The sequence below is a fragment of the Urocampus carinirostris genome, chromosome 18 (genome assembly GCF_059441175.1).
Source record: "Urocampus carinirostris isolate Australia breed hairy pipefish chromosome 18, RoL_Ucar_1.0, whole genome shotgun sequence".
Lineage (NCBI taxonomy): Eukaryota > Metazoa > Chordata > Actinopteri > Syngnathiformes > Syngnathidae > Urocampus > Urocampus carinirostris.
This window is the reverse complement of record NC_142366.1, coordinates 23,270,634-23,342,722: the sequence shown is the minus strand read 5'-3', so window position 1 is coordinate 23,342,722 and position 72,089 is coordinate 23,270,634.

The following is a 72,089-nucleotide window of genomic DNA, read 5'->3' as shown; positions in this document are numbered from 1 at the left end:
TTCGATATTTTCGACACACTACCCCCCCTTACGTAATTTTTCGATATTTTCGACATAATAACCCCTTTGTTTTTTTTCCACATTTTCGACACACTACCCCCCCTTACGTATTTTTCGATATTTTCGACATACTAACCCCTTTGTTTTTTTTCGACATTTTCGACACACTACCCCCCCTTACGTATTTTTCGATATTTTCGACATACTAACCCCTTTGTTTTTTTTCCACATTTTCGACACACTACCCCCCCTTACGTATTTTTCGATATTACTAACCCCTTTGTTTTTTTTCAACATTTTCGACACACTACCCCCCCTTACGTATTTTTCGATATTTTCGACATACTAACCCCTTTGTTTTTTTTCCACATTTTCGACACACTACGCCCCCTTACGTATTTTTCGATATTTTCGATATACTAACCCCTTTGTTTTTTTTCCATTTTTTCGACACACTACCCCCCCTTATGTATTTTTCCATATTTTCGACATACTAACCCCTTTGTTTTTTTTCCATATTTTCGACACACTACCCCCCCTTACGTATTTTTCGATATTTTCGACATACTAACCCCTTTGTTTTTTTTCCACATTTTCGACACACTACCCCCCCTTACGTATTTTTCCATATTTTCGACATACTAACCCCTTTGTTTTTTTTCCATATTTTCGACACATTACCCCCCCTTACGTATTTTTCCATATTTTTGACATACTAACCCCTTTGTTTTTTTTCAACATTTTCGACACACTACCCCCCCTTACGTATTTTTCGATATTTTCGACATACTCACCCCTTTGTTTTTTTTCAACATTTTCGACACACTACCCCCCCTTACGTATTTTTCGATATTTTCGACATACTAACCCCTTTGGTTTTTTTCAACATTTTCGACACACTACCCCCCCTTACGTATTTTTCGATATTTTCGACATACTAACCCCTTTGTTTTTTTTCCAAATTTTCGACACACTACCCCCCCCTTACGTATTTTTCGATATTTTCGATATACTAACCCCTTTGTTTTTTTTTCATTTTTTCGACACACTACCCCCCCCCCCTTACGTATTTTTCGATATTTTCGACATACTAACCCCTTTGTTTTTTTTCCACATTTTCGACACACTACCCCCCCTTACGTATTTTTCGATATTTTCGACATACTAACCCCTTTGTTTTTTTTCCACATTTTCGACACACTACCCCCCCTTACGTATTTTTCGATATTTTCGACATACTAACCCCTTTGTTTTTTTTCCATATTTTCGACACACTACCCCCCTTTACGTATTTTTCGATATTTTCGACATACTAACCCCTTTGTTTTTTTTCCACATTTTCGACACACTACCCCCCCTTACGTATTTTTCGATATTTTCGACATACTCACCCCTTTGAGTTTTTTCCACATTTTCGACACACTACCCCCCCTTACGTATTTTTCCATATTTTCGACATACTAACCCCTTTGTTTTTTTTCAACATTTTCGACACACTACCCCCCCTTACGTATTTTTCGATATTTTCGATATACTAACCCCTTTGTCTTTTTTCCATTTTTTCGACACACTACCCCCCCCCTTACGTATTTTTCGATATTTTCGACATACTCACCCCTTTGTTTTTTTTCCAAATTTACGACACACTACCCCCCCTTATGTATTTTTCCATATTTTCGACTTACTAACCCCTTTGTTTTTTTTCCATTTTTTCGACACACTACCCCCCCCCTTACGTATTTTTCGATATTTTCGACATACTAACCCCTTTGGTTTTTTTTCCACATTTTCGACACACTACCCCCCCTTACGTATTTTTCGATATTTTCGACATACTAACCCCTTTGTTTTTTTTTCCACATTTTCGACACACTACCCCCCCTTACGTATTTTTCGATATTTTCGACATACTAACCCCTTTGTTTTTTTTCCACATTTTCGACACACTACCCCCCCTTACGTATTTTTCGATATCTTCGATATACTAACCCCTTTGTTTTTTTTCCATTTTTTCGACACACTACCCCCCCCCTTACGTATTTTTATATATTTTCGACATACTAACCCCTTTGTTTTTTTTCAACATTTTCGACACACTACCCCCCCTTACGTATTTTTCGATATTTTCGACATACTCACCCCTTTGTTTTTTTTCCACATTTTCGACACACTACCCCCCCTTATGTATTTTTCCATATTTTCGACATACTAACCCCTTTGTTTTTTTTCCACATTTTCGACACACTACCCCCCCTTACGTATTTTTCCATATTTTCGACATACTAACCCCTTTGTTTTTTTTCCATATTTTCGACACATTACCCCCCCTTACGTATTTTTCCATATTTTCGACATACTAACCCCTTTGTTTTTTTTCAACATTTTCGACACACTACCTCCCCTTACGTATTTTTCGATATTTTCGACATACTCACCCCTTTGTTTTTTTTCAACATTTTCGACACACTACCCCCCCTTACGTATTTTTCGATATTTTCGACATACTAACCCCTTTGTTTTTTTTCAACATTTTCGACACACTACCCCCCCTTACGTATTTTTCGATATTTTCGACATACTAACCCCTTTGTTTTTTTTCCAAATTTTCGACACACTACCCCCCCTTACGTATTTTTCGATATTTTCGACATACTAACCCCTTTGTTTTTTTTCAACATTTTCGACACACTACCCCCCCTTACGTAATTTTTCGATATTTTCGACATAATAACCCCTTTGTTTTTTTTCCACATTTTCGACACACTACCCCCCCTTACGTATTTTTCGATATTTTCGACATACTAACCCCTTTGTTTTTTTTCCACATTTTCGACACACTACCCCCCCTTATGTATTTTTCGATATTTTCGACATACTAAACCCTTTGTTTTTTTTCGATATTTTCGACACACTACCCCCCCTTACGTAATTTTTCGATATTTTCGACATACTAACCCCTTTGTTTTTTTTCCACATTTTCGACACACTACCCCCCCTTACGTATTTTTCGATATTACTAACCCCTTTGTTTTTTTTCAACATTTTCGACACACTACCCCCCCTTACGTATTTTTCGATATTTTCGACATACTAACCCCTTTGTTTTTTTTCCACATTTTCGACACACTACGCCCCCTTACGTATTTTTCGATATTTTCGATATACTAACCCCTTTGTTTTTTTTCCATTTTTTCGACACACTACCCCCCCTTATGTATTTTTCCATATTTTCGACATACTAACCCCTTTGTTTTTTTTCCATATTTTCGACACACTACCCCCCCTTACGTATTTTTCGATATTTTCGACATACTAACCCCTTTGTTTTTTTTCCACATTTTCGACACACTACCCCCCCTTACGTATTTTTCCATATTTTCGACATACTAACCCCTTTGTTTTTTTTCAACATTTTCGACACACTACCCCCCCTTACGTATTTTTCGATATTTTCGACATACTAACCCCTTTGTTTTTTTTCCAAATTTTCGACACACTACCCCCCCTTACGTATTTTTCGATATTTTCGATATACTAACCCCTTTGTTTTTTTTCCATTTTTTCGACACACTACCCCCCCCCTTACGTATTTTTCGATATTTTCGACATACTAACCCCTTTTTTTTTTTCCACATTTTCGACACACTACCCCCCCTTACGTATTTTTCGATATTTTCGACATACTAACCCCTTTGTTTTTTTTCAACATTTTCGACACACTACCCCCCCTTACGTATTTTTCGATATTTTCGACATACTAACCCCTTTGTTTTTTTTCCACATTTTCGACACACTACCCCCCCTTACGTATTTTTCGATATTTTCGATATACTAACCCCTTTGTTTTTTTTCCATTTTTTCGACACACTACCCCCCCCCTTACGTATTTTTCGATATTTTCGACATACTAACCCCTTTTTTTTTTTCCACATTTTCGACACACTACCCCCCCTTACGTATTTTTCGATATTTTCGACATACTAACCCCTTTGTTTTTTTTCCACATTTTCGACACACTACCCCCCCTTACGTATTTTTCGATATTTTCGACATACTAACCCCTTTGTTTTTTTTCCATATTTTCGACACACTACCCCCCTTTACGTATTTTTCGATATTTTCGACATACTAACCCCTTTGTTTTTTTTCCACATTTTCGACACACTACCCCCCCCTTACGTATTTTTCGATATTTTCGACATACTCACCCCTTTGAGTTTTTTCCACATTTTCGACACACTACCCCCCCTTACGTATTTTTCCATATTTTCGACATACTAACCCCTTTGTTTTTTTTCAACATTTTCGACACACTACCCCCCCTTACGTATTTTTCGATATTTTCGATATACTAACCCCTTTGTCTTTTTTCCATTTTTTCGACACACTACCCCCCCCCTTACGTATTTTTCGATATTTTCGACATACTCACCCCTTTGTTTTTTTTCCACATTTTCGACACACTACCCCCCCTTATGTATTTTTCCATATTTTCGACTTACTAACCCCTTTGTTTTTTTTCCATATTTTCGACACACTACCCCCCCTTACGTATTTTTCGATATTTTCGATATACTAACCCCTTTGTTTTTTTTCCATTTTTTCGACACACTACCCCCCCCCCTTACGTATTTTTCGATATTTTCGACATACTAACCCCTTTGTTTTTTTTCCACATTTTCGACACACTACCCCCCCTTACGTATTTTTCGATATTTTCGACATACTAACCCCTTTGTTTTTTTTCCACATTTTCGACACACTACCCCCCCCTTACGTATTTTTCGATATTTTCGACATACTAACCCCTTTGTTTTTTTTCCACATTTTCGACACACTACCCCCCCTTACGTATTTTTCCATATTTTCGACATACTAACCCCTTTGTTTTTTTTCAACATCTTCGACACACTACCCCCCCTTACGTATTTTTCGATATTTTCGACATACTCACCCCTTTGTTTTTTTTCCCACATTTTCGACACACTACCCCCCCTTATGTATTTTTCCATATTTTCGACATACTAACCCCTTTGTTTTTTTTCCATATTTTCGACACACTACCCCCCCTTACGTATTTTTCGATATTTTCGACATACTAACCCCTTTGTTTTTTTTCCACATTTTCGACACACTACCCCCCTTACGTATTTTTCCATATTTTCGACATACTAACCCCTTTGTTTTTTTTCCATATTTTCGACACATTACCCCCCCTTACGTATTTTTCCATATTTTCGACATACTAACCCCTTTGTTTTTTTTCAACATTTTCGACACACTACCCCCCCTTACGTATTTTTCGATATTTTCGACATACTAACCCCTTTGTTTTTTTTCAACATTTTCGACACACTACCCCCCCTTACATATTTTTCGATATTTTCGACATACTAACCCCTTTGTTTTTTTTCCAAATTTTCGACACACTACCCCCCCTTACGTATTTTTCGATATTTTCGACATACTAACCCCTTTGTTTTTTTTCCATATTTTCGACACACTACCCCCCTTTACGTATTTTTCGATATTTTCGACATACTAACCCCTTTGTTTTTTTTCCACATTTTCGACACACTACCCCCCCTTACGTATTTTTCGATATTTTCGACATACTCACCCCTTTGAGTTTTTTCCACATTTTCGACACACTACCCCCCCCTTACGTATTTTTCCATATTTTCGACATACTAACCCCTTTGTTTTTTTTCAACATCTTCGACACACTACCCCCCCTTACGTATTTTTCGATATTTTCGACATACTCACCCCTTTGTTTTTTTTCCCACATTTTCGACACACTACCCCCCCTTATGTATTTTTCCATATTTTCGACATACTAACCCCTTTGTTTTTTTTCCATATTTTCGACACACTACCCCCCCTTACGTATTTTTCGATATTTTCGACATACTAACCCCTTTGTTTTTTTTCCACATTTTCGACACACTACCCCCCTTACGTATTTTTCCATATTTTCGACATACTAACCCCTTTGTTTTTTTTCCATATTTTCGACACATTACCCCCCCTTACGTATTTTTCCATATTTTCGACATACTAACCCCTTTGTTTTTTTTCAACATTTTCGACACACTACCCCCCCTTACGTATTTTTCGATATTTTCGACATACTAACCCCTTTGTTTTTTTTCCACATTTTCGACACACTACCCCCCCTTACGTATTTTTCGATATTTTCGACATACTCACCCCTTGGAGTTTTTTCCACATTTTCGACACACTACCCCCCCTTACGTATTTTTCCATATTTTCGACATACTAACCCCTTTGTTTTTTTTCCATATTTTCGACACATTACCCCCCCTTACGTATTTTTCCATATTTTCGACATACTAACCCCTTTGTTTTTTTTCAACATTTTCGACACACTACCCCCCCTTACGTATTTTTCGATATTTTCGACATACTAACCCCTTTGTTTTTTTTCCACATTTTCGACACACTACCCTCCCTTACGTATTTTTCGATATTTTCGACATACTAACCCCTTTGTTTTTTTTCCAAATTTTCGACACACTACCCCCCCTTATGTATTTTTCCATATTTTCGACATACTAACCCCTTTGTTTTTTTTCCATATTTTCGACACACTACCCCCCCTTACGTATTTTTCGATATTTTCGACATACTAACCCCTTTGTTTTTTTTCCACATTTTCGACACACTACCCCCCCTTACGTATTTTTCCATATTTTCGACATACTAACCCCTTTGTTTTTTTTCCATATTTTCGACACATTACCCCCCCTTACGTATTTTTCCATATTTTCGACATACTAACCCCTTTGTTTTTTTTCAACATTTTCGACACACTACCCCCCCTTACGTATTTTTCGATATTTTCGACATACTCACCCCTTTGTTTTTTTCAACATTTTCGACACACTACCCCCCCCTTACGTATTTTTCGATATTTTCGACATACTAACCCCTTTGTTTTTTTTCAACATTTTCGACACACTACCCCCCCTTACGTATTTTTCGATATTTTCGACATACTAACCCCTTTGTTTTTTTTCCAAATTTTCGACACACTACCCCCCCTTACGTATTTTTCGATATTTTCGATATACTAACCCCTTTGTTTTTTTTCCATTTTTTCGACACACTACCCCCCCCTTACGTATTTTTCGATATTTTCGACATACTAACCCCTTTGTTTTTTTTCCACATTTTCGACACACTACCCCCCCTTACGTATTTTTCGATATTTTCGACATACTAACCCCTTTGTTTTTTTTCCATATTTTCGACACACTACCCCCCTTTACGTATTTTTCGATATTTTCGACATACTAACCCCTTTGTTTTTTTTCCACATTTTCGACACACTACCCCCCCTTACGTATTTTTCGATATTTTCGACATACTCACCCCTTTGAGTTTTTTCCACATTTTCGACACACTACCCCCCCTTACGTATTTTTCCATATTTTCGACATACTAACCCCTTTGTTTTTTTTCAACATTTTCGACACACTACCCCCCCTTACGTATTTTTCGATATTTTCGATATACTAACCCCTTTGTCTTTTTTCCATTTTTTCGACACACTACCCCCCCCCTTACGTATTTTTCGATATTTTCGACATACTCACCCCTTTGTTTTTTTTCCACATTTTCGACACACTACCCCCCCTTATGTATTTTTCCATATTTTCGACTTACTAACCCCTTTGTTTTTTTTCCATATTTTCGACACACTACCCCCCCTTACGTATTTTTCGATATTTTCGATATACTAACCCCTTTGTTTTTTTTCCATTTTTTCGACACACTACCCCCCCCCTTACGTATTTTTCGATATTTTCGACATACTAACCCCTTTGTTTTTTTTCCACATTTTCGACACACTACCCCCCCTTACGTATTTTTCGATATTTTCGACATACTAACCCCTTTGTTTTTTTTCCACATTTTCGACACACTACCCCCCCCTTACGTATTTTTCGATATTTTCGACATACTAACCCCTTTGTTTTTTTTCCACATTTTCGACACACTACCCCCCCTTACGTATTTTTCCATATTTTCGACATACTAACCCCTTTGTTTTTTTTCAACATCTTCGACACACTACCCCCCCTTACGTATTTTTCGATATTTTCGACATACTCACCCCTTTGTTTTTTTTCCCACATTTTCGACACACTACCCCCCCTTATGTATTTTTCCATATTTTCGACATACTAACCCCTTTGTTTTTTTTCCATATTTTCGACACACTACCCCCCCCTTACGTATTTTTCGATATTTTCGACATACTAACCCCTTTGTTTTTTTTCCACATTTTCGACACACTACCCCCCCTTACGTATTTTTCCATATTTTCGACATACTAACCCCTTTGTTTTTTTTCCATATTTTCGACACATTACCCCCCCTTACGTATTTTTCCATATTTTCGACATACTAACCCCTTTGTTTTTTTTCAACATTTTCGACACACTACCCCCCCTTACGTATTTTTCGATATTTTCGACATACTAACCCCTTTGTTTTTTTTCAACATTTTCGACACACTACCCCCCCTTACATATTTTTCGATATTTTCGACATACTAACCCCTTTGTTTTTTTTCCAAATTTTCGACACACTACCCCCCCTTACGTATTTTTCGATATTTTCGATATACTAACCCCTTTGTTTTTTTTTCCATTTTTTCGACACACTACCCCCCCCCCTTACGTATTTTTCCATATTTTCGACATACTAACCCCTTTGTTTTTTTTCCATATTTTCGACACATTACCCCCCCTTACGTATTTTTCCATATTTTCGACATACTAACCCCTTTGTTTTTTTTCCACATTTTCGACACACTACCCCCCCTTACGTATTTTTCGATATTTTCGACATACTAACCCCTTTGTTTTTTTTCCACATTTTCGACACACTACCCCCCCCTTACGTATTTTTCGATATTTTCGACATACTAACCCCTTTGTTTTTTTTCCACATTTTCGACACACTACCCCCCCCTTACGTATTTTTCGATATTTTCGACATACTCACCCCTTGGAGTTTTTTCCACATTTTCGACACACTACCCCCCCTTACGTATTTTTCCATATTTTCGACATACTAACCCCTTTGTTTTTTTTCCATATTTTCGACACATTACCCCCCCTTACGTATTTTTCCATATTTTCGACATACTAACCCCTTTGTTTTTTTTCAACATTTTCGACACACTACCCCCCCCTTACGTATTTTTCGATATTTTCGACATACTAACCCCTTTGTTTTTTTTCCACATTTTCGACACACTACCCTCCCTTACGTATTTTTCGATATTTTCGACATACTAACCCCTTTGTTTTTTTTCCAAATTTTCGACACACTACCCCCCTTACGTATTTTTCGATATTTTCGATATACTAACCCCTTTGTTTTTTTTCCATTTTTTCGACACACTACCCCCCCCTTACGTATTTTTATATATTTTCGACATACTAACCCCTTTGTTTTTTTTCAACATTTTCGACACACTACCCCCCCCTTACGTATTTTTCCATATTTTCGACATACTAACCCCTTTGTTTTTTTTCCATATTTTCGACACATTACCCCCCCTTACGTATTTTTCCATATTTTCGACATACTAACCCCTTTGTTTTTTTTCCACATTTTCGACACACTACCCCCCCTTACGTATTTTTCGATATTTTCGACATACTAACCCCTTTGTTTTTTTTTCCACATTTTCGACACACTACCCCCCCTTACGTATTTTTCGATATTTTCGACATACTAACCCCTTTGTTTTTTTTCCACATTTTCGACACACTACCCCCCCCTTACGTATTTTTCGATATTTTCGACATACTCACCCCTTGGAGTTTTTTCCACATTTTCGACACACTACCCCCCCTTACGTATTTTTCCATATTTTCGACATACTAACCCCTTTGTTTTTTTTCCATATTTTCGACACATTACCCCCCCCTTACGTATTTTTCCATATTTTCGACATACTAACCCCTTTGTTTTTTTTCAACATTTTCGACACACTACCCCCCCTTACGTATTTTTCGATATTTTCGACATACTAACCCCTTTGTTTTTTTTCCACATTTTCGACACACTACCCTCCCTTACGTATTTTTCGATATTTTCGACATACTAACCCCTTTGTTTTTTTTCCAAATTTTCGACACACTACCCCCCCTTACGTATTTTTCGATATTTTCGATATACAAACCCCTTTGTTTTTTTTCCATTTTTTCGACACACTACCCCCCCCTTACGTATTTTTATATATTTTCGACATACTAACCCCTTTGTTTTTTTTCAACATTTTCGACACACTACCCCCCCTTACGTATTTTTCGATATTTTCGACATACTAACCCCTTTGTTTTTTTTCCAAATTTTCGACACACTACCCCCCCTTACGTATTTTTCGATATTTTCGATATACTAACCCCTTTGTTTTTTTTCCATTTTTTCGACACACTACCCCCCCCCTTACGTATTTTTCGATATTTTCGATATACTAACCCCTTTGTTTTTTTTCCATTTTTTCGACACACTACCCCCCCCCCTTACGTATTTTTCGATATTTTCGACATACTAACCCCTTTGTTTTTTTTCCACATTTTCGACACACTACCCCCCCTTACGTATTTTTCGATATTTTCGACATACTAACCCCTTTGTTTTTTTTTCCACATTTTCGACACACTACCCCCCCCTTACGTATTTTTCGATATTTTCGACATACTCACCCCTTTGAGTTTTTTCCACATTTTCGACACACTACCCCCCCTTACGTATTTTTCCATATTTTCGACATACTAACCCCTTTGTTTTTTTTCCATATTTTCGACACATTACCCCCCCTTACGTATTTTTCCATATTTTCGACATACTAACCCCTTTGTTTTTTTTCAACATTTTCGACACACTACCCCCCCTTACGTAATTTTTCGATATTTTCGACATACTCACCCCTTTGTTTTTTTTCAACATTTTCAACACACTACCCCCCCTTACGTATTTTTCGATATTTTCGACATACTAACCCCTTTGTTTTTTTTCCACATTTTCGACACACTACCCCCCCTTACGTATTTTTCCACATTTTCGACATACTAACCCCTTTGTTTTTTTTTCCACATTTTCGACACACTACCCCCCCCTTACGTATTTTTCGATATTTTCGACATACTAACCCCTTTGTTTTTTTTCCACATTTTCGACACACTACCCCCCCTTACGTATTTTTCCATATTTTCGACATACTAACCCCTTTGTTTTTTTTCAACATTTTCGACACACTACCCCCCCCCTTACGTATTTTTCCATATTTTCGACATACTAACCCCTTTGTTTTTTTTCCATATTTTCGACACATTACCCCCCCTTACGTATTTTTCCATATTTTCGACATACTAACCCCTTTGTTTTTTTTCAACATTTTCGACACACTACCCCCCCTTACGTATTTTTCGATATTTTCGACATACTCACCCCTTTGTTTTTTTTCAACATTTTCGACACACTACCCCCCCTTACGTAATTTTTCGATATTTTCGACATACTCACCCCTTTGTTTTTTTTCAACATTTTCAACACACTACCCCCCCTTACGTATTTTTCGATATTTTCGACATACTAACCCCTTTGTTTTTTTTCACATTTTCGACACACTACCCCCCCTTACATATTTTTCGATATTTTCGACATACTAACCCCTTTGTTTTTTTTCCACATTTTCGACACACTAACCCCCCTTACGTATTTTTCCACATTTTCAACATACTAACCCCTTTGTTTTTTTTCCAGATTTTCGACACACTACCCCCCCTTACGTATTTTTCGATATTTTCGACATACTAACCCCTTTGTTTTTTTTCCACATTTTCGACACACTACCCCCCCTTACGTATTTTTCGATATTTTCGACATACTAACCCCTTTGTTTTTTTTCCACATTTTCGACACACTACCCCCCTTTACGTATTTTTCGATATTTTCGACATACTCACCCCTTTGAGTTTTTTCCACATTTTCGACACACTACCCCCTTTACGTATTTTTCCATATTTTCGACATACCAACCCCTTTGTTTTTTTTCCACATTTTCGACACACTACCCCCCCTTACGTATTTTTCGATATTTTCGACATACTAACCCCTTTGTTTTTTTTCAACATTTTCGACACACTACCCCCCCTTACGTATTTTTCGATATTTTCGACATACTAACCCCTTTGTTTTTTTTTCCAAATTTTCGACACACTACCCCCCCTTACGTATTTTTCGATATTTTCGATATACTAACCCCTTTGTTTTTTTTCCATTTTTTCGACACACTACCCCCCCCCTTACGTATTTTTCGATATTTTCGATATACTAACCCCTTTGTTTTTTTTCCATTTTTTCGACACACTACCCCCCCCTTACGTATTTTTCGATATTTTCGACATACTAACCCCTTTGTTTTTTTTCCACATTTTCGACACACTACCCCCCCTTACGTATTTTTCGATATTTTCGACATACTAACCCCTTTGTTTTTTTTCCACATTTTCGACACACTACCCCCCCTTACGTATTTTTCGATATTTTCGACATACTAACCCCTTTGTTTTTTTTCCACATTTTCGACACACTACCCCCCCTTACGTATTTTTCGATATTTTCGACATACTCACCCCTTTGAGTTTTTTCCACATTTTCGACACACTACCCCCCCTTACGTATTTTTCCATATTTTCGACATACTAACCCCTTTGTTTTTTTTCCATATTTTCGACACATTACCCCCCCTTACGTATTTTTCCATATTTTCGACATACTAACCCCTTTGTTTTTTTTCAACATCTTCGACACACTACCCCCCCTTACGTATTTTTCGATATTTTCGACATACTCACCCCTTTTTGTTTTTTTTTCCACATTTTCGACACACTACCCCCCCTTATGTATTTTTCCATATTTTCGACATACTAACCCCTTTGTTTTTTTTCCATATTTTCGACACACTACCCCCCCTTACGTATTTTTCGATATTTTCGACATACTAACCCCTTTGTTTTTTTTCAACATTTTCGACACACTACCCCCCCTTACGTATTTTTCGATATTTTCGACATACTCACCCCTTTGTTTTTTTTCAACATTTTCGACACACTACCCCCCCTTACGTATTTTTCGATATTTTCGACATACTAACCCCTTTGTTTTTTTTCCACATTTTCGACACACTACCCCCCCTTACGTATTTTTCGATATTTTCGATATACTAACCCCTTTGTTTTTTTTCCATTTTTTCGACACACTACCCCCCCCCTTACGTATTTTTCCATATTTTCGACATACTAACCCCTTTGTTTTTTTTCCATATTTTCGACACATTACCCCCCCTTACGTATTTTTCCATATTTTCGACATACTAACCCCTTTGTTTTTTTTCAACATTTTCGACACACTACCCCCCCTTACGTATTTTTCGATATTTTCGACATACTCACCCCTTTGTTTTTTTTTCAACATTTTCGACACACTACCCCCCCTTACGTATTTTTCGATATTTTCGATATACTAACCCCTTTGTTTTTTTTCCACATTTTCGACACACTACCCCCCCTTACGTATTTTTCCATATTTTCGACATACTAACCCCTTTGTTTTTTTTCAACATTTTCGACACACTACCCCCCCTTACGTAATTTTTCGATATTTTCGACATACTCACCCCTTTGTTTTTTTTCAACATTTTCAACACACTACCCCCCCCTTACGTATTTTTCGATATTTTCGACATACTAACCCCTTTGTTTTTTTTCACATTTTCGACACACTACCCCCCCTTACATATTTTTCGATATTTTCGACATACTAATCCCTTTGTTTTTTTTCAACATTTTCGACACACTACCCCCCCTTTACGTATTTTTCGATATTTTCGACATACTCACCCCTTTGAGTTTTTTCCACATTTTCGACACACTACCCCCCCCTTACGTATTTTTCCATATTTTCGACATACCAACCCCTTTGTTTTTTTTCCACATTTTCGACACACTACCCCCCCTTACGTATTTTTCGATATTTTCGACATACTAACCCCTTTGTTTTTTTTCAACATTTTCGACACACTACCCCCCCCTTACGTATTTTTCGATATTTTCGACATACTAACCCCTTTGTTTTTTTTCCAAATTTTCGACACACTACCCCCCCTTACGTATTTTTCGATATTTTCGATATACTAACCCCTTTGTTTTTTTTCCATTTTTTCGACACACTACCCCCCCCTTACGTATTTTTCGATATTTTCAACATACTAACCCCTTTGTTTTTTTTCCACATTTTCGACACACTACCCCCCCTTACGTATTTTTCGATATTTTCGACATACTAACCCCTTTGTTTTTTTTCCACATTTTCGACACACTACCCCCCCTTACGTATTTTTCGATATTTTCGACATACTAACCCCTTTGTTTTTTTCCACATTTTCGACACACTACCCCCCCTTACGTATTTTTCGATATTTTCGACATACTCACCCCTTTGAGTTTTTTCCACATTTTCGACACACTACCCCCCCTTACGTATTTTTCCATATTTTCGACATACTAACCCCTTTGTTTTTTTCCATATTTTCGACACATTACCCCCCCTTACGTATTTTTCCATATTTTCGACATACTAACCCCTTTGTTTTTTTTCAACATCTTCGACACACTACCCCCCCTTACGTATTTTTCGATATTTTCGACATACTAACCCCTTTGTTTTTTTTCAACATTTTCGACACACTACCCCCCCCTTACGTATTTTTCGATATTTTCGACATACTCACCCCTTTGTTTTTTTTCAACATTTTCGACACACTACCCCCCCTTACGTATTTTTCGATATTTTCGATATACTAACCCCTTTGTTTTTTTTCCATTTTTTCGACACACTACCCCCCCCCTTACGTATTTTTCGATATTTTCGACATACTAACCCCTTTGTTTTTTTTCCACATTTTCGACACACTACCCCCCCTTACGTATTTTTCCATATTTTCGACATACTAACCCCTTTGTTTTTTTTCAACATTTTCGACACACTACCCCCCCTTACGTAATTTTTCGATATTTTCGACATACTCACCCCTTTGTTTTTTTTCAACATTTTCAACACACTACCCCCCCTTACGTATTTTTCGATATTTTCGACATACTAACCCCTTTGTTTTTTTTCCATTTTTTCGACACACTACCCCCCCTTACATATTTTTCGATATTTTCGACATACTAACCCCTTTGAGTTTTTTCCACATTTTCGACACACTACCCCCCCTTACGTATTTTTCCATATTTTCGACATACTAACCCCTTTGTTTTTTTTCCATATTTTCGACACATTACCCCCCCTTACGTATTTTTCCATATTTTCGACATACTAACCCCTTTGTTTTTTTTCAACATTTTCGACACACTACCCCCCCTTACGTATTTTTCGATATTTTCGACATACTCACCCCTTTGTTTTTTTTCAACATTTTCGACACACTACCCCCCCTTACGTATTTTTCGATATTTTCGACATACTAACCCCTTTGTTTTTTTTCAACATTTTCGACACATTACCCCCCCTTACGTATTTTTCGATATTTTCGACATACTAACCCCTTTGTTTTTTTTCCAAATTTTCGACACACTACCCCCCCTTACGTATTTTTCGATATTTTCGATATACTAACCCTTTGTTTTTTTTCCATTTTTTCGACACACTACCCCCCCCCCTTACGTATTTTTATATATTTTCGACATACTAACCCCTTTGTTTTTTTTCAACATTTTCGACACACTACCCCCCCTTACGTATTTTTCGATATTTTCGACATACTCACCCCTTTGTTTTTTTTCCACATCTTCGACACACTACCCCCCCTTATGTATTTTTCCATATTTTCGACATACTAACCCCTTTGTTTTTTTTCCATATTTTCGACACACTACCCCCCCTTACGTATTTTTCGATATTTTCGACATACTAACCCCTTTGTTTTTTTTCCACATTTTCGACACACTCCCCCCCTTACGTATTTTTCCATATTTTCGACATACTAACCCCTTTGTTTTTTTTCCATATTTTCGACACATTACCCCCCCTTACGTATTTTTCCATATTTTCGACATACTAACCCCTTTGTTTTTTTTCAACATTTTCGACACACTACCCCCCCTTACGTATTTTTCGATATTTTCGACATACTCACCCCTTTGTTTTTTTTCAACATTTTCGACACACTACCCCCCCTTACGTATTTTTCGATATTTTCGATATACTAACCCCTTTGTCTTTTTTCCATTTTTTCGACACACTACCCCCCCCCTTACGTATTTTTCGATATTTTCGACATACTAACCCCTTTGTTTTTTTTCCACATTTTCGACACACTACCCCCCCTTACGTATTTTTCGATATTTTCGACATACTAACCCCTTTGTTTTTTTTCCACATTTTCGACACACTACCCCCCCTTACGTATTTTTCGATATTTTCGACATACTCACCCCTTTGTTTTTTTTCCATATTTTCGACACACTACCCCCCCTTACGTATTTTTCGATATTTTCGACATACTAACCCCTTTGTTTTTTTTCCACATTTTCGACACACTACCCCCCCTTACGTATTTTTCCATATTTTCGACATACTAACCCCTTTGTTTTTTTTCCATATTTTCGACACATTACCCCCCCTTACGTATTTTTCCATATTTTCGACATACTAACCCCTTTGTTTTTTTTCAACATTTTCAACACACTACCCCCCCCTTACGTATTTTTCGATATTTTCGATATACTAACCCCTTTGTTTTTTTTCCATTTTTTCGACACACTACCCCCCCCCCTTACGTTTTTTTCGATATTTTCGACATACTAACCCCTTTGTTTTTTTTCAACATTTTCAACACACTACCCCCCCTTACGTATTTTTCGATATTTTCGACATACTAACCCCTTTGTTTTTTTTCACATTTTCGACACACTACCCCCCCTTACATATTTTTCGATATTTTCGACATACTAACCCCTTTGTTTTTTTTCCACATTTTCGACACACTACCCCCCCTTACGTATTTTTCCACATTTTCGACATACTAACCCCTTTGTTTTTTTTCCACATTTTCGACACACTACCCCCCCTTACGTATTTTTCGATATTTTCGACATACTAACCCCTTTGTTTTTTTTCCACATTTTCGACACACTACCCCCCCTTACGTATTTTTCGATATTTTCGACATACTAACCCCTTTGTTTTTTTTCCACATTTTCGACACACTACCCCCCTTTACGTATTTTTCGATATTTTCGACATACTCACCCCTTTGAGTTTTTTCCACATTTTCGACACACTACCCCCCCCTTACGTATTTTTCCATATTTTCGACATACCAACCCCTTTGTTTTTTTTCCACATTTTCGACACACTACCCCCCCTTACGTATTTTTCGATATTTTCGACATACTAACCCCTTTGTTTTTTTTCAACATTTTCGACACACTACCCCCCCTTACGTATTTTTCGATATTTTCGACATACTAACCCCTTTGTTTTTTTTCCAAATTTTCGACACACTACCCCCCCTTACGTATTTTTCGATATTTTCGATATACTAACCCCTTTGTTTTTTTTTCATTTTTTCGACACACTACCCCCCCCCTTACGTATTTTTCGATATTTTCGATATACTAACCCCTTTGTTTTTTTTCCATTTTTTCGACACACTACCCCCCCCTTACGTATTTTTCGATATTTTCGACATACTAACCCCTTTGTTTTTTTTCCACATTTTCGACACACTACCCCCCCTTACGTATTTTTCGATATTTTCGACATACTAACCCCTTTGTTTTTTTTTCCACATTTTCGACACACTACCCCCCCTTACGTATTTTTCGATATTTTCGACATACTAACCCCTTTGTTTTTTTTCCACATTTTCGACACACTACCCCCCCTTACGTATTTTTCGATATTTTCGACATACTCACCCCTTTGAGTTTTTTCCACATTTTCGACACACTACCCCCCCTTACGTATTTTTCCATATTTTCGACATACTAACCCCTTTGTTTTTTTTCCATATTTTCGACACATTACCCCCCCTTACGTATTTTTCCATATTTTCGACATACTAACCCCTTTGTTTTTTTTTCAACATCTTCGACACACTACCCCCCCTTACGTATTTTTCGATATTTTCGACATACTAACCCCTTTGTTTTTTTTCAACATTTTCGACACACTACCCCCCCCTTACGTATTTTTCGATATTTTCGACATACTCACCCCTTTGTTTTTTTTCAACATTTTCGACACACTACCCCCCCTTACGTATTTTTCGATATTTTCGATATACTAACCCCTTTGTTTTTTTTCCATTTTTTCGACACACTACCCCCCCCCCTTACGTATTTTTCGATATTTTCGACATACTAACCCCTTTGTTTTTTTTCCACATTTTCGACACACTACCCCCCCTTACGTATTTTTCCATATTTTCGACATACTAACCCCTTTGTTTTTTTTCAACATTTTCGACACACTACCCCCCCTTACGTAATTTTTTGATATTTTCGACATACTCACCCCTTTGTTTTTTTTCAACATTTTCAACACACTACCCCCCCCTTACGTATTTTTCGATATTTTCGACATACTAACCCCTTTGTTTTTTTTCACATTTTCGACACACTACCCCCCCCTTACATATTTTTCGATATTTTCGACATACTAACCCCTTTGTTTTTTTTCCACATTTTCGACACACTACCCCCCCTTACGTATTTTTCCACATTTTCGACATACTAACCCCTTTGTTTTTTTTCCACATTTTCGACACACTACCCCCCCTTACGTATTTTTCGATATTTTCGACATACTAACCCCTTTGTTTTTTTTCCACATTTTCGACACAGTACCCCCCCTTACGTATTTTTCGATATTTTCGACATACTAACCCCTTTGTTTTTTTTCCACATTTTCGACACACTACCCCCCCTTACGTATTTTTCGATATTTTCGACATACTCACCCCTTTGAGTTTTTTCCACATTTTCGACACACTACCCCCCCTTACGTATTTTTCCATATTTTCGACATACTAACCCCTTTGTTTTTTTTCCATATTTTCGACACATTACCCCCCCTTACGTATTTTTCCATATTTTCGACATACTAACCCCTTTGTTTTTTTTCAACATCTTCGACACACTACCCCCCCTTACGTATTTTTCGATATTTTCGACATACTCACCCCTTTGTTTTTTTTCCACATTTTCGACACACTACCCCCCCTTATGTATTTTTCCATATTTTCGACTTACTAACCCCTTTGTTTTTTTTCCATATTTTCGACACACTACCCCCCCCTTACGTATTTTTCGATATTTTCGACATTCTAACCCCTTTGTTTTTTTTCCACATTTTCGACACACTACCCCCCCTTACGTATTTTTCCATATTTTCGACATACTAACCCCTTTGTTTTTTTTCCATATTTTCGACACATTACCCCCCCTTACGTATTTTTCCATATTTTCGACATACTAACCCCTTTGTTTTTTTTCAACATTTTCGACACACTACCCCCCCTTACGTATTTTTCGATATTTTCGACATACTAACCCCTTTGTTTTTTTTCAACATTTTCGACACACTACCCCCCCTTACGTATTTTTCGATATTTTCGATATACTAACCCCTTTGTCTTTTTTCCATTTTTTCGACACACTACCCCCCCTTATGTATTTTTCCATATTTTCGACTTACTAACCCCTTTGTTTTTTTTCCATATTTTCGACACACTACCCCCCCTTACGTATTTTTCGATATTTTCGATATACTAACCCCTTTGTTTTTTTTCCATTTTTTCGACACACTACCCCCCCCCTTACGTATTTTTCGATATTTTCGACATACTAACCCCTTTGTTTTTTTTCCACATTTTCGACACACTACCTCCCCTTACGTATTTTTCGATATTTTCGACATACTAACCCCTTTGTTTTTTTTCCACATTTTCGACACACTACCCCCCCTTACGTATTTTTCGATATTTTCGACATACTAACCCCTTTGTTTTTTTTCCACATTTTCGACACACTACCCCCCCTTACGTATTTTTCGATATTTTCGACATACTCACCCCTTTGAGTTTTTTCCACATTTTCGACACACTACCCCCCCTTACGTATTTTTCCATATTTTCGACATACTAACCCCTTTGTTTTTTTTCCACATTTTCGACACACTACCCCCCCTTACGTATTTTTCGATATTTTCGACATACTCACCCCTTTGAGTTTTTTCCACATTTTCGACACACTACCCCCCCTTACGTATTTTTCCATATTTTCGACATACTAACCCCTTTGTTTTTTTTCCATATTTTCGACACACTACCCCCCCTTACGTATTTTTCCATATTTTCGACATACTAACCCCTTTGTTTTTTTTCAACATTTTCGACACACTACCCCCCCTTACGTATTTTTCGATATTTTCGACATACTCACCCCTTTGTTTTTTTTCAACATTTTCGACACACTACCCCCCCTTACGTATTTTTCGATATTTTCGACATACTAACCCCTTTGTTTTTTTTCAACATTTTCGACACACTACCCCCCCTTACGTATTTTTCGATATTTTCGACATACTAACCCCTTTGTTTTTTTTCCAAATTTTCGACACACTACCCCCCCTTACGTATTTTTCGATATTTTCGATATACTAACCCTTTGTTTTTTTTCCATTTTTTCGACACACTACCCCCCCCCTTACGTATTTTTATATATTTTCGACATACTAACCCCTTTGTTTTTTTTCAACATTTTCGACACACTACCCCCCCTTACGTATTTTTCGATATTTTTGACATACTCACCCCTTTGTTTTTTTTCCACATTTTCGACACACTACCCCCCCTTATGTATTTTTCCATATTTTCGACATACTAACCCCTTTGTTTTTTTTCCATATTTTCGACACACTACCCCCCCTTACGTATTTTTCGATATTTTCGACATACTAACCCCTTTGTTTTTTTTCCACATTTTCGACACACTACCCCCCCTTACGTATTTTTCCATATTTTCGACATACTAACCCCTTTGTTTTTTTTCCATATTTTCGACACATTACCCCCCCTTACGTATTTTTCCATATTTTCGACATACTAACCCCTTTGTTTTTTTTCAACATTTTCGACACACTACCCCCCCTTACGTATTTTTCGATATTTTCGACATACTCACCCCTTTGTTTTTTTTCAACATTTTCGACACACTACCCCCCCCTTACGTATTTTTCGATATTTTCGATATACTAACCCCTTTGTCTTTTTTCCATTTTTTCGACACACTACCCCCCCCCCTTACGTATTTTTCGATATTTTCGACATACTAACCCCTTTGTTTTTTTTCCACATTTTCGACACACTACCCCCCCTTACGTATTTTTCGATATTTTCGACATACTAACCCCTTTGTTTTTTTTCCACATTTTCGACACACTACCCCCCCTTACGTATTTTTCGATATTTTCGACATACTAACCCCTTTGTTTTTTTTCCACATTTTCGACACACTACCCCCCCTTACGTATTTTTCGATATTTTCGACATACTCACCCCTTTGTTTTTTTTCCACATTTTCGACACACTACCCCCCCTTACGTATTTTTCCATATTTTCGACATACTAACCCCTTTGTTTTTTTTCCACATTTTCGACACACTACCCCCCCTTATGTATTTTTCGATATTTTCGACATACTAACCCCTTTGTTTTTTTTCCATATTTTCGACACACTACCCCCCCTTACGTATTTTTCGATATTTTCGACATACTAACCCCTTTGTTTTTTTTCCACATTTTCGACACACTACCCCCCCTTACGTATTTTTCCATATTTTCGACATACTAACCCCTTTGTTTTTTTTCCATATTTTCGACACATTACCCCCCCTTACGTATTTTTCCATATTTTCGACATACTAACCCCTTTGTTTTTTTTCAACATTTTCGACACACTACCCCCCCCTTACGTATTTTTCGATATTTTCGACATACTCACCCCTTTGTTTTTTTTCAACATTTTCGACACACTACCCCCCCTTACGTATTTTTCGATATTTTCGACATACTAACCCCTTTGTTTTTTTTCAACATTTTCGACACACTACCCCCCCTTACGTATTTTTCGATATTTTCGACATACTAACCCCTTTGTTTTTTTTCCAAATTTTCGACACACTACCCCCCCTTACGTATTTTTCGATATTTTCGATATACTAACCCCTTTGTTTTTTTTCCATTTTTTCGACACACTACCCCCCCCTTACGTATTTTTCGATATTTTCGACATACTAACCCCTTTGTTTTTTTTCCACATTTTCGACACACTACCCCCCCCTTACGTATTTTTCGATATTTTCGACATACTAACCCCTTTGTTTTTTTTCCACATTTTCGACACACTACCCCCCCCTTACGTATTTTTCGATATTTTCGACATACTAACCCCTTTGTTTTTTTTCCACATTTTCGACACACTACCCCCCCTTACGTATTTTTCGATATTTTCGACATACTCACCCCTTTGAGTTTTTTCCACATTTTCGACACACTACCCCCCCCTTACGTATTTTTCCATATTTTCGACATACTAACCCCTTTGTTTTTTTTTCATATTTTCGACACATTACCCCCCCTTACGTATTTTTCCATATTTTCGACATACTAACCCCTTTGTTTTTTTTCCACATTTTCGACACACTACCCCCCCTTACGTATTTTTCCATATTTTCGACATACTAACCCCTTTGTTTTTTTTCCACATTTTCGACACACTACCCCCCCTTACGTATTTTTCGATATTTTCGACATACTAACCCCTTTGTTTTTTTTCCACATTTTCGACACACTACCCCCCCTTACGTATTTTTCGATATTTTCGACATACTAACCCCTTTGTTTTTTTTCCACATTTTCGACACACTACCCCCCCTTACGTATTTTTCGATATTTTCGACATACTAACCCCTTTGTTTTTTTTCCACATTTTCGACACACTACCCCCCCTTACGTATTTTTCGATATTTTTGACATACTAACCCCTTTGTTTTTTTTCCACATTTTCGACACACTACCCCCCCCTTACGTATTTTTCGATATTTTCGACATACTCACCCCTTTGAGTTTTTTCCACATTTTCGACACACTACCCCCCCCTTACGTATTTTTCCATATTTTCGACATACTAACCCCTTTGTTTTTTTTCCATATTTTCGACACACTACCCCCCCCTTACGTATTTTTCGATATTTTCGACATACTCACCCCTTTGTTTTTTTTCCACATTTTCGACACACTACCCCCCCTTATGTATTTTTCCATATTTTCGACATACTAACCCCTTTGTTTTTTTTCCATATTTTCGACACACTACCCCCCCTTACGTATTTTTCGATATTTTCGACATACTAACCCCTTTGTTTTTTTTCCACATTTTCGACACACTACCCCCCCTTACGTATTTTTCCATATTTTCGACATACTAACCCCTTTGTTTTTTTTCCATATTTTCGACACATTACCCCCCCTTACGTATTTTTCCATATTTTCGACATACTCACCCCTTTGTTTTTTTTCAACATTTTCGACACACTACCCCCCCCTTACGTATTTTTCGATATTTTCGACATACTAACCCCTTTGTTTTTTTTCAACAATTTCGACACACTACCCCCCCTTACGTATTTTTCGATATTTTCGACATACTAACCCCTTTGTTTTTTTTCCAAATTTTCGACACACTACCCCCCCCTTACGTATTTTTCGATATTTTCGATATACTAACCCCTTTGTTTTTTTTCCATTTTTTCGACACACTACCCCCCCCTTACGTATTTTTCGATATTTTCGATATACTAACCCCTTTGTTTTTTTTCCATTTTTTCGACACACTACCCCCCCCCCCCTTACGTATTTTTCGATATTTTCGACATACTAACCCCTTTGTTTTTTTTCCACATTTTCGACACACTACCCCCCCCTTACGTATTTTTCGATATTTTCGATATACTAACCCCTTTGTTTTTTTTCCATTTTTTCGACACACTACCCCCCCCCTTACGTATTTTTCGATATTTTCGATATACTAACCCCTTTGTTTTTTTTCCATTTTTTCGACACACTACCCCCCCTTACGTATTTTTCGATATTACTAACCCCTTTGTTTTTTTTCCACATTTTCGACACACTACCCCCCCTTACGTATTTTTCGATATTTTCGACATACTAACCCCTTTGTTTTTTTTCCACATTTTCGACACACTACCCCCCCTTACGTATTTTTAGATATTTTCGACATACTAACCCCTTTGTTTTTTTTCCACATTTTCGACACACTACCCCCCTTACGTATTTTTCCATATTTTCGACATACTAACCCCTTTGTTTTTTTTCCATATTTTCGACACATTACCCCCCCTTACGTAATTTTTCGATATTTTCGACATACTCACCCCTTTGTTTTTTTTCAACATTTTCGACACACTACCCCCCCTTACATATTTTTCGATATTTTCGACATACTAACCCCTTTGTTTTTTTTTCCAAATTTTCGACACACTACCCCCCCTTACGTATTTTTCGATATTTTCGATATACTAACCCCTTTGTTTTTTTTCCATTTTTTCGACACACTACCCCCCCCTTACGTATTTTTCGATATTTTCGATATACTAACCCCTTTGTTTTTTTTCCATTTTTTCGACACACTACCCCCCCCCCCTTACGTATTTTTCGATATTTTCGACATACTAACCCCTTTGTTTTTTTTCCACATTTTCGACACACTACCCCCCCTTACGTATTTTTCGATATTTTCGACATACTAACCCCTTTGTTTTTTTTCCACATTTTCGACACACTACCCCCCCTTACGTATTTTTCGATATTTTCGACATACTAACCCCTTTGTTTTTTTTCCACATTTTCGACACACTACCCCCCTTACGTATTTTTGCATATTTTCGACATACTAACCCCTTTGTTTTTTTTCCATATTTTCGACACATTACCCCCCCTTACGTATTTTTCCATATTTTCGACATACTAACCCCTTTGTTTTTTTTCCACATTTTCGACACACTACCCCCCCCTTACGTATTTTTCCACATTTTCGACATACTAACCCCTTTGTTTTTTTTCCACATTTTCGACACACTACCCCCCCTTACGTATTTTTCGATATTTTCGACATACTAACCCCTTTGTTTTTTTCCATATTTTTCGACACACTACCCCCCCTTACGTATTTTTCGATATTTTCGACATACTAACCCTTTTTTTTTTTCCACATTTTCGACACACTACCCCCCCCCTTACGTATTTTTCGATATTTTCGACATACTAACACCTTTGTTTTTTTTCCACATTTTCGACACACTACCCCCCCTTACGTATTTTTCGATATTTTCGACATACTAACCCCTTTGTTTTTTTCCACATTTTCGACACACTACCCCCCCCTTACGTATTTTTCGATATTTTCGACATACTAACCCCTTTTTTTTTTTCCACATTTTCGACACACTACCCCCCCCCTTACGTATTTTTCGATATTTTCGACATACTAACACCTTTGTTTTTTTTCCACATTTTTGACACACTACCCCCCCTTACGTATTTTTATATATTTTCGACATACTAACACCTTTGTTTTTTTTCAACATTTTCGACACACTACCCCCCCTTACGTATTTTTCGATATTTTCGACATACTAACCCCTTTGTTTTTTTCCACATTTTTCGACACACTACCCCCCCTTACGTATTTTTCGATATTTTCGACATACTAACCCTTTTTTTTTTTCCACATTTTCGACACACTACCCCCCCCTTACGTATTTTTCGATATTTTCGACATACTAACACCTTTGTTTTTTTTCCACATTTTCGACACACTACCCCCCCTTACGTATTTTTCGATATTTTCGACATACTAACCCCTTTGTTTTTTTCCACATTTTCGACACACTACCCCCCCTTACGTATTTTTCGATATTTTCGACATACTAACCCCTTTTTTTTTTTTTCCACATTTTCGACACACTACCCCCCCCCTTACGTATTTTTCGATATTTTCGACATACTAACACCTTTGTTTTTTTTCCACATTTTTGACACACTACCCCCCCCTTACGTATTTTTATATATTTTCGACATACTAACACCTTTGTTTTTTTTCAACATTTTCGACACACTACCCCCCCTTACGTATTTTTCGATATTTTCGACATACTCACCCCTTTGTTTTTTTTCCACATTTTCGACACACTACCCCCCCTTACGTATTTTTCGATATTTTCGACATACTAACCCCTTTGTTTTTTTTCCATTTTTTTGACACACTACCCCCCCTTACGTATTTTTCGATATTTTCGACATACTAACCCCTTTGTTTTTTTTCCACATTTTCGACACATACCCCCCCTTACGTATTTTTCGATATTTTCGACATACTCACCCCTTTGAGTTTTTTCCACATTTTCGACACACTACCCCCCCTTACATATTTTTCGATATTTTCGACATACTAACCCCTTTGTTTTTTTTCAACATTTTCGACACACTACCCCCCCTTACGTATTTTTCCATATTTTCGACATACTAACCCCTTTGTTTTTTTTCCATTTTTTTGACACACTACCCCCCCTTACGTATTTTTCGATATTTTCGACATACTAACCCCTTTGTTTTTTTTCCACATTTTCGACACACTACCCCCCCTTACGTATTTTTCGATATTTTCGACATACTAACCCCTTTGTTTTTTTTCCACATTTTCGACACATACCCCCCCTTACGTATTTTTCGATATTTTCGACATACTCACCCCTTTGAGTTTTTTCCACATTTTCGACACACTACCCCCCCTTACATATTTTTCGATATTTTCGACATACTAACCCCTTTGTTTTTTTTCAACATTTTCGACACACTACCCCCCCTTACGTATTTTTCCATATTTTCGACATACTAACCCCTTTGTTTTTTTTCCACATTTTCGACACACTACCCCCCCTTACGTATTTTTCCATATTTTCGACATACTAACCCCTTTGTTTTTTTTCCATATTTTCGACACATTATACCCCCTTACGTATTTTTCCATATTTTCGACATACTAACCCCTTTGTTTTTTTTCCATATTTTCGACACATTACCCCCCCTTACGTATTTTTCCATATTTTCGACATACTAACCCCTTTGTTTTTTTTCAACATTTTCGACACACTACCCCCCCTTACGTATTTTTCGATATTTTCGACATACTCACCCCTTTGTTTTTTTTCAACATTTTCGACACACTACGCCCCCTTACGTATTTTTCGATATTTTCGACATACTAACCCCTTTGTTTTTTTTCAACATTTTCGACACACTACCCCCCCTTACGTATTTTTCGATATTTTCGACATACTAACCCCTTTGTTTTTTTTCCAAATTTTCGACACACTACCCCCCCTTACGTATTTTTCGATATTTTCGATATACTAACCCCTTTGTTTTTTTTCCATTTTTTCGACACACTACCCCCCCCCCTTACGTATTTTTCGATATTTTCGACATACTAACCCCTTTGTTTTTTTTCCACATTTTCGACACACTACCCCCCCCTTACGTATTTTTCGATATTTTCGACATACTCACCCCTTTGAGTTTTTTCCACATTTTCGACACACTACCCCCCCTTACGTATTTTTCCATATTTTCGACATACTAACCCCTTTGTTTTTTTTCCATATTTTCGACACATTACCCCCCCCTTACGTATTTTTCCATATTTTCGACATACTAACCCCTTTGTTTTTTTTCAACATTTTCGACACACTACCCCCCCCTTACGTATTTTTCGATATTTTCGACATACTAACCCCTTTGTTTTTTTTCAACATTTTCGACACACTACCCCCCCTTACGTATTTTTCGATATTTTCGACATACTAACCCCTTTGTTTTTTTTCCAAATTTTCGACACACTACCCCCCTTTACGTATTTTTCGATATTTTCGATATACTAACCCCTTTGTTTTTTTTCCATTTTTTCGACACACTACCCCCCCCCCTTACGTATTTTTATATATTTTCGACATACTAACCCCTTTGTTTTTTTTCAACATTTTCGACACACTACCCCCCCCTTACGTATTTTTCGATATTTTCGACATACTCACCCCTTTGTTTTTTTTCCACATTTTCGACACACTACCCCCCCTTATGTATTTTTCCATATTTTCGACATACTAACCCCTTTGTTTTTTTTCCATATTTTCGACACACTACCCCCCCTTACGTATTTTTCGATATTTTCGACATACTAACCCCTTTGTTTTTTTTCCACATTTTCGACACATTACCCCCCCTTACGTATTTTTCCATATTTTCGACATACTAACCCCTTTGTTTTTTTTCAACATTTTCGACACACTACCTCCCCTTACGTATTTTTCGATATTTTCGACATACTCACCCCTTTGTTTTTTTTCAACATTTTCGACACATTACCCCCCCTTACGTATTTTTCCATATTTTCGACATACTAACCCCTTTGTTTTTTTTCCATATTTTTGACACATTACCCCCCCTTACGTATTTTTCCATATTTTCGACATACTAACCCCTTTGTTTTTTTTCAACATTTTCGACACACTACCTCCCCTTACGTATTTTTCGATATTTTCGACATACTCACCCCTTTGTTTTTTTTCAACATTTTCGACACACTACCCCCCCTTACGTATTTTTCGATATTTTCGACATACTAACCCCTTTGTTTTTTTTCAACATTTTCGACACACTACCCCCCCCTTACGTATTTTTCGATATTTTCGACATACTAACCCCTTTGTTTTTTTTCCAAATTTTCGACACACTACCCCCCCTTACGTATTTTTCGATATTTTCGATATACTAACCCCTTTGTTTTTTTTCCATTTTTTCGACACACTACCCCCCCCTTACGTATTTTTCGATATTTTCGACATACTAACCCCTTTGTTTTTTTTCCACATTTTCGACACACTACCCCCCCTTACGTATTTTTCGATATTTTCGACATACTAACCCCTTTGTTTTTTTTCCACATTTTCGACACACTACCCCCCCTTACGTATTTTTCGATATTTTCGACATACTAACCCCTTTGTTTTTTTTCCACATTTTCGACACACTACCCCCCCTTACGTATTTTTCGATATTTTCGACATACTCACCCCTTTGAGTTTTTTCCACATTTTCGACACACTACCCCCCCTTACGTATTTTTCCATATTTTCGACATACTAACCCCTTTGTTTTTTTTCCATATTTTCGACACATTACCCCCCCTTACGTATTTTTCCATATTTTCGACATACTAACCCCTTTGTTTTTTTTTCAACATCTTCGACACACTACCCCCCCTTACGTATTTTTCGATATTTTCGACATACTCACCCCTTTGTTTTTTTTCAACATTTTCGACACACTACCCCCCTTATGTATTTTTCCATATTTTCGACATACTAACCCCTTTGTTTTTTTTCAACATTTTCGACACACTACCCCCCCTTACGTATTTTTCGATATTTTCGACATACTAACCCCTTTGTTTTTTTTCCAAATTTTCGACACACTACCCCCCCTTACGTATTTTTCGATATTTTCGATATACTAACCCCTTTGTTTTTTTTCCATTTTTTCGACACACTACCCCCCCCCTTACGTATTTTTCGATATTTTCGACATACTAACCCCTTTGTTTTTTTTCCACATTTTCGACACACTACCCCCCCTTACGTATTTTTCGATATTTTCGACATACTAACCCCTTTGTTTTTTTTCCATATTTTCGACACATTACCCCCCCTTACGTATTTTTCCATATTTTCGACATACTAACCCCTTTGTTTTTTTTCAACATTTTCGACACACTACCCCCCCTTACGTATTTTTCGATATTTTCGACATACTAACCCCTTTGTTTTTTTTCAACATTTTCGACACACTACCCCCCCTTACGTATTTTTCGATATTTTCGACATACTAACCCCTTTGTTTTTTTTCCAAATTTTCGACACACTACCCCCCCTTACGTATTTTTCGATATTTTCGATATACTAACCCCTTTGTTTTTTTTCCATTTTTTCGACACACTACCCCCCCCCCCTTACGTATTTTTCGATATTTTCGACATACTAACCCCTTTGTTTTTTTTCCACATTTTCGACACACTACCCCCCCTTACGTATTTTTCGATATTTTCGACATACTAACCCCTTTGTTTTTTTTCCACATTTTCGACACACTACCCCCCCCTTACGTATTTTTCGATATTTTCGACATACTAACCCCTTTGTTTTTTTTCCACATTTTCGACACACTACCCCCCCCTTACGTATTTTTCGATATTTTCGACATACTCACCCCTTTGAGTTTTTTCCACATTTTCGACACACTACCCCCCCTTACGTATTTTTCCATATTTTCGACATACTAACCCCTTTGTTTTTTTTCCATATTTTCGACACATTACCCCCCCTTACGTATTTTTCCATATTTTCGACATACTAACCCCTTTGTTTTTTTTCAACATTTTCGACACACTACCCCCCCTTACGTATTTTTCGATATTTTCGACATACTAACCCCTTTGTTTTTTTTCCAAATTTTCGACACACTACCCCCCCTTACGTAATTTTTCGATATTTTTGACATAATAACCCCTTTGTTTTTTTTCCACATTTTCGACACACTACCCCCCCTTACGTATTTTTCGATATTTTCGACATACTCACCCCTTTGTTTTTTTTCAACATTTTCGACACACTACCCCCCCTTAGGTATTTTTCGATATTTTCGACATACTAACCCCTTTGTTTTTTTTCCACATTTTCGACACACTACCCCCCCTTACGTATTTTTCGATATTTTCGACATACTAAACCCTTTGTTTTTTTTCGATATTTTCGACACACTACCCCCCCTTACGTAATTTTTCGATATTTTCGACATAATAACCCCTTTGTTTTTTTTCCACATTTTCGACACACTACCCCCCCTTACGTATTTTTCGATATTTTCGACATACTAACCCCTTTGTTTTTTTTCGACATTTTCGACACACTACCCCCCCTTACGTATTTTTCGATATTTTCGACATACTAACCCCTTTGTTTTTTTTCCACATTTTCGACACACTACCCCCCCTTACGTATTTTTCGATATTACTAACCCCTTTGTTTTTTTTCAACATTTTCGACACACTACCCCCCCTTACGTATTTTTCGATATTTTCGACATACTAACCCCTTTGTTTTTTTTCCACATTTTCGACACACTACGCCCCCTTACGTATTTTTCGATATTTTCGATATACTAACCCCTTTGTTTTTTTTCCATTTTTTCGACACACTACCCCCCCTTATGTATTTTTCCATATTTTCGACATACTAACCCCTTTGTTTTTTTTCCATATTTTCGACACACTACCCCCCCTTACGTATTTTTCGATATTTTCGACATACTAACCCCTTTGTTTTTTTTCCACATTTTCGACACACTACCCCCCCTTACGTATTTTTCCATATTTTCGACATACTAACCCCTTTGTTTTTTTTCCATATTTTCGACACATTACCCCCCCTTACGTATTTTTCCATATTTTCGACATACTAACCCCTTTGTTTTTTTTCAACATTTTCGACACACTACCCCCCCTTACGTATTTTTCGATATTTTCGACATACTCACCCCTTTGTTTTTTTTCAACATTTTCGACACACTACCCCCCCTTAGGTATTTTTCGATATTTTCGACATACTAACCCCTTTGTTTTTTTTCAACATTTTCGACACACTACCCCCCCTTACGTATTTTTCGATATTTTCGACATACTAACCCCTTTGTTTTTTTTCCAAATTTTCGACACACTACCCCCCCTTACGTATTTTTTGATATTTTCGATATACTAACCCCTTTGTTTTTTTTCCATTTTTTCGACACACTACCCCCCCCCTTACGTATTTTTCGATATTTTCGACATACTAACCCCTTTGTTTTTTTTCCACATTTTCGACACACTACCCCCCCTTACGTATTTTTCGATATTTTCGACATACTAACCCCTTTGTTTTTTTTCCACATTTTCGACACACTACCCCCCCTTACGTATTTTTCGATATTTTCGACATACTAACCCCTTTGTTTTTTTTCCATATTTTCGACACACTACCCCCCCTTACGTATTTTTCGATATTTTCGACATACTAACCCCTTTGTTTTTTTTCCACATTTTCGACACACTACCCCCCCTTACGTATTTTTCGATATTTTCGACATACTCACCCCTTTGTTTTTTTTCCCACATTTTCGACACACTACCCCCCCTTATGTATTTTTCCATATTTTCGACATACTAACCCCTTTGTTTTTTTTCCATATTTTCGACACACTACCCCCCCTTACGTATTTTTCGATATTTTCGACATACTAACCCCTTTGTTTTTTTTCCACATTTTCGACACACTACCCCCCCTTACGTATTTTTCCATATTTTCGACATACTAACCCCTTTGTTTTTTTTCCATATTTTCGACACATTACCCCCCCTTACGTATTTTTCGATATTTTCGACATACTAACCCCTTTGTTTTTTTTCAACATTTTCGACACACTACCCCCCCTTACATATTTTTCGATATTTTCGACATACTAACCCCTTTGTTTTTTTTCCAAATTTTCGACACACTACCCCCCCTTACGTATTTTTCGATATTTTCGATATACTAACCCCTTTGTTTTTTTTCCATTTTTTCGACACACTACCCCCCCCCCCTTACGTATTTTTCCATATTTTCGACATACTAACCCCTTTGTTTTTTTTCAATATTTTCGACACATTACCCCCCCTTACGTATTTTTCGATATTTTCGACATACTAACCCCTTTGTTTTTTTTCCACATTTTCGACACACTACCCCCCCTTACGTATTTTTCGATATTTTCGACATACTCACCCCTTGGAGTTTTTTCCACATTTTCGACACACTACCACCCCTTACGTATTTTTCCATATTTTCGACATACTAACCCCTTTGTTTTTTTTCCATATTTTCGACACATTACCCCCCTTACGTATTTTTCCATATTTTCGACATACTAACCCCTTTGTTTTTTTTCAACATTTTCGACACACTACCCCCCCTTACGTATTTTTCGATATTTTCGACATACTAACCCCTTTGTTTTTTTTCCACATTTTCGACACACTACCCCCCCTTACGTATTTTTCGATATTTTCGATATACTAACCCCTTTGTTTTTTTTCCATTTTTTCGACACACTACCCCCCCCTTACGTATTTTTATATATTTTCGACATACTAACCCCTTTGTTTTTTTTCAACATTTTCGACACACTACCCCCCCCCTTACGTATTTTTCCATATTTTCGACATACTAACCCCTTTGTTTTTTTTCCATATTTTCGACACATTACCCCCCCTTACGTATTTTTCCATATTTTCGACATACTAACCCCTTTGTTTTTTTTCCACATTTTCGACACACTACCCCCCCTTACGTATTTTTCGATATTTTCGACATACTAACCCCTTTGTTTTTTTTCCACATTTTCGACACACTACCCCCCCTTACGTATTTTTCGATATTTTCGACATACTAACCCCTTTGTTTTTTTTCCACATTTTCGACACACTACCCCCCCTTACGTATTTTTCGATATTTTCGACATACTCACCCCTTGGAGTTTTTTCCACATTTTCGACACACTACCCCCCCTTACGTATTTTTCCATATTTTCGACATACTAACCCCTTTGTTTTTTTTCCATATTTTCGACACATTACCCCCCCTTACGTATTTTTCCATATTTTCGACATACTAACCCCTTTGTTTTTTTTCAACATTTTCGACACACTACCCCCCCCTTACGTATTTTTCGATATTTTCGACATACTAACCCCTTTGTTTTTTTTCCACATTTTCGACACACTACCCCCCCTTACGTATTTTTCGATATTTTCGATATACTAACCCCTTTGTTTTTTTTCCATTTTTTCGACACACTACCCCCCCCTTACGTATTTTTATATATTTTCGACATACTAACCCCTTTGTTTTTTTTCAACATTTTCGACACACTACCCCCCCTTACGTATTTTTCGATATTTTCGACATACTAACCCCTTTGTTTTTTTTCCAAATTTTCGACACACTACCCCCCCTTACGTATTTTTCGATATTTTCGATATACTAACCCCTTTGTTTTTTTTCCATTTTTTCGACACACTACCCCCCCCTTACGTATTTTTCGATATTTTCGATATACTAACCCCTTTGTTTTTTTTCCATTTTTTCGACACACTACCCCCCCCCTTACGTATTTTTCGATATTTTCGACATACTAACCCCTTTTTTTTTTTCCACATTTTCGACACACTACCCCCCCTTACGTATTTTTCGATATTTTCGACATCCTAACCCCTTTGTTTTTTTTCCACATTTTCGACACACTACCCCCCCTTACGTATTTTTCGATATTTTCGACATACTCACCCCTTTGAGTTTTTTCCACATTTTCGACACACTACCCCCCCTTACGTATTTTTCCATATTTTCGACATACTAACCCCTTTGTTTTTTTTCCATATTTTCGACACATTACCCCCCCTTACGTATTTTTCCATATTTTCGACATACTAACCCCTTTGTTTTTTTTCAACATTTTCGACACACTACCCCCCCTTACGTAATTTTTCGATATTTTCGACATACTCACCCCTTTGTTTTTTTTCAACATTTTCAACACACTACCCCCCCTTACGTATTTTTCGATATTTTCGACATACTAACCCCTTTGTTTTTTTTCACATTTTCGACACACTACCCCCCCTTACATATTTTTCGATATTTTCGACATACTAACCCCTTTGTTTTTTTTCCACATTTTCGACACACTACCCCCCCTTACGTATTTTTCCACATTTTCGACATACTAACCCCTTTGTTTTTTTTCCACATTTTCGACACACTACCCCCCTTACGTATTTTTCGATATTTTCGACATACTAACCCCTTTGTTTTTTTTCCACATTTTCGACACACTACCCCCCCTTACGTATTTTTCGATATTTTCGATATACTAACCCCTTTGTTTTTTTTCCATTTTTTCGACACACTACCCCCCCCCTTACGTATTTTTCCATATTTTCGACATACTAACCCCTTTGTTTTTTTTCCATATTTTCGACACATTACCCCCCCTTACGTATTTTTCCATATTTTCGACATACTAACCCCTTTGTTTTTTTTCAACATTTTCGACACACTACCCCCCCTTACGTATTTTTCGATATTTTCGACATACTCACCCCTTTGTTTTTTTTCAACATTTTCGACACACTACCCCCCCTTACGTATTTTTCGATATTTTCGATATACTAACCCCTTTGTTTTTTTTCCATTTTTTCGACACACTACCCCCCCCTTACGTATTTTTCGATATTTTCGACATACTAACCCCTTTGTTTTTTTTCCACATTTTCGACACACTACCCCCCCTTACGTATTTTTCCATATTTTCGACATACTAACCCCTTTGTTTTTTTTCAACATTTTCGACACACTACCCCCCCTTACGTATTTTTCCATATTTTCGACATACTAACCCCTTTGTTTTTTTTCAACATTTTCGACACACTACCCCCCCTTACGTATTTTTCGATATTTTCGACATACTAACCCCTTTGTTTTTTTTCACATTTTCGACACACTACCCCCCCTTACATATTTTTCGATATTTTCGACATACTAACCCCTTTGTTTTTTTTCCACATTTTCGACACACTACCCCCCCTTACGTATTTTTCCACATTTTCGACATACTAACCCCTTTGTTTTTTTTCCACATTTTCGACACACTACCCCCCCTTACGTATTTTTCGATATTTTCGACATACTAACCCCTTTGTTTTTTTTCCACATTTTCGACACACTACCCCCCCTTACGTATTTTTCGATATTTTCGACATACTAACCCCTTTGTTTTTTTTCCACATTTTCGACACACTACCCCCCTTTACGTATTTTTCGATATTTTCGACATACTCACCCCTTTGAGTTTTTTCCACATTTTCGACACACTACCCCCCCTTACGTATTTTTCCATATTTTCGACATACCAACCCCTTTGTTTTTTTTCCATTTTTTCGACACACTACCCCCCCCCCTTACGTATTTTTCGATATTTTCGACATACTAACCCCTTTGTTTTTTTTCCACATTTTCGACACACTACCCCCCCCTTACGTATTTTTCGATATTTTCGACATACTAACCCCTTTGTTTTTTTTCCACATTTTCGACACACTACCCCCCCTTACGTATTTTTCGATATTTTCGACATACTCACCCCTTTGAGTTTTTTCCACATTTTCGACACACTACCCCCCCTTACGTATTTTTCCATATTTTCGACATACTAACCCCTTTGTTTTTTTTCCATATTTTCGACACATTACCCCCCCTTACGTATTTTTCCATATTTTCGACATACTAACCCCTTTGTTTTTTTTCAACATTTTCGACACACTACCCCCCCTTACGTAATTTTTCGATATTTTCGACATACTCACCCCTTTGTTTTTTTTCAACATTTTCAACACACTACCCCCCCCTTACGTATTTTTCGATATTTTCGACATACTAACCCCTTTGTTTTTTTTCACATTTTCGACACACTACCCCCCCTTACATATTTTTCGATATTTTCGACATACTAACCCCTTTGTTTTTTTTCCACATTTTCGACACACTACCCCCCCTTACGTATTTTTCCACAATTTCGACATACTAACCCCTTTGTTTTTTTTTCCACATTTTCGACACACTACCCCCCCTTACGTATTTTTCGATATTTTCGACATACTAACCCCTTTGTTTTTTTTCCACATTTTCGACACACTACCCCCCCTTATGTATTTTTCCATATTTTCGACATACTAACCCCTTTGTTTTTTTTCCATATTTTCGACACACTACCCCCCCTTACGTATTTTTCGATATTTTCGACATACTAACCCCTTTGTTTTTTTTCCACATTTTCGACACACTACCCCCCCCTTACGTATTTTTCCATATTTTCGACATACTAACCCCTTTGTTTTTTTTCCATATTTTCGACACATTACCCCCCCTTACGTATTTTTCGATATTTTCGACATACTAACCCCTTTGTTTTTTTTCAACATTTTCGACACACTACCCCCCCTTACATATTTTTCGATATTTTCGACATACTAACCCCTTTGTTTTTTTTCCAAATTTTCGACACACTACCCCCCCCTTACGTATTTTTCGATATTTTCGATATACTAACCCCTTTGTTTTTTTTCCATTTTTTCGACACACTACCCCCCCCCCTTACGTATTTTTCCATATTTTCGACATACTAACCCCTTTGTTTTTTTTCAATATTTTCGACACATTACCCCCCCTTACGTATTTTTCCATATTTTCGACATACTAACCCCTTTGTTTTTTTTCCACATTTTCGACACACTACCCCCCCTTACGTATTTTTCGATATTTTCGACATACTAACCCCTTTGTTTTTTTTCCACATTTTCGACACACTACCCCCCCCTTACGTATTTTTCGATATTTTCGACATACTAACCCCTTTGTTTTTTTTCCACATTTTCGACACACTACCCCCCCTTACGTATTTTTCGATATTTTCGACATACTCACCCCTTTGTTTTTTTTCCACATTTTCGACACACTACCCCCCCTTATGTATTTTTCCATATTTTCGACATACTAACCCCTTTGTTTTTTTTCCATATTTTCGACACATTACCCCCCCTTACGTATTTTTCCATATTTTCGACATACTAACCCCTTTGTTTTTTTTCAACATTTTCGACACACTACCCCCCCTTACGTATTTTTCGATATTTTCGACATACTAACCCCTTTGTTTTTTTTCCACATTTTCGACACACTACCCTCCCTTACGTATTTTTCGATATTTTCGACATACTAACCCCTTTGTTTTTTTTCCAAATTTTCGACACACTACCCCCCCTTACGTATTTTTCGATATTTTCGATATACTAACCCCTTTGTTTTTTTTCCATTTTTTCGACACACTACCCCCCCCTTACGTATTTTTATATATTTTCGACATACTAACCCCTTTGTTTTTTTTCAACATTTTCGACACACTACCCCCCCCCTTACGTATTTTTCGATATTTTCGACATACTAACCCCTTTGTTTTTTTTCCATATTTTCGACACATTACCCCCCCTTACGTATTTTTCCATATTTTCGACATACTAACCCCTTTGTTTTTTTTCCACATTTTCGACACACTACCCCCCCTTACGTATTTTTCGATATTTTCGACATACTAACCCCTTTGTTTTTTTTCCACATTTTCGACACACTACCCCCCCTTACGTATTTTTCGATATTTTCGACATACTAACCCCTTTGTTTTTTTTCCACATTTTCGACACACTACCCCCCCTTACGTATTTTTCGATATTTTCGACATACTCACCCCTTGGAGTTTTTTCCACATTTTCGACACACTACCCCCCCCTTACGTATTTTTCCATATTTTCGACATACTAACCCCTTTGTTTTTTTTCCATATTTTCGACACATTACCCCCCCTTACGTATTTTTCCATATTTTCGACATACTAACCCCTTTGTTTTTTTTCAACATTTTCGACACACTACCCCCCCTTACGTATTTTTCGATATTTTCGACATACTAACCCCTTTGTTTTTTTTCCACATTTTCGACACACTACCCCCCTTTACGTATTTTTCGATATTTTCGACATACTCACCCCTTTGAGTTTTTTCCACATTTTCGACACACTACCCCCCCCTTACGTATTTTTCCATATTTTCGACATACCAACCCCTTTGTTTTTTTTCCATTTTTTCGACACACTACCCCCCCCCCTTACGTATTTTTCGATATTTTCGACATACTAACCCCTTTGTTTTTTTTCCACATTTTCGACACACTACCCCCCCTTACGTATTTTTCGATATTTTCGACATACTCACCCCTTTGAGTTTTTTCCACATTTTCGACACACTACCCCCCCCTTACGTATTTTTCCATATTTTCGACATACCAACCCCTTTGTTTTTTTTCCATTTTTTCGACACACTACCCCCCCCCCCTTACGTATTTTTCGATATTTTCGACATACTAACCCCTTTGTTTTTTTTCCACATTTTCGACACACTACCCCCCCTTACGTATTTTTCGATATTTTCGACATACTCACCCCTTTGAGTTTTTTCCACATTTTCGACACACTACCCCCCCTTACGTATTTTTCCATATTTTCGACATACTAACCCCTTTGTTTTTTTTCCATATTTTCGACACATTACCCCCCCTTACGTATTTTTCCATATTTTCGACATACTAACCCCTTTGTTTTTTTTCACATTTTCGACACACTACCCCCCCCTTACGTAATTTTTCGATATTTTCGACATACTCACCCCTTTGTTTTTTTTCAACATTTTCAACACACTACCCCCCCTTACGTATTTTTCGATATTTTCGACATACTAACCCCTTTGTTTTTTTTCACATTTTCGACACACTACCCCCCCTTACATATTTTTCGATATTTTCGACATACTAACCCCTTTGTTTTTTTTCCACATTTTCGACACACTACCCCCCCTTACGTATTTTTCCACAATTTCGACATACTAACCCCTTTGTTTTTTTTTCCACATTTTCGACACACTACCCCCCCTTACGTATTTTTCGATATTTTCGACATACTAACCCCTTTGTTTTTTTTCCACATTTTCGACACACTACCCCCCCTTATGTATTTTTCCATATTTTCGACATACTAACCCCTTTGTTTTTTTTTCCATATTTTCGACACACTACCCCCCCTTACGTATTTTTCGATATTTTCGACATACTAACCCCTTTGTTTTTTTTCCACATTTTCGACACACTACCCCCCCTTACGTATTTTTCCATATTTTCGACATACTAACCCCTTTGTTTTTTTTCCATATTTTCGACACATTACCCCCCCTTACGTATTTTTCGATATTTTCGACATACTAACCCCTTTGTTTTTTTTCAACATTTTCGACACACTACCCCCCCTTACATATTTTTCGATATTTTCGACATACTAACCCCTTTGTTTTTTTTCCAAATTTTCGACACACTACCCCCCCCTTACGTATTTTTCGATATTTTCGATATACTAACCCCTTTGTTTTTTTTCCATTTTTTCGACACACTACCCCCCCCCCTTACGTATTTTTCCATATTTTCGACATACTAACCCCTTTGTTTTTTTTCAATATTTTCGACACATTACCCCCCCTTACGTATTTTTCCATATTTTCGACATACTAACCCCTTTGTTTTTTTTCCACATTTTCGACACACTACCCCCCCTTACGTATTTTTCGATATTTTCGACATACTAACCCCTTTGTTTTTTTTCCACATTTTCGACACACTACCCCCCCTTACGTATTTTTCGATATTTTCGACATACTAACCCCTTTGTTTTTTTTCCACATTTTCGACACACTACCCCCCCTTACGTATTTTTCGATATTTTCGACATACTCACCCCTTTGTTTTTTTTCCACATTTTCGACACACTACCCCCCCTTATGTATTTTTCCATATTTTCGACATACTAACCCCTTTGTTTTTTTTCCATATTTTCGACACATTACCCCCCCTTACGTATTTTTCCATATTTTCGACATACTAACCCCTTTGTTTTTTTTCAACATTTTCGACACACTACCCCCCCTTACGTATTTTTCGATATTTTCGACATACTAACCCCTTTGTTTTTTTTCCACATTTTCGACACACTACCCTCCCTTACGTATTTTTCGATATTTTCGACATACTAACCCCTTTGTTTTTTTTCCAAATTTTCGACACACTACCCCCCCTTACGTATTTTTCGATATTTTCGATATACTAACCCCTTTGTTTTTTTTCCATTTTTTCGACACACTACCCCCCCCTTACGTATTTTTATATATTTTCGACATACTAACCCCTTTGTTTTTTTTCAACATTTTCGACACACTACCCCCCCCCTTACGTATTTTTCGATATTTTCGACATACTAACCCCTTTGTTTTTTTTCCATATTTTCGACACATTACCCCCCCTTACGTATTTTTCCATATTTTCGACATACTAACCCCTTTGTTTTTTTTCCACATTTTCGACACACTACCCCCCCTTACGTATTTTTCGATATTTTCGACATACTAACCCCTTTGTTTTTTTTCCACATTTTCGACACACTACCCCCCCTTACGTATTTTTCGATATTTTCGACATACTAACCCCTTTGTTTTTTTTCCACATTTTCGACACACTACCCCCCCCTTACGTATTTTTCGATATTTTCGACATACTCACCCCTTGGAGTTTTTTCCACATTTTCGACACACTACCCCCCCTTACGTATTTTTCCATATTTTCGACATACTAACCCCTTTGTTTTTTTTCCATATTTTCGACACATTACCCCCCCTTACGTATTTTTCCATATTTTCGACATACTAACCCCTTTGTTTTTTTTCAACATTTTCGACACACTACCCCCCCCTTACGTATTTTTCGATATTTTCGACATACTAACCCCTTTGTTTTTTTTCCACATTTTCGACACACTACCCCCCCTTACGTATTTTTCGATATTTTCGATATACTAACCCCTTTGTTTTTTTTCCATTTTTTCGACACACTACCCCCCCCTTACGTATTTTTATATATTTTCGACATACTAACCCCTTTGTTTTTTTTCAACATTTTCGACACACTACCCCCCCTTACGTATTTTTCGATATTTTCGACATACTAACCCCTTTGTTTTTTTTCCAAATTTTCGACACACTACCCCCCCTTACGTATTTTTCGATATTTTCGATATACTAACCCCTTTGTTTTTTTTCCATTTTTTCGACACACTACCCCCCCCCTTACGTATTTTTCGATATTTTCGATATACTAACCCCTTTGTTTTTTTTCCATTTTTTCGACACACTACCCCCCCCTTACGTATTTTTCGATATTTTCGACATACTAACCCCTTTGTTTTTTTTCCACATTTTCGACACACTACCCCCCCTTACGTATTTTTCGATATTTTCGACATACTAACCCCTTTGTTTTTTTTCCACATTTTCGACACACTACCCCCCCTTACGTATTTTTCGATATTTTCGACATACTCACCCCTTTGAGTTTTTTCCACATTTTCGACACACTACCCCCCCTTACGTATTTTTCCATATTTTCGACATACTAACCCCTTTGTTTTTTTTCCATATTTTCGACACATTACCCCCCCTTACGTATTTTTCCATATTTTCGACATACTAACCCCTTTGTTTTTTTTCAACATTTTCGACACACTACCCCCCCTTACGTAATTTTTCGATATTTTCGACATACTCACCCCTTTGTTTTTTTTCAACATTTTCAACACACTACCCCCCCTTACGTATTTTTCGATATTTTCGACATACTAACCCCTTTGTTTTTTTTCACATTTTCGACACACTACCCCCCCTTACATATTTTTCGATATTTTCGACATACTAACCCCTTTGTTTTTTTTCCACATTTTCGACACACTACCCCCCCTTACGTATTTTTCCACATTTTCGACATACTAACCCCTTTGTTTTTTTTCCACATTTTCGACACACTACCCCCCCTTACGTATTTTTCGATATTTTCGACATACTAACCCCTTTGTTTTTTTTCCACATTTTCGACACACTACCCCCCCTTACGTATTTTTCGATATTTTCGATATACTAACCCCTTTGTTTTTTTTCCATTTTTTCGACACACTACCCCCCCCCTTACGTATTTTTCCATATTTTCGACATACTAACCCCTTTGTTTTTTTTCCATATTTTCGACACATTACCCCCCCTTACGTATTTTTCCATATTTTCGACATACTAACCCCTTTGTTTTTTTTCAACATTTTCGACACACTACCCCCCCCTTACGTATTTTTCGATATTTTCGACATACTCACCCCTTTGTTTTTTTTCAACATTTTCGACACACTACCCCCCCTTACGTATTTTTCGATATTTTCGATATACTAACCCCTTTGTTTTTTTTCCATTTTTTCGACACACTACCCCCCCCCCTTACGTATTTTTCGATATTTTCGACATACTAACCCCTTTGTTTTTTTTCCACATTTTCGACACACTACCCCCCCTTACGTATTTTTCCATATTTTCGACATACTAACCCCTTTGTTTTTTTTCAACATTTTCGACACACTACCCCCCCTTACGTATTTTTCCATATTTTCGACATACTAACCCCTTTGTTTTTTTTCAACATTTTCGACACACTACCCCCCCCTTACGTATTTTTCGATATTTTCGACATACTAACCCCTTTGTTTTTTTTCACATTTTCGACACACTACCCCCCCTTACATATTTTTCGATATTTTCGACATACTAACCCCTTTGTTTTTTTTCCACATTTTCGACACACTACCCCCCCTTACGTATTTTTTCCACATTTTCGACATACTAACCCCTTTGTTTTTTTTCCACATTTTCGACACACTACCCCCCTTTACGTATTTTTCGATATTTTCGACATACTCACCCCTTTGAGTTTTTTCCACATTTTCGACACACTACCCCCCCTTACGTATTTTTCGATATTTTCGACATACTAACCCCTTTGTTTTTTTTCAACATTTTCGACACACTACCCCCCCTTACGTATTTTTCGATATTTTCGACATACTAACCCCTTTGTTTTTTTCCAAATTTTCGACACACTACCCCCCCTTACGTATTTTTCGATATTTTCGATATACTAACCCCTTTGTTTTTTTTCCATTTTTTCGACACACTACCCCCCCCTTACGTATTTTTCGATATTTTCGATATACTAACCCCTTTGTTTTTTTTCCATTTTTTCGACACACTACCCCCCCCTTACGTATTTTTCGATATTTTCGACATACTAACCCCTTTGTTTTTTTTCCACATTTTCGACACACTACCCCCCCTTACGTATTTTTCGATATTTTCGACATACTAACCCCTTTGTTTTTTTTCCACATTTTCGACACACTACCCCCCCTTACGTATTTTTCGATATTTTCGACATACTAACCCCTTTGTTTTTTTTTCCACATTTTCGACACACTACCCCCCCTTACGTATTTTTCGATATTTTCGACATACTCACCCCTTTGAGTTTTTTCCACATTTTCGACACACTACCCCCCCTTACGTATTTTTCCATATTTTCGACATACTAACCCCTTTGTTTTTTTTCCATATTTTCGACACATTACCCCCCCTTACGTATTTTTCCATATTTTCGACATACTAACCCCTTTGTTTTTTTTCAACATCTTCGACACACTACCCCCCCTTACGTATTTTTCGATATTTTCGACATACTCACCCCTTTGTTTTTTTTCCACATTTTCGACACACTACCCCCCCTTATGTATTTTTCCATATTTTCGACATACTAACCCCTTTGTTTTTTTTCCATATTTTCGACACACTACCCCCCCTTACGTATTTTTCGATATTTTCGACATACTAACCCCTTTGTTTTTTTTCAACATTTTCGACACACTACCCCCCCTTACGTATTTTTCGATATTTTCGACATACTCACCCCTTTGTTTTTTTTCAACATTTTCGACACACTACCCCCCCTTACGTATTTTTCGATATTTTCGATATACTAACCCCTTTGTTTTTTTTCCATTTTTTCGACACACTACCCCCCCCCTTACGTATTTTTCCATATTTTCGACATACTAACCCCTTTGTTTTTTTTCCATATTTTCGACACATTACCCCCCCTTACGTATTTTTCCATATTTTCGACATACTAACCCCTTTGTTTTTTTTCAACATTTTCGACACACTACCCCCCCTTACGTATTTTTCGATATTTTCGACATACTCACCCCTTTGTTTTTTTTCAACATTTTCGACACACTACCCCCCCTTACGTATTTTTCGATATTTTCGATATACTAACCCCTTTGTTTTTTTTCCATTTTTTCGACACACTACCCCCCCCTTACGTATTTTTCGATATTTTCGACATACTAACCCCTTTGTTTTTTTTCCACATTTTCGACACACTACCCCCCCTTACGTATTTTTCCATATTTTCGACATACTAACCCCTTTGTTTTTTTTCAACATTTTCGACACACTACCCCCCCTTACGTAATTTTTCGATATTTTCGACATACTCACCCCTTTGTTTTTTTTCAACATTTTCAACACACTACCCCCCCTTACGTATTTTTCGATATTTTCGACATACTAACCCCTTTGTTTTTTTTCACATTTTCGACACACTACCCCCCCTTACATATTTTTCGATATTTTCGACATACTAACCCCTTTGTTTTTTTTCCACATTTTCGACACACTACCCCCCCCTTACGTATTTTTCCACATTTTCGACATACTAACCCCTTTGTTTTTTTTCCACATTTTCGACACACTACCCCCCCTTACGTATTTTTCGATATTTTCGACATACTAACCCCTTTGTTTTTTTTCCACATTTTCGACACACTACCCCCCCTTACGTATTTTTCGATATTTTCGACATACTAACCCCTTTGTTTTTTTTCCACATTTTCGACACACTACCCCCCTTTACGTATTTTTCGATATTTTCGACATACTCACCCCTTTGAGTTTTTTCCACATTTTCGACACACTACCCCCCCTTACGTATTTTTCCATATTTTCGACATACCAACCCCTTTGTTTTTTTTCCACATTTTCGACACACTACCCCCCCTTACGTATTTTTCGATATTTTCGACATACTAACCCCTTTGTTTTTTTTCAACATTTTCGACACACTACCCCCCCTTACGTATTTTTCGATATTTTCGACATACTAACCCCTTTGTTTTTTTTCCAAATTTTCGACACACTACCCCCCCTTACGTATTTTTCGATATTTTCGATATACTAACCCCTTTGTTTTTTTTCCATTTTTTCGACACACTACCCCCCCCCCTTACGTATTTTTCGATATTTTCGATATACTAACCCCTTTGTTTTTTTTCCATTTTTTCGACACACTACCCCCCCCTTACGTATTTTTCGATATTTTCGACATACTAACCCCTTTGTTTTTTTTCCACATTTTCGACACACTACCCCCCCTTACGTATTTTTCGATATTTTCGACATACTAACCCCTTTGTTTTTTTTCCACATTTTCGACACACTACCCCCCCTTACGTATTTTTCGATATTTTCGACATACTAACCCCTTTGTTTTTTTCCACATTTTCGACACACTACCCCCCCTTACGTATTTTTCGATATTTTCGACATACTCACCCCTTTGAGTTTTTTCCACATTTTCGACACACTACCCCCCCTTACGTATTTTTCCATATTTTCGACATACTAACCCCTTTGTTTTTTTTCCATATTTTCGACACATTACCCCCCCCTTACGTATTTTTCCATATTTTCGACATACTAACCCCTTTGTTTTTTTTCAACATCTTCGACACACTACCCCCCTTTACGTATTTTTCGATATTTTCGACATACTCACCCCTTTGTTTTTTTTCAACATTTTCGACACACTACCCCCCCTTACGTATTTTTCGATATTTTCGACATACTCACCCCTTTGTTTTTTTTCAACATTTTCGACACACTACCCCCCCCTTACGTATTTTTCGATATTTTCGATATACTAACCCCTTTGTTTTTTTTCCATTTTTTCGACACACTACCCCCCCCCTTACGTATTTTTCGATATTTTCGACATACTAACCCCTTTGTTTTTTTTTCCACATTTTCGACACACTACCCCCCCTTACGTATTTTTCCATATTTTCGACATACTAACCCCCTTTGTTTTTTTTCAACATTTTCGACACACACTACCCCCCCCTTACGTAATTTTTCGATATTTTCGACATACTCACCCCCTTTGTTTTTTTTCAACATTTTCAACACACTACCCCCCCCTTACGTATTTTTCGATATTTTCGACATACTAACCCCATTGTTTTTTTTCACATTTTCGACACACTACCCCCCCCTTACATATTTTTTCGATATTTTCGACATACTAACCCCTTTGTTTTTTTTCCACATTTTCGAACACACTACCCCCCCCCCTTACGTATTTTTCCACATTTTCGACATACTAACCCCTTTGTTTTTTTTCCACATTTCGACACACTACCCCCCCTTACGTATTTTTCGATATTTTCGACATACTAACCCCTTTGTTTTTTTTCCACATTTTCGACACAGTACCCCCCCTTACGTATTTTTCGATATTTTCGACATACTAACCCCTTTGTTTTTTTTCCACATTTTCGACACACTACCCCCCCCTTACGTATTTTTCGATATTTTCGACATACTCACCCCTTTGAGTTTTTTCCACATTTTCGACACACTACCCCCCCTTACGTATTTTTCCATATTTTCGACATACTAACCCCTTTGTTTTTTTTCCATATTTTCGACACATTACCCCCCCTTACGTATTTTTCGATATTTTCGACATACTCACCCCTTTGTTTTTTTTCCACATTTTCGACACACTACCCCCCCCTTATGTATTTTTCCATATTTTCGACTTACTAACCCCTTTGTTTTTTTTCCATATTTTCGACACACTACCCCCCCCTTACGTATTTTTCGATATTTTCGACATTCTAACCCCTTTGTTTTTTTTCCACATTTTCGACACACTACCCCCCCTTACGTATTTTTCCATATTTTCGACATACTAACCCCTTTGTTTTTTTTTCATATTTTCGACACATTACCCCCCCTTACGTATTTTTCCATATTTTCGACATACTAACCCCTTTGTTTTTTTTCAACATTTTCGACACACTACCCCCCCTTACGTATTTTCGATATTTTCGACATACTCACCCCTTTGTTTTTTTTCAACATTTTCGACACACTACCACCCCCTTACGTATTTTTCGATATTTTCGACATACTAACCCCTTTGTTTTTTTTCAACATTTTCGACACACTACCCCCCCTTACGTATTTTTCGATATTTTCGATATACTAACCCCTTTGTCTTTTTTCCATTTTTTCGACACACTACCCCCCCCCCTTACGTATTTTTCGATATTTTCGACATACTCACCCCTTTGTTTTTTTTCCACATTTTCGACACACTACCCCCCCTTATGTATTTTTCCATATTTTCGACTTACTAACCCCTTTGTTTTTTTTCCATATTTTCGACACACTACCCCCCCCCTTACGTATTTTTCGATATTTTCGATATACTAACCCCTTTGTTTTTTTTCCATTTTTTCGACACACTACCCCCCCCCCCTTACGTATTTTTCGATATTTTCGACATACTAACCCCTTTGTTTTTTTTCCACATTTTCGACACACTACCCCCCCTTACGTATTTTTCCATATTTTCGACATACTAACCCCTTTGTTTTTTTTCCATATTTTCGACACATTACCCCCCCTTACGTATTTTTCCATATTTTCGACATACTAACCCCTTTGTTTTTTTTCAACATTTTCGACACACTACCCCCCCTTACGTATTTTTCGATATTTTCGACATACTCACCCCTTTGTTTTTTTTCAACATTTTCGACACACTACCCCCCCCTTACGTATTTTTCGATATTTTCGACATACTAACCCCTTTGTTTTTTTTCAACATTTTCGACACACTACCCCCCCCTTACGTATTTTTCGATATTTTCGACATACTAACCCCTTTGTTTTTTTTCCAAATTTTCGACACACTACCCCACCCTTACGTATTTTTCGATATTTTCGATATACTAACCCTTTGTTTTTTTTCCATTTTTTCGACACACTACCCCCCCCCCTTACGTATTTTTATATATTTTCGACATACTAACCCCTTTGTTTTTTTTCAAGATTTTCGACACACTACCCCCCCTTACGTATTTTTCGATATTTTCGACATACTCACCCCTTTGTTTTTTTTCCACATTTTCGACACACTACCCCCCCCTTATGTATTTTTCCATATTTTCGACTTACTAACCCCTTTGTTTTTTTTCCATATTTTCGACACACTACCCCCCCTTACGTATTTTTCGATATTTTCGACATACTAACCCCTTTGTTTTTTTTCCACATTTTCGACACACTACCCCCCCCTTACGTATTTTTCCATATTTTCGACATACTAACCCCTTTGTTTTTTTTCCATATTTTCGACACATTACCCCCCCTTACGTATTTTTCCATATTTTCGACATACTAACCCCTTTGTTTTTTTTCAACATTTTCGACACACTACCCCCCCTTACGTATTTTTCGATATTTTCGACATACTCACCCCTTTGTTTTTTTTCCACATTTTCGACACACTACCCCCCCTTACGTATTTTTCGATATTTTCGACATACTAACCCCTTTGTTTTTTTTCCACATTTTCGACACAGTACCCCCCCCTTACGTATTTTTCGATATTTTCGACATACTAACCCCTTTGTTTTTTTTCCACATTTTCGACACACTACCCCCCCTTACGTATTTTTCGATATTTTCGACATACTCACCCCTTTGAGTTTTTTCCACATTTTCGACACACTACCCCCCCCTTACGTATTTTTCCATATTTTCGACATACTAACCCCTTTGTTTTTTTTCCATATTTTCGACACATTACCCCCCCTTACGTATTTTTCGATATTTTCGACATACTCACCCCTTTGTTTTTTTTCCACATTTTCGACACACTACCCCCCCCTTATGTATTTTTCCATATTTTCGACTTACTAACCCCTTTGTTTTTTTTCCATATTTTCGACACACTACCCCCCCCTTACGTATTTTTCGATATTTTCGACATTCTAACCCCTTTGTTTTTTTTCCACATTTTCGACACACTACCCCCCCTTACGTATTTTTCCATATTTTCGACATACTAACCCCTTTGTTTTTTTTCCATATTTTCGACACATTACCCCCCCTTACGTATTTTTCCATATTTTCGACATACTAACCCCTTTGTTTTTTTTCAACATTTTCGACACACTACCCCCCCTTACGTATTTTTCGATATTTTCGACATACTCACCCCTTTGTTTTTTTTCAACATTTTCGACACACTACCACCCCTTACGTATTTTTCGATATTTTCGACATACTAACCCCTTTGTTTTTTTTCAACATTTTCGACACACTACCCCCCCCTTACGTATTTTTCGATATTTTCGATATACTAACCCCTTTGTCTTTTTTCCATTTTTTCGACACACTACCCCCCCCCCTTACGTATTTTTCGATATTTTCGACATACTCACCCCTTTGTTTTTTTTCCACATTTTCGACACACTACCCCCCCCTTATGTATTTTTCCATATTTTCGACTTACTAACCCCTTTGTTTTTTTTCCATATTTTCGACACACTACCCCCCCTTACGTATTTTTCGATATTTTCGATATACTAACCCCTTTGTTTTTTTTCCATTTTTTCGACACACTACCCCCCCCCCCTTACGTATTTTTCGATATTTTCGACATACTAACCCCTTTGTTTTTTTTCCACATTTTCGACACACTACCCCCCCTTACGTATTTTTCCATATTTTCGACATACTAACCCCTTTGTTTTTTTTCCATATTTTCGACACATTACCCCCCCTTACGTATTTTTCCATATTTTCGACATACTAACCCCTTTGTTTTTTTTCAACATTTTCGACACACTACCCCCCCTTACGTATTTTTCGATATTTTCGACATACTCACCCCTTTGTTTTTTTTCAACATTTTCGACACACTACCCCCCCTTACGTATTTTTCGATATTTTCGACATACTAACCCCTTTGTTTTTTTTCAACATTTTCGACACACTACCCCCCCTTACGTATTTTTCGATATTTTCGACATACTAACCCCTTTGTTTTTTTTCCAAATTTTCGACACACTACCCCCCCTTACGTATTTTTCGATATTTTCGATATACTAACCCCTTTGTTTTTTTTCCACATTTTCGACACACTACCCCCCCTTACGTATTTTTATATATTTTCGACATACTAACCCCTTTGTTTTTTTTCAAGATTTTCGACACACTACCCCCCCTTACGTATTTTTCGATATTTTCGACATACTCACCCCTTTGTTTTTTTTCCACATTTTCGACACACTACCCCCCCTTATGTATTTTTCCATATTTTCGACATACTAACCCCTTTGTTTTTTTTCCATATTTTCGACACACTACCCCCCCCTTACGTATTTTTCGATATTTTCGACATACTAACCCCTTTGTTTTTTTTCCACATTTTCGACACACTACCCCCCCTTACGTATTTTTCCATATTTTCGACATACTAACCCCTTTGTTTTTTTCCATATTTTCGACACATTACCCCCCCTTACGTATTTTTCCATATTTTCGACATACTAACCCCTTTGTTTTTTTTCAACATTTTCGACACACTACCCCCCCTTACGTATTTTTCGATATTTTCGACATACTCACCCCTTTGTTTTTTTTCAACATTTTCGACACACTACCCCCCCTTACGTATTTTTCGATATTTTCGATATACTAACCCCTTTGTCTTTTTTCCATTTTTTCGACACACTACCCCCCCCCCTTACGTATTTTTCGATATTTTCGACATACTAACCCCTTTGTTTTTTTTCCACATTTTCGACACACTACCCCCCCTTACGTATTTTTCGATATTTTCGACATACTAACCCCTTTGTTTTTTTTCCACATTTTCGACACACTACCCCCCCTTACGTATTTTTCGATATTTTCGACATACTAACCCCTTTGTTTTTTTTCCACATTTTCGACACACTACCCCCCCTTACGTATTTTTAGATATTTTCGACATACTCACCCCTTTGTTTTTTTTCCACATTTTCGACACACTACCCCCCCTTACGTATTTTTCCATATTTTCGACATACTAACCCCTTTGTTTTTTTTCCACATTTTCGACACACTACCCCCCCTTATGTATTTTGCGATATTTTCGACATACTAACCCCTTTGTTTTTTTTCCATATTTTCGACACACTACCCCCCCCTTACGTATTTTTCGATATTTTCGACATACTAACCCCTTTGTTTTTTTTCCACATTTTCGACACACTACCCCCCCTTACGTATTTTTCCATATTTTCGACATACTAACCCCTTTGTTTTTTTTCCATATTTTCGACACATTACCCCCCCTTACGTATTTTTCCATATTTTCGACAGACTAACCCCTTTGTTTTTTTTCAACATTTTCGACACACTACCCCCCCTTACGTATTTTTCGATATTTTCGACATACTCACCCCTTTGTTTTTTTTCAACATTTTGGACACACTACCCCCCCTTACGTATTTTTCGATATTTTCGACATACTAACCCCTTTGTTTTTTTTCAACATTTTCGACACACTACCCCCCCTTACGTATTTTTCGATATTTTCGACATACTAACCCCTTTGTTTTTTTTCCAAATTTTCGACACACTACCCCCCCTTACGTATTTTTCGATATTTTCGATATACTAACCCCTTTGTTTTTTTTCCATTTTTTCGACACACTACCCCCCCCTTACGTATTTTTCGATATTTTCGACATACTAACCCCTTTGTTTTTTTTCCACATTTTCGACACACTACCCCCCCTTACGTATTTTTCGATATTTTCGACATACTAACCCCTTTGTTTTTTTTCCACATTTTCGACACACTACCCCCCCTTACGTATTTTTCGATATTTTCGACATACTAACCCCTTTGTTTTTTTTCCACATTTTCGACACACTACCCCCCCTTACGTATTTTTCGATATTTTCGACATACTCACCCCTTTGAGTTTTTTCCACATTTTCGACACACTACCCCCCCTTACGTATTTTTCCATATTTTCGACATACTAACCCCTTTGTTTTTTTTTCATATTTTCGACACATTACCCCCCCTTACGTATTTTTCCATATTTTCGACATACTAACCCCTTTGTTTTTTTTCCATATTTTCGACACATTACCCCCCCTTACGTATTTTTCCATATTTTCGACATACTAACCCCTTTGTTTTTTTTCCACATTTTCGACACACTACCCCCCCTTACGTATTTTTCGATATTTTCGACATACTAACCCCTTTGTTTTTTTTCCACATTTTCGACACACTACCCCCCCTTACGTATTTTTCGATATTTTCGACATACTAACCCCTTTGTTTTTTTTCCACATTTTCGACACACTACCCCCCCTTACGTATTTTTCGATATTTTCGACATACTCACCCCTTTGTTTTTTTTCCACATTTTCGACACACTACCCCCCCTTACGTATTTTTCCATATTTTCGACATACTAACCCCTTTGTTTTTTTTCCACATTTTCGACACACTACCCCCCCTTATGTATTTTGCGATATTTTCGACATACTAACCCCTTTGTTTTTTTTCCATATTTTCGACACACTACCCCCCCTTACGTATTTTTCGATATTTTCGACATACTAACCCCTTTGTTTTTTTTCCACATTTTCGACACACTACCCCCCCTTACGTATTTTTCCATATTTTCGACATACTAACCCCTTTGTTTTTTTTCCATATTTTCGACACATTACCCCCCCTTACGTATTTTTCCATATTTTCGACATACTAACCCCTTTGTTTTTTTTCAACATTTTCGACACACTACCCCCCCTTACGTATTTTTCGATATTTTCGACATACTCACCCCTTTGTTTTTTTTCAACATTTTGGACACACTACCCCCCCTTACGTATTTTTCGATATTTTCGACATACTAACCCCTTTGTTTTTTTTCAACATTTTCGACACACTACCCCCCCTTACGTATTTTTCGATATTTTCGACATACTAACCCCTTTGTTTTTTTTCCAAATTTTCGACACACTACCCCCCCTTACGTATTTTTCGATATTTTCGATATACTAACCCCTTTGTTTTTTTTCCATTTTTTCGACACACTACCCCCCCCCTTACGTATTTTTCGATATTTTCGACATACTAACCCCTTTGTTTTTTTTCCACATTTTCGACACACTACCCCCCCTTACGTATTTTTCGATATTTTCGACATACTAACCCCTTTGTTTTTTTTCCACATTTTCGACACACTACCCCCCCTTACGTATTTTTCGATATTTTCGACATACTAACCCCTTTGTTTTTTTTCCACATTTTCGACACACTACCCCCCCTTACGTATTTTTCGATATTTTCGACATACTCACCCCTTTGAGTTTTTTCCACATTTTCGACACACTACCCCCCCTTACGTATTTTTCCATATTTTCGACATACTAACCCCTTTGTTTTTTTTTCATATTTTCGACACATTACCCCCCCTTACGTATTTTTCCATATTTTCGACATACTAACCCCTTTGTTTTTTTTCCATATTTTCGACACATTACCCCCCCTTACGTATTTTTCCATATTTTCGACATACTAACCCCTTTGTTTTTTTTCCACATTTTCGACACACTACCCCCCCTTACGTATTTTTTGATATTTTCGACATACTCACCCCTTTGTTTTTTTTCAACATTTTCGACACACTACCCCCCCTTACGTTTTTTTCCATATTTTCGACATACTAACCCCTTTGTTTTTTTTCCATTTTTTCGACACACTACCCCACCCCTTACGTATTTTTCGATATTTTCGACATACTAACCCCTTTGTTTTTTTTCCACATTTTCGACACACTACCCCCCCTTACGTATTTTTCGATATTTTCGACATACTAACCCCTTTGTTTTTTTTCAACATTTTCGACACACTACCCCCCCTTACGTATTTTTCGATATTTTCGATATACTAACCCCTTTGTTTTTTTTCCATTTTTTCGACACACTACCCCCCCTTACGTATTTTTCGATATTTTCGACATACTAACCCCTTTGTTTTTTTTCCACATTTTCGACACACTACCCCCCCTTACGTATTTTTCGATATTTTCGACATACTAACCCCTTTGTTTTTTTTCCACATTTTCGACACACTACCCCCCCTTACGTATTTTTCGATATTTTCGACATACTAACCCCTTTGTTTTTTTTCCACATTTTCGACACACTACCCCCCCTTACGTATTTTTCGATATTTTCGACATACTCACCCCTTTGAGTTTTTTCCACATTTTCGACACACTACCCCCCCTTACGTATTTTTCCATATTTTCGACATACTAACCCCTTTGTTTTTTTTCCATATTTTCGACACACTACCCCCCCTTACGTATTTTTCGATATTTTCGACATACTCACCCCTTTGTTTTTTTTCCACATTTTCGACACACTACCCCCCCTTATGTATTTTTCCATATTTTCGACATACTAACCCCTTTGTTTTTTTTCCATATTTTCGACACACTACCCCCCTTACGTATTTTTCGATATTTTCGACATACTAACCCCTTTGTTTTTTTTCCACATTTTCGACACACTACCCCCCCTTACGTATTTTTCCATATTTTCGACATACTAACCCCTTTGTTTTTTTTCCATATTTTCGACACATTACCCCCCCTTACGTCCATCCATCCATCCATTGTCTTCCGCTTATCCGAGGTCGGGTCGCGGGGGCAGCAGCGTTAAAAGGGAAGCCCAGACGTCCCTATCCCCAGCCACTTCTTCCAGCTCATCCGACGGGACCCCGAGGCGTTCCCAAGCCAGCCGAGAGACATAGTCTCTCCAACGTGTCCTGGGCCGCCCCCGGGGCCTCCTGCCGGTGGGACATGCCCGGAACACCTCCCGAGGGAGGCGTCCAGGAGGCATCCTTATTAGATGCCCGAGCCACCTCAACTGGCTCCTCTCAACGCGGAGGAGCAGTGGCTCTACTCCGAGTCCCTCCCGGATGACTGAGCTTCTCACCCTATCTCTAAGGGAGAACCCAGCCACCCTGCGGAGGAAACTCATTTCGGCCGCTTGTATCCGGGATCGAGTTCTTTCGGTCATGACCCAAAGTTCATGACCATAGGTGAGGGTAGGAACGTAGATGGACTGGTAGATCGAGAGCTTTGCCTTTCGGCTCAGCTCCCTCTTCACCACGACAGACCGGTACAGGGTCCGAATGACGGCAGACGCTGCACCGACCCGTCTGTCGATCTCCCGTTCCATCCTACCCTCACTCGTGAACAAGACCCCAAGATACTTGAACTCCTCCACTTGGGGCAAGACCTCCTCCCCGACACGGAGGGAGCATACCACCCTTTTCCGACTGAGAACCATGGCCTCGGACTTGGAGGTGCTGATCCCCATCCCGGCCGCTTCACACTCGGTTGCGAATCGCTCCAGCGAGAGCTGAAGATCACGGGCTGAGGAAGCCAACAGCACCACGTCATCTGCAAAAAGCAGTGACGCAATGCTGAGGCCCCCAAACCGGACTCCATCCCCGCCAAGGCTGCGCCTAGAAATTCTGTCCATAAAAGTTATGAACAGAATCGGTGACAAAGGGCAGCCCTGGCGGAGCCCAACCCTCACCGGGAACGAATCCGACTTATTGCCGGCAATGCGGACCAGACTCTGGCACCGGCATACAGGGACCGCACAGCCCGGATAAGACTGTGCGGTACCCCATACTCCCGAAGCACCCCCCACAGGGCCTCCCGAGGAACACGGTCGAATGCCTTCTCCAAGTCCACAAAACACATGTAGACCGGACAGGCAAATTCCCATGCACCCTCAAAGACCCTGAAGAGTGTATAGAGCTGGTCCAGTGTTCCACGGCCAGGACGAAAACCACACTGTTCCTCCTGAATCCGAGATTCGACTTCCTGGCGGACCCTCCTCTCCAGTACCCCTGAATAGACCTTACCAGGGAGGCTGAGAAGTGTGATTCCCCTGTAGTTGGAACACACTCTCCGGTCCCCCTTCTTAAAGACGGGAACCACCACCCCAGTCTGCCAGTCCAGAGGCACTGTCCCCGATGTCCACGCGATGTTGCAGAGGCGCGTCAACCATGACACGCCCACAACATCCAGAGCCTTAATGAAGTCTGGGCGGATCTCATCGACCCCCGGGGCCCTGCCACCGAGGAGTTTTTTGACAACCTCGGTGACTTCAACCCCAGTGATACGAGAGCCCAACCCAGAGTCCTCAGGCTCTGCTTCCCCAGAGGAAGACGTGCCGGTGGAATTGAGGAGGTCTTCGAAGTACTCCGCCCACCGATTCACAACGTCCCGGGTCGAGGTCAGCAGCGCCCCATCGGCACTATACACAGTGTCGATGGCACACCGCTTCCTCCCCCTAAGACGTCGGATGGTGGACCAGAATTTCCTCGAAGCCGTTCGGAAGTCGGCTTCCATGGCCTCGCCAAACTCCTCCCATGCCCGAGTTTTTGCCTCGGCAACCGCCAAAGCCGCATTCCGCTTGGCCAGCCGATACCTGCCAGCTGCTTCCAGAGTCCCACAGGCCAGGAAGGCCCGATAAGACTCCTTCTTCAGCTTGACGGCATCCCTCACCGCCGGTGACCACCAACGGGTCTGAGGGTTGCCACCGCGGCAGGCACCGACTACCTTGCGGCCACAGCTCCGATCAGCCGCCTCGACAATGGAGGCGCGGAACATGGTCCACTCGGACTCAATGTCCCCCGCCTCCCTCGGGACATGGGCGAAGTTCTGCCAGAGGTGTGAATTGAAACTTCTTCTGACAGGAGATTCTGCCAGCCGTTCCCAACAGACCCTCACAACACGCTTGGGTCTGCCGGGTCGGGCCGGCATCTTCCCCCACCATCGAAGCCAACTCACCACCAGGTGGTGATCAGTTGACAGCTCCGCCCCTCTCTTCACCCGAGTGTCCAGAACATGCGGCCGCAGGTCCGACGAAACGATGACAAAGTCGATCATCGAACTACGGCCTAGGGTGTCCTGGTGCCAAGTGCACATATGGACACCCTTATGTCTGAAAATGGTGTTCATTATGGACAGACCATGACGAGCACAGAAGTCCAATAACGAAACACCACTCGGGTTCAGGTCAGGGGGGCCGTTCTTCCCAATCACGCCCTTCCAGGTCTCACTGTCATTGCCCACGTGAGCGTTGAAGTCTCCCAGCAGTACGAGGGAGTCCCCAGGGGGCGCGCTCTCAAGCACACCCTCTAAGGACCCCAAGAAGGTTGGGTACTCCGAACTGCTATTTGGTGCATAAGCACAAACAACAGTCAGGACCCGTCCCCCCACCCGAAGGCGGAGGGAGGCTACCCTCTCGTCTACCGGGGTGAACCCCAACGTACAGGCGCCGAGCCGTGGAGCAATTAATATGCCCACACCGGCTCTGCGCCTCTCACCACGGGCAACTCCAGAGTGGAAGAGAGTCCAACCCCTCTCGAGAGGACTGGTACCAGAGCCCAAGCCGTGCGTAGAGGTGAGTCCGACTATATCTAGTCGGAATTTCTCAACCTCACGCACCAACTCGGGCTCCTTCCCTGCCAGAGAGGTAACGTTCCATGTCCCAAAAGCCAGTTTCTGTAGCCGGGGATCGTCGCGCCAAGGACCCCTCCCTTGGCTGCTACCCAGCTCTCTGCGCACCCGACCCCTTTGGCCCCTCCTACAGGTGGTGAGCCCATGGGAAGAGGGTCCCACGTCGTCCCTTCGGGCTGTGCCCGGCCGGCCCCCGTGGGTAAGGGTCCGGCCACCAGGCGCTCGCCAGCGGACCCCACCTCCAGGCCTGGCTCCAGAAGGGGGCCCCGGTAACCCGCGTCCGGGCGAGGGAAATCGAGGACCAAAGTTTTCTCTCATCATTAGGGGTCCCCCCCTTACGTATTTTTCCATATTTTCGACATACTCACCCCTTTGTTTTTTTTCAACATTTTCGACACACTACCCCCCCTTACGTATTTTTCGATATTTTCGACATACTAACCCCTTTGTTTTTTTTCAACATTTTCGACACACTACCCCCCCTTACGTATTTTTCGATATTTTCGACATACTAACCCCTTTGTTTTTTTTCCAAATTTTCGACACACTACCCCCCCCTTACGTATTTTTCGATATTTTCGATATACTAACCCCTTTGTTTTTTTTCCATTTTTTCGACACACTACCCCCCCCTTACGTATTTTTCGATATTTTCGATATACTAACCCCTTTGTTTTTTTTCCACTTTTTCGACACACTACCCCCCCCCTTACGTATTTTTCGATATTTTCGACATACTAACCCCTTTGTTTTTTTTCCACATTTTCGACACACTACCCCCCCTTACGTATTTTTCGATATTTTCGACATACTAACCCCTTTGTTTTTTTTCCACATTTTCGACACACTACCCCCCCTTACGTATTTTTCGATATTTTCGACATACTAACCCCTTTGTTTTTTTTCCACATTTTCGACACACTACCCCGCTTACGTATTTTTCCATATTTTCGACATACTAACCCCTTTGTTTTTTTTCCATATTTTCGACACATTACCCCCCCTTACGTATTTTTCCATATTTTCGACATACTAACCCCTTTGTTTTTTTTCAACATTTTCGACACACTACCCCCCCTTACGTATTTTTCGATATTTTCGACATACTAACCCCTTTGTTTTTTTTCCATTTTTTCGACACACTACCCCCCCTTACGTATTTTTCGATATTTTCGACATACTAACCCCTTTGTTTTTTTCCACATTTTTCGACACACTACCCCCCCTTACGTATTTTTCGATATTTTCGACATACTAACCCTTTTTTTTTTTCCACATTTTCGACACACTACCCCCCCCTTACGTATTTTTCGATATTTTCGACATACTAACACCTTTGTTTTTTTTTCCACATTTTCGACACACTACCCCCCCTTACGTATTTTTCGATATTTTCGACATACTAACCCTTTGTTTTTTTCCACATTTTCGACACACTACCCCCCCTTACGTATTTTTCGATATTTTCGACATACTAACCCCTTTTTTTTTTTTCTCCACATTTTCGACACACTACCCCCCCCTTACGTATTTTCGATATTTTCGACATACTAACACCTTTGTTTTTTTTCCACATTTTTGACACACTACCCCCCCTTACGTATTTTTATATATTTTCGACATACTAACACCTTTGTTTTTTTTCAACATTTTCGACACACTACCCCCCCTTACGTATTTTTCGATATTTTCGACATACTCACCCCTTTGTTTTTTTTCCACATTTTCGACACACTACCCCCCCTTACGTATTTTTCGATATTTTCGACATACTAACCCCTTTGTTTTTTTCCACATTTTTCGACACACTACCCCCCCTTACGTATTTTTCGATATTTTCGACATACTAACCCTTTTTTTTTTTTCCACATTTTCGACACACTACCCCCCCTTACGTATTTTTCGATATTTTCGACATACTCACCCCTTTGTTTTTTTTCCACATTTTCGACACACTACCCCCCCTTACGTATTTTTCGATATTTTCGACATACTAACACCTTTGTTTTTTTTTCCACATTTTTGACACACTACCCCCCCTTACGTATTTTTATATATTTTCGACATACTAACACCTTTGTTTTTTTTCAACATTTTCGACACACTACCCCCCCTTACGTATTTTTCGATATTTTCGACATACTCACCCCTTTGTTTTTTTTCCACATTTTCGACACACTACCCCCCCTTACGTATTTTTCGATATTTTCGACATACTAACCCCTTTGTTTTTTTTCCATTTTTTCGACACACTACCCCCCTTACGTATTTTTCCATATTTTCGACATACTAACCCCTTTGTTTTTTTTCCATATTTTCGACACATTACCCCCCCTTACGTATTTTTCCATATTTTCGACATACTAACCCCTTTGTTTTTTTTCAACATTTTCGACACACTACCCCCCCTTACGTATTTTTCGATATTTTCGACATACTAACCCCTTTGTTTTTTTTCCACATTTTCGACACACTACCCCCCCTTACGTATTTTTCCACATTTTCGACATACTAACCCCTTTGTTTTTTTTCCACATTTTCGACACACTACCCCCCTTACGTATTTTTCGATATTTTCGACATACTAACCCCTTTGTTTTTTTCCACATTTTTCGACACACTACCCCCCCTTACGTATTTTTCGATATTTTCGACATACTAACCCTTTTTTTTTTCCACATTTTCGACACACTACCCCCCCCTTACGTATTTTTCGATATTTTCGACATACTAACACTTTGTTTTTTTTCCACATTTTCGACACACTACCCCCCCTTACGTATTTTTCGATATTTTCGACATACTAACCCCTTTGTTTTTTTCCACATTTTCGACACACTACCCCCCCTTACGTATTTTTCGATATTTTCGACATACTAACCCCTTTTTTTTTTTCTCCACATTTTCGACACACTACCCCCCCCTTACGTATTTTTCGATATTTTCGACATACTAACACCTTTGTTTTTTTTCCACATTTTTGACACACTACCCCCCCTTACGTATTTTTATATATTTTCGACATACTAACACCTTTGTTTTTTTTCAACATTTTCGACACACTACCCCCCCTTACGTATTTTTCGATATTTTCGACATACTCACCCCTTTGTTTTTTTTTCCACATTTTCGACACACTACCCCCCCTTACGTATTTTTCGATATTTTCGACATACTAACCCCTTTGTTTTTTTCCACATTTTTCGACACACTACCCCCCCTTACGTATTTTTCGATATTTTCGACATACTAACCCTTTTTTTTTTTCCACATTTTCGACACACTACCCCCCCTTACGTATTTTTCGATATTTTCGACATACTAACCCCTTTGTTTTTTTCCACATTTTCGACACACTACCCCCCCTTACGTATTTTTCGATATTTTCGACATACTAACACCTTTGTTTTTTTTCCACATTTTTGACACACTACCCCCCCTTACGTATTTTTATATATTTTCGACATACTAACACCTTTGTTTTTTTTCAACATTTTCGACACACTACCCCCCCTTACGTATTTTTCGATATTTTCGACATACTCACCCCTTTGTTTTTTTTCCACATTTTCGACACACTACCCCCCCTTACGTATTTTTCGATATTTTCGACATACTAACCCCTTTGTTTTTTTTCCAAATTTTCGACACACTACCCCCCCCTTACGTATTTTTCGATATTTTCGACATACTAACCCCTTTGTTTTTTTTCCACATTTTCGACACATACCCCCCCTTACGTATTTTTCGATATTTTCGACATACTCACCCCTTTGAGTTTTTTCCACATTTTCGACACACTACCCCCCCTTACATATTTTTCGATATTTTCGACATACTAACCCCTTTGTTTTTTTTCAACATTTTCGACACACTACCCCCCCTTACGTATTTTTCCATATTTTCGACATACTAACCCCTTTGTTTTTTTTCCATTTTTTTGACACACTACCCCCCCCTTACGTATTTTTCGATATTTTCGACATACTAACCCCTTTGTTTTTTTTCCACATTTTCGACACACTACCCCCCCTTACGTATTTTTCGATATTTTCGACATACTAACCCCTTTGTTTTTTTTCCACATTTTCGACACATACCCCCCCTTACGTATTTTTCGATATTTTCGACATACTCACCCCTTTGAGTTTTTTCCACATTTTCGACACACTACCCCCCCTTACATATTTTTCGATATTTTCGACATACTAACCCCTTTGTTTTTTTTCAACATTTTCGACACACTACCCCCCCTTACGTATTTTTCCATATTTTCGACATACTAACCCCTTTGTTTTTTTTCCACATTTTCGACACACTACCCCCCCTTACGTATTTTTCCATATTTTCGACATACTAACCCCTTTGTTTTTTTTCCATATTTTCGACACATTATACCCCCTTACGTATTTTTCCATATTTTCGACATACTAACCCCTTTGTTTTTTTTCCATATTTTCGACACATTACCCCCCCTTACGTATTTTTCCATATTTTCCACATACTAACCCCTTTGTTTTTTTTCAACATTTTCGACACACTACCCCCCCTTACGTATTTTTCGATATTTTCGACATACTCACCCCTTTGTTTTTTTTCAACATTTTCGACACACTACCCCCCCTTACGTATTTTTCGATATTTTCGACATACTAACCCCTTTGTTTTTTTTCAACATTTTCGACACACTACCCCCCCTTACGTATTTTTCGATATTTTCGACATACTAACCCCTTTGTTTTTTTTCCAAATTTTCGACACACTACCCCCCCTTACGTATTTTTCGATATTTTCGATATACTAACCCCTTTGTTTTTTTTCCATTTTTTCGACACACTACCCCCCCTTACGTATTTTTCGATATTTTCGACATACTAACCCCTTTGTTTTTTTTCCACATTTTCGACACACTACCCCCCCTTACGTATTTTTCGATATTTTCGACATACTAACCCCTTTGTTTTTTTTCCACATTTTCGACACACTACCCCCCCTTACGTATTTTTCGATATTTTCGACATACTAACCCCTTTGTTTTTTTTCCACATTTTCGACACACTACCCCCCCTTACGTATTTTTCGATATTTTCGACATACTCACCCCTTTGAGTTTTTTCCACATTTTCGACACACTACCCCCCCTTACGTATTTTTCCATATTTTCGACATACTAACCCCTTTGTTTTTTTTCCATATTTTCGACACATTACCCCCCCTTACGTATTTTTCCATATTTTCGACATACTAACCCCTTTGTTTTTTTTCAACATTTTCGACACACTACCCCCCCTTACGTATTTTTCGATATTTTCGACATACTCACCCCTTTGTTTTTTTTCAACATTTTCGACACACTACCCCCCCTTACGTATTTTTCGATATTTTCGACATACTAACCCCTTTGTTTTTTTTCCAAATTTTCGACACACTACCCCCCCTTACGTATTTTTCGATATTTTCGATATACTAACCCCTTTGTTTTTTTTCCATTTTTTCGACACACTACCCCCCCCCCTTACGTATTTTTCGATATTTTCGACATACTAACCCCTTTGTTTTTTTTCCACATTTTCGACACACTACCCCCCCTTACGTATTTTTCGATATTTTCGACATACTAACCCCTTTGTTTTTTTTCCACATTTTCGACACACTACCCCCCCTTACGTATTTTTCGATATTTTCGACATACTCACCCCTTTGAGTTTTTTCCACATTTTCGACACACTACCCCCCCTTACGTATTTTTCCATATTTTCGACATACTAACCCCTTTGTTTTTTTTCCATATTTTCGACACATTACCCCCCCTTACGTATTTTTCCATATTTTCGACATACTAACCCCTTTGTTTTTTTTCAACATTTTCGACACACTACCCCCCCTTACGTATTTTTCGATATTTTCGACATACTAACCCCTTTGTTTTTTTTCAACATTTTCGACACACTACCCCCCCTTACGTATTTTTCGATATTTTCGACATACTAACCCCTTTGTTTTTTTTCCAAATTTTCGACACACTACCCCCCTTTACGTATTTTTCGATATTTTCGATATACTAACCCCTTTGTTTTTTTTCCATTTTTTCGACACACTACCCCCCCCTTACGTATTTTTCGATATTTTCGACATACTAACCCCTTTGTTTTTTTTCCATTTTTTCGACACACTACCCCCCCCTTACGTATTTTTCGATATTTTCGACATACTAACCCCTTTGTTTTTTTTCCACATTTTCGACACACTACCCCCCCTTACGTATTTTTCGATATTTTCGACATACTAACCCCTTTGTTTTTTTTCCACATTTTCGACACACTACCCCCCCTTACGTATTTTTATATATTTTCGACATACTAACCCCTTTGTTTTTTTTCAACATTTTCGACACACTACCCCCCCTTACGTATTTTTCGATATTTTCGACATACTCACCCCTTTGTTTTTTTTCCACATTTTCGACACACTACCCCCCCTTATGTATTTTTCCATATTTTCGACATACTAACCCCTTTGTTTTTTTTCCATATTTTCGACACACTACCCCCCCTTACGTATTTTTCGATATTTTCGACATACTAACCCCTTTGTTTTTTTTCCACATTTTCGACACATTACCCCCCCTTACGTATTTTTCCATATTTTCGACATACTAACCCCTTTGTTTTTTTTCAACATTTTCGACACACTACCTCCCCTTACGTATTTTTCGATATTTTCGACATACTCACCCCTTTGTTTTTTTTCAACATTTTCGACACATTACCCCCCCTTACGTATTTTTCCATATTTTCGACATACTAACCCCTTTGTTTTTTTTCCATATTTTCGACACATTACCCCCCCTTACGTATTTTTCCATATTTTCGACATACTAACCCCTTTGTTTTTTTTCAACATTTTCGACACACTACCTCCCCTTACGTATTTTTCGATATTTTCGACATACTCACCCCTTTGTTTTTTTTCAACATTTTCGACACACTACCCCCCCTTACGTATTTTTCGATATTTTCGACATACTAACCCCTTTGTTTTTTTTCAACATTTTCGACACACTACCCCCCCTTACGTATTTTTCGATATTTTCGACATACTAACCCCTTTGTTTTTTTTCCAAATTTTCGACACACTACCCCCCCTTACGTATTTTTCGATATTTTCGATATACTAACCCCTTTGTTTTTTTTCCATTTTTTCGACACACTACCCCCCCCCTTACGTATTTTTCGATATTTTCGACATACTAACCCCTTTGTTTTTTTTCCACATTTTCGACACACTACCCCCCTTACGTATTTTTCGATATTTTCGACATACTAACCCCTTTGTTTTTTTTCCACATTTTCGACACACTACCCCCCCTTACGTATTTTTCGATATTTTCGACATACTAACCCCTTTGTTTTTTTTCCACATTTTCGACACACTACCCCCCCTTACGTATTTTTCGATATTTTCGACATACTCACCCCTTTGAGTTTTTTCCACATTTTCGACACACTACCCCCCCTTACGTATTTTTCCATATTTTCGACATACTAACCCCTTTGTTTTTTTTCCATATTTTCGACACATTACCCCCCCTTACGTATTTTTCCATATTTTCGACATACTAACCCCTTTGTTTTTTTTTCAACATCTTCGACACACTACCCCCCCTTACGTATTTTTCGATATTTTCGACATACTCACCCCTTTGTTTTTTTTCAACATTTTCGACACACTACCCCCCTTATGTATTTTTCCATATTTTCGACATACTAACCCCTTTGTTTTTTTTCAACATTTTCGACACACTACCCCCCCTTACGTATTTTTCGATATTTTCGACATACTAACCCCTTTGTTTTTTTTCCAAATTTTCGACACACTACCCCCCCTTACGTATTTTTCGATATTTTCGATATACTAACCCCTTTGTTTTTTTTCCATTTTTTCGACACACTACCCCCCCCCTTACGTATTTTTCGATATTTTCGACATACTAACCCCTTTGTTTTTTTTCCACATTTTCGACACACTACCCCCCCTTACGTATTTTTCGATATTTTCGACATACTAACCCCTTTGTTTTTTTTCCATATTTTCGACACATTACCCCCCCTTACGTATTTTTCCATATTTTCGACATACTAACCCCTTTGTTTTTTTTTCAACATTTTCGACACACTACCCCCCCTTACGTATTTTTCGATATTTTCGACATACTCACCCCTTTGTTTTTTTTCAACATTTTCGACACACTACCCCCCCTTACGTATTTTTCGATATTTTCGACATACTAACCCCTTTGTTTTTTTTCAACATTTTCGACACACTACCCCCCCTTACGTATTTTTCGATATTTTCGACATACTAACCCCTTTGTTTTTTTTCCAAATTTTCGACACACTACCCCCCCTTACGTATTTTTCGATATTTTCGATATACTAACCCCTTTGTTTTTTTTCCATTTTTTCGACACACTACCCCCCCCTTACGTATTTTTCGATATTTTCGACATACTAACCCCTTTGTTTTTTTTCCACATTTTCGACACACTACCCCCCCTTACGTATTTTTCGATATTTTCGACATACTAACCCCTTTGTTTTTTTTCCACATTTTCGACACACTACCCCCCCTTACGTATTTTTCGATATTTTCGACATACTAACCCCTTTGTTTTTTTTCCACATTTTCGACACACTAACCCCCCTTACGTATTTTTCGATATTTTCGACATACTCACCCCTTTGAGTTTTTTCCACATTTTCGACACACTACCCCCCCTTACGTATTTTTCCATATTTTCGACATACTAACCCCTTTGTTTTTTTTCCATATTTTCGACACATTACCCCCCCTTACGTATTTTTCCATATTTTCGACATACTAACCCCTTTGTTTTTTTTTCAACATCTTCGACACACTACCCCCCCTTACGTATTTTTCGATATTTTCGACATACTCACCCCTTTGTTTTTTTTCAACATTTTCGACACACTACCCCCCCTTACGTATTTTTCGATATTTTCGACATACTCACCCCTGTGTTTTTTTTCAACATTTTCGACACACTACCCCCCCTTACGTATTTTTCGATATTTTCGACATACTAACCCCTTTGTTTTTTTTCAACATTTTCGACACACTACCCCCCCTTACGTATTTTTCGATATTTTCGACATACTCACCCCTTTGTTTTTTTTCCACATTTTCGACACACTACCCCCCCCTTATGTATTTTTCCATATTTTCGACATACTAACCCCTTTGTTTTTTTTCCATATTTTCGACACACTACCCCCCCTTACGTATTTTTCGATATTTTCGACATACTAACCCCTTTGTTTTTTTTCCACATTTTCGACACACTACCCCCCCTTACGTATTTTTCCATATTTTCGACATACTAACCCCTTTGTTTTTTTTCCATATTTTCGACACATTACCCCCCCTTACGTATTTTTCCATATTTTCGACATACTAACCCCTTTGTTTTTTTTCAACATTTTCGACACACTACCCCCCCTTACGTATTTTTCGATATTTTCGACATACTAACCCCTTTGTTTTTTTTCCAAATTTTCGACACACTACCCCCCCTTACGTATTTTTCGATATTTTCGATATACTAACCCCTTTGTTTTTTTTCCATTTTTTCGACACACTACCCCCCCCCTTACGTATTTTTCGATATTTTCGACATACTAACCCCTTTGTTTTTTTTCCACATTTTCGACACACTACCCCCCCTTACGTATTTTTCGATATTTTCGACATACTAACCCCTTTGTTTTTTTTCCACATTTTCGACACACTACCCCCCCTTACGTATTTTTCGATATTTTCGACATACTCACCCCTTTGTTTTTTTTCAACATTTTCGACACACTACCCCCCCTTACGTATTTTTCGATATTTTCGACATACTAACCCCTTTGTTTTTTTTCAACATTTTCGACACACTACCCCCCCTTACGTATTTTTCGATATTTTCGACATACTAACCCCTTTGTTTTTTTTCCAAATTTTCGACACACTACCCCCCCTTACGTATTTTTCGATATTTTCGATATACTAACCCCTTTGTTTTTTTTCCATTTTTTCGACACACTACCCCCCCCTTACGTATTTTTCGATATTTTCGACATACTAACCCCTTTGTTTTTTTTCCACATTTTCGACACACTACCCCCCCTTACGTATTTTTCGATATTTTCGACATACTAACCCCTTTGTTTTTTTTCCACATTTTCGACACACTACCCCCCCTTACGTATTTTTCGATATTTTCGACATACTAACCCCTTTGTTTTTTTTCCACATTTTCGACACACTACCCCCCCTTACGTATTTTTCGATATTTTCGACATACTCACCCCTTTGAGTTTTTTCCACATTTTCGACACACTACCCCCCCTTACGTATTTTTCCATATTTTCGACATACTAACCCCTTTGGTTTTTTTTTCATATTTTCGACACATTACCCCCCCTTACGTATTTTTCCATATTTTCGACATACTAACCCCTTTGTTTTTTTTCAACATTTTCGACACACTACCCCCCCTTACGTATTTTTCGATATTTTCGACATACTCACCCCTTTGTTTTTTTTCAACATTTTCGACACACTACCCCCCCTTACGTATTTTTCGATATTTTCGACATACTAACCCCTTTGTTTTTTTTCCAAATTTTCGACACACTACCCCCCCTTACGTATTTTTCGATATTTTCGATATACTAACCCCTTTGTTTTTTTTCCATTTTTTCGACACACTACCCCCCCCCTTACGTATTTTTCGATATTTTCGACATACTAACCCCTTTGTTTTTTTTCCACATTTTCGACACACTACCCCCCTTACGTATTTTTCGATATTTTCGACATACTAACCCCTTTGTTTTTTTTCCACATTTTCGACACACTACCCCCCCTTACGTATTTTTCGATATTTTCGACATACTCACCCCTTTGAGTTTTTTCCACATTTTCGACACACTACCCCCCCTTACGTATTTTTCCATATTTTCGACATACTAACCCCTTTGTTTTTTTTCCATATTTTCGACACATTACCCCCCCTTACGTATTTTTCCATATTTTCGACATACTAACCCCTTTGTTTTTTTTCAACATTTTCGACACACTACCCCCCCTTACGTATTTTTCGATATTTTCGACATACTAACCCCTTTGTTTTTTTTCAACATTTTCGACACACTACCCCCCCTTACGTATTTTTCGATATTTTCGACATACTAACCCCTTTGTTTTTTTTCCAAATTTTCGACACACTACCCCCCTTTACGTATTTTTCGATATTTTCGATATACTAACCCCTTTGTTTTTTTTCCATTTTTTCGACACACTACCCCCCCCCCTTACGTATTTTTATATATTTTCGACATACTAACCCCTTTGTTTTTTTTCAACATTTTCGACACACTACCCCCCCTTACGTATTTTTCGATATTTTCGACATACTCACCCCTTTGTTTTTTTTCCACATTTTCGACACACTACCCCCCCTTATGTATTTTTCCATATTTTCGACATACTAACCCCTTTGTTTTTTTTCCATATTTTCGACACACTACCCCCCCTTACGTATTTTTCGATATTTTCGACATACTAACCCCTTTGTTTTTTTTCCATATTTTCGACACATTACCCCCCCTTACGTATTTTTCCATATTTTCGACATACTAACCCCTTTGTTTTTTTTCAACATTTTCGACACACTACCTCCCCTTACGTATTTTTCGATATTTTCGACATACTCACCCCTTTGTTTTTTTTCAACATTTTCGACACACTACCCCCCCTTACGTATTTTTCGATATTTTCGACATACTAACCCCTTTGTTTTTTTTCAACATTTTCGACACACTACCCCCCCTTACGTATTTTTCGATATTTTCGACATACTAACCCCTTTGTTTTTTTTCCAAATTTTCGACACACTACCCCCCCTTACGTATTTTTCGATATTTTCGATATACTAACCCCTTTGTTTTTTTTCCATTTTTTCGACACACTACCCCCCCCCTTACGTATTTTTCGATATTTTCGACATACTAACCCCTTTATTTTTTTTCCACATTTTCGACACACTACCCCCCTTACGTATTTTTCGATATTTTCGACATACTAACCCCTTTGTTTTTTTTCCACATTTTCGACACACTACCCCCCCTTACGTATTTTTCGATATTTTCGACATACTAACCCCTTTGTTTTTTTTCCACATTTTCGACACACTACCCCCCCTTACGTATTTTTCGATATTTTCGACATACTCACCCCTTTGAGTTTTTTCCACATTTTCGACACACTACCCCCCCTTACGTATTTTTCCATATTTTCGACATACTAACCCCTTTGTTTTTTTTCCATATTTTCGACACATTACCCCCCCTTACGTATTTTTCCATATTTTCGACATACTAACCCCTTTGTTTTTTTTTCAACATCTTCGACACACTACCCCCCCTTACGTATTTTTCGATATTTTCGACATACTCACCCCTTTGTTTTTTTTCAACATTTTCGACACACTACCCCCCTTATGTATTTTTCCATATTTTCGACATACTAACCCCTTTGTTTTTTTTCAACATTTTCGACACACTACCCCCCCTTACGTATTTTTCGATATTTTCGACATACTAACCCCTTTGTTTTTTTTCCAAATTTTCGACACACTACCCCCCCTTACGTATTTTTCGATATTTTCGATATACTAACCCCTTTGTTTTTTTTCCATTTTTTCGACACACTACCCCCCCCCTTACGTATTTTTCGATATTTTCGACATACTAACCCCTTTGTTTTTTTTCCACATTTTCGACACACTACCCCCACTTACGTATTTTTCGATATTTTCGACATACTAACCCCTTTGTTTTTTTTCCATATTTTCGACACATTACCCCCCCTTACGTATTTTTCCATATTTTCGACATACTAACCCCTTTGTTTTTTTTTCAACATTTTCGACACACTACCCCCCCTTACGTATTTTTCGATATTTTCGACATACTCACCCCTTTGTTTTTTTTCAACATTTTCGACACACTACCCCCCCTTACGTATTTTTCGATATTTTCGACATACTAACCCCTTTGTTTTTTTTCAACATTTTCGACACACTACCCCCCCTTACGTATTTTTCGATATTTTCGACATACTAACCCCTTTGTTTTTTTTCCAAATTTTCGACACACTACCCCCCCTTACGTATTTTTCGATATTTTCGATATACTAACCCCTTTGTTTTTTTTCCATTTTTTCGACACACTACCCCCCCCCTTACGTATTTTTCGATATTTTCGACATACTAACCCCTTTGTTTTTTTTCCACATTTTCGACACACTACCCCCCCTTACGTATTTTTCGATATTTTCGACATACTAACCCCTTTGTTTTTTT